This window comes from Cryptomeria japonica, chromosome 4 (assembly GCF_030272615.1).
Source record: "Cryptomeria japonica chromosome 4, Sugi_1.0, whole genome shotgun sequence".
Lineage (NCBI taxonomy): Eukaryota > Viridiplantae > Streptophyta > Pinopsida > Cupressales > Cupressaceae > Cryptomeria > Cryptomeria japonica.
In genome coordinates this window covers 285971858-286043946 of record NC_081408.1, presented here as the reverse complement: position 1 = coordinate 286043946, position 72089 = coordinate 285971858, and the positions used below count along the sequence as shown (strand labels likewise).

Sequence of the window (72089 nt, the reverse complement as noted above, 5' to 3'; positions counted from 1 at the left end):
TTCCATTGCTTTCATCCAATTCTCATCTTTAAATTCTTCAATAAATGATTCTAGTTCAATTTGATAAATTAAACATACCTCTTCAGTATCTAACCTTCTTCTTGTCATCACACCTTTCCTCGTATCTCCAATGATCTGATCTTTAGAATGATTCAACTTAACATACCTTGGAGTCCTTGGATAATCTTGACTTTCTAATTCTTTGTGACCTTCAACAGTCACTGTGGAATTTTCTGATGTTACCAGAGCAACTAGATCAATGCTTTGAACTGATTCCTTCACAATCGATTCTGATATGATAATTTCATCATCCGGTCCATACTCATATGATTTGACCTGATTATTTCTTTGTTCATCCACTTTGACATTTATGCTTTCCATTATCCTCTGTAATCTTTTGTTATAACATCTATATACTTTTGTCTTACTAGAATAACCCAAAAATATTCCTTCATCACACCTAGGACCAAATTTTATTAATGCATCATCTCTTCTAATATAGCATTTACTTCTAAAATTTTTGAAATACCTAATAGTAGGAGTATGACCAAACTGGCTTGAGGAGTCTTACCGGTATCACCTTTTATGTGTACTTTACTGAAAGTGTATACCACAATATTGACAGCTTCTCTCAGATAAATATCAGGCAATTTAACTTCCACCATCATTATCCTTGCAACATCTAAGATAGTTATGTTCTTCCTTTCCACTATTCCATTTTTCTGTGGAGTTCTAGGTGCAGACAATTGCCTTCGGATTCCACGCTTTTCACAAAAGTTGTTAAATTCACCAGATGTAAATTCACCACCTTGATCTGATCTTAAGCATTTTATCTTCAATCATGTTTTTATCTCAACCATAGCTTTGAAAATTTTGAATTTCTCAAGAGCTTCTGATTTTTCTCTCAAAAATGCAACCCACATCATTCTCAAGTAGTCATCAATAAGCAACATAAAGTATCTATCACCTTGAAAAATTTTAGTCCTTGTCAATACACATAGATTAGTATGAATAAGATCAAGAATTCCATAAGATATGTCATGTATTCTTCTGAAAGAACTTCTAACTTGCTTACCCATTTGACATTCTCTACATGCCGAACTACGAGGGTTGATGATCTTGGGAAAATCTTTGAAAACCTAGGTTGAACTGATCTTCACTATGCAATTAAAATTGATGTGACACATCCTCATTCCAAATCCAACATTCATCAATCAGATAAATCAAGAAAGCCTTCTCACCAAAGTTCAAATGAAAAATATTTCCTTTGGTCTGAGTACTGGATGCAATTTCCAATCCATATCTATTGATAATCTTGCATTTTCTATCTTTGAATTGCAAATAAAATCCTCTATCCACCATCTGACCTACACTGAAAATATTATGCTTCAAACCTTCAACATAATAAATATTGTTAGTATTAGTCTTACCATCCAAGGATATTGTTCCTCTTCCTTTGATCTTGCATGCCTTGTTGTCTCCAAATCTAACTAGTCCACTATCAAATTCTTGCATAGTTAGAAATTTACTCTTATCACTGGTCATGTGATGTGAGCAAGCACAGTCTATAACCCATTCATTTTTCTCTTCATTTTTAGCAACTAGAGATTTCTCCTCAGTATGAGTTGTATCATTGATAGGTTCTGGTGATTTATCCTTGATAGCATAAAGACCTAATCTTTACCTGAGATTCCATTACCAAATCCACTTACAAGTTCATCATCATCAGAATCATCAGTAATACCAAAATCATCATCACCAACATAATAACATGATTTATTTTTATTTTTTCTATATCTATGTTTGATCTGATATTTTGGATTAGGTGTATAATTCCTCATAAATCTTTCATTATTCCTAGAGGCTCTTTCAGGACATCTATAAGAACAATGATCAATATTATTACATGAAAAACATTTAAATGAAACTTTTCCTTCATACTTACTTCCAACCAATCCTTTAGGGATTCTTCTAGCAATTAGGGCTTCCAACTCTTTAAGTTTTATATCTTCTCTTTCAATGTTTTCCTACTCCTTAGCATATAACTCTTTCCAATCTATCTTCTGCTTACTAGATGTGGATGCTTTAATTGCAATCCCTATTTTTGTAGCATTGTCATCTCCAAGCTCCTCAATTTCAAAAGCAGTCAATTTCCCAAGTAATGTATATCTGGTAATAGGGGTATTTGACATAGTCTAGAGTTCTTTTTTGTAGTAGCCTTCATCTTGAAAGTTGGAGGTAGAACTCTCAAAATTTTTGACACTATCTTATGATTCCCATGACAATCTCATTCACTCTATCCATGAAAGAACTAATCTTCTCACCTTCTTCCATCTTCAAATTTTCATATCTCACCCAAAAAACTTCAAGTTTTGCAATCTTTACTGCTTGGTTGCCTTCATATAGAGTTTCAATCTTCAACCAGATCTTCTTAGCATTTTCTATCTCTATGACAATCAACAATTTCTCATCAAATAGGGAACTTAACAATGGTTCTTTATCTCTAACATCATTATCACCTCTCTTTTGTTCATCAGTAGGTGTCGAAGTTCCAAACTTAGGATTGTGAGGTGTATATCCTTTTTCTACTATCAACCAAACTTCATCTCCAAGAAATCTCATATAAATCTTCACTCTCTCCTTCTATAATTTATATTTTGTATAATCAAATCTTGGACTCTCCTTCCGCTAGGGATTAAATGAAGAACTTGATGCCATCGAATCTCCTTAAGTGGTCAAGCTTCTCTAGAGAGGACCTTGCTTCGATACCAATTGTTAGAATGAACTAGAGGAAAACTAAGAGGTGGGTTGAACCAGTTTTCCACAAGTTAAACAATTATTGGAAATTATAAACCTTCTACCAAAGCACAATGAAACCAACATAGTGAAAGATAAAGAATGAAAGTACAAAACACAGAACACTGATATTTTTGACATGGAAAACCTAGTTAAGGGCAAAACCCACGGTGGGAAACCCTACCCATAGTCAAATAATACTTCTACAATAGTATGTGAAATATTATAATGAGGATTTCACTTGCAATTAGGCCAACCACCTAGAGCGTATTGCTCAACACAAAAGGGAAGTGTCATTAACTTACATAAACATCAAACTACAATCCAGAGGAAATGAACTGTGGAAATAGCATCTCCTAATGCTTGATACAGTTCCAGTTAAGCATAGATGTCTTTCCTGCAATATGAAACTCTCCTCAAACCTTCATTGAATGATATAACCTTGTTTACATATAAATCTTTCTTTAATAATGTATATATAACCATACCATATAAATTACATGAATGTGTCACCTATATATATAGATTATCAGCCTCGATAAACAAGGTCAGCTAAACCCTAAACCCATAACCCATAATTACAAAAATCACATCACATGATACCACTGAATAAATATTATGATTTGCATTACATAACATGGACCTAATTCAAATTCCCAAATAATTATAACCATCAAAAATTCTGTGAAGACCAAATGCAACACGTTTTGCCAACCGGTAGCAACCCCTAGTGTCAATAACACAAAATAACCAACTGAATCCAAATAGGATTACTAAATCATCATGCCACCCAATGCAAAGACACCAAACATTTAGGACACAATCAAGAACACCTTCAACACATTATGAACCATTTCTAGAAGCCGAACCAAAACCACTTAGCCATTTCATCGAATATCAGTAACCGTTATCACCAATCAGTACCAAGAATATCAACTGGAAAACTAGAACATAAACGATAGGTTCTGGAGAACCAAATAATGAACCAACTGAATATGATAGGCATATAATCATCCTGAATAACCATCCAAAACTAAATCTAACAATCTAATCATATCAGATTAGAATATCTGGTAACCTCAACCAAAACCATGTCAAACCAAAATAGGTCAATAGCCAACTGGAGGACATCAGTAACCAACCCAACCAATGTTGACATCAATGACAACACATAATCAATTCCTGCATAATGCCAATAGTATCAACATGATTTAATAGATGGTGAATGTAGAAATTTATTTACTAGTATTGTGGCTTAGATGAATGACTTCAATCCATTTTGTGAAATACTATGTGGTAGTGATGATGGATTAATGATCATTGGAAGAAGGTGGATGGATTTTGTCATGCCTGCCAAAATACCCTAGAGAAACTAAACATCTAACATGCAAATAGAGATAATTTTTTTGTAATTAATATCTAATAGAAACTAATGTAACACATAGAATCTTCATCTAACTAAATTCATTAACATTTTAACCATGATGAGCATACATCATTACACATTTCATTAATTTATGCAAGCGGAATTAACATAACATTATCAAGCTATCCCTAGGGTAATTCAACATCATTACTTAATTAACTACCACAATGACATCCTACTCACATGATAAACATATTCCATCTTGATTTAATGCATTATATTCATTTCCCTAACCATGTGATATGTAACCTACTAGATTATCTATCCATCATGATATGCAAGCCATTCTATCATACTACTAGCATATTACATTCCTTCTTTAAAAATGTAAGACAACCCCATAATCCTACATTCATTTTATGCACTAAATCCAAAGGTGTTTTAACCCAACATTGCTTATCTACGTGTTCTTTTCCTTTTGATGATAGTGCAATCCTAATGCATAGATATGATCCTTCTTTACTAATCCAATTACTCATTCATGATTAATCTTAGAACAAAATTATTATTTACAATCCTTTAAATGATATGCATAACTTCCTTCTATCCATGCATCTATATGAATCATTCATCTTCTCTAGACCTAGTTAACATCTTCTAACATATTTATTCCTTATATTTTGATTAATCCTCTTCTAAGGTTCCCTTACACTCTAATTTTACATCCTAAACATTCTATAGAATAATTAAATTAAACCACAATGCCAAATCCATTTCGATTTCAATCATAATGCATTTTCATTCCAAAGGACATAAGATCACATCTTTACAATGGGACAATTACATCCCCAAAGATTCATTACAATTTATGACATAGTCCTAATTTCCAATTACAACCTTCTTACAATTACAAGTACATAAAATACATCATGAGAATAGCTCTTCCTACTACAAGATCCCAACTACTATATACAAGAGTATTACATTACATGAATTCCATGATATATATTACATAAATTTTCTACAAGGTACATCCATAGTCATCATGAAGAATAATCCACATCCACACAAGAAGAATCGAAGAGAAAATCCCAATGACTAAAAAGCACCAACCACCCAACCATGTGGAACTAAAGGAACCACCACCCATATTAGGAGATGACACAAGGTCCCAACACACACCCTAAACCTAAGTTGACACCTATAACCAAAGAGACTAACCACACAAGGACTCTCATGCTAGAACCCACACAATACTACAAGAATAAACTCTTAGAGGTGCAACTCAAAAGGAAATAAATGCATCGAATAAGGAATAATCAGAAATCATCAAGGAGGAAACATGTAGGATTGGAGTGTCCTCACATGCCATGCTGAAAACATAACAATCATAAAGCACTAGCCTGATGGACATGTGGAGCTATCTCAACCTATAAGAGATAAAGGGAGATCGACTTGCCATAGCAATGGCCTTCTCATATCCTAAAAATTACTCCCTAGGTTCAAGTCATGAGGCTCACATCATTTATTATATTTATTAATGAATCTAGCTACACAACCCATTCATTATTAGGTTATCCCTTATTTGCAAATCTTGTTAAACTCCCAATGTGCCCTAGCGGTCTAGACTTCATGCATCCTTACAAGGAACCTCATGCAAGCCTATCTCTCATGACCCCACTCATCACAAGGAATCCCACTCTCTATAACATGGATCCAAACAATAATAATCACAAGAGGCTCCAAAACCATATGCAAATCTAAAAATCATAATCAATAATATGTAGCCAATAACTTTCATGTACAAGAACATGCAATGGCTACAAGAGAACAAAACACAAAAAAACAATAAAGAGCCTTTTGGAAAACCAAATACATCAAGGGCCATCCAAAAGGGTCATCAAATATGTTTGTAAGAATAGATATAGTCACAACAAGGCCTTTCACGTGCAGCTCAAGAATCTCAATCTCTCTCTTGGCGCATCAACAAGAGAGGGGGTTTAAATAACTCAATTGGAATAGAACGAATATAAAACCCACAATTAGTTCATATGAAGACATCACCAAACATAAATCAACATTAGAAAAAATCATAAATACCCTCAAAAAGCCTTTGGTATGGCCCCAAATCTAATTGGCCTCAAAAATACCTCCAACTCAGCAAAACCCTAAAAAAATAGACAGTTTGTTGCATATGTTTACTGTTTTAGTGCATTTGTTTAGTTTTGTAGCACATTTGTCAGATCCTGTAGTGCATTTGCATAGTTTTGTAGTGCATTTACATAGATTTGTAGCACATTTGCAACAGTTTATACTTTTTAACAGAAAATGCAGAAAAAATGGGATCAAATTTGCACAAGACATGATGGGCTTAATATGATGCATATATACTTGTTGGAATCAGCACAAAATTAACTTTAAGAAGGTATAACCATTGTAAAATAATAAAATTAACCTAACAAACTCCAATTGAAAGCATAATGCAGACTTTGGAGGAAGAACATCTCCAGAACAAAGAAAACTAAGACAATACTGAACAACCTTGAATCTAAAACATAGAAAGGATAATTTATGAATTGAATATATTTAATAATAAATTCCACATATAAAATAACATCCATACACAAGAGTATGAGTGAAAATGATAAGGGGAAATTTCTGTGAGTCTCCCCTATGACAGAGCCAGACTAGGACCTCACCAAGACTATCATCCTTCCCAGATTCCAATTCTCCATAAGAACTCATCTGCAAGGATAAAATCTACTTAATAAATAATAGAAATATATTGCATACAAGACATATATGAAATTTGCAAGACATTCCTCATGTCGTACATTCACGACAACACATAGGAAGCATTATTTCGAAAACTATAAACCAGGCAAAAGAAATTAGAATCCCATGGCTTCCCATTCCATATCTAACAAGACTAAAGAGAAGGCATAAACCAAATCCTTTTTCCCCAAACAAATGAAACACATAGCAAACAAGTTTCAAAATTTTGAAAGAAAAACAAGAAACCAATGGAGAGGCCTTCAACCTGTAACCTGTGTGATGGTTTGTAGTTGAAGGAGAGCCCAAAGGCTTCGACAATCCCACTCTAAGCCAAATCCCCTCCAAATCCAATCCTAGAAGAATTCAAACCAAAAGAATGGAACTCATGAACAGTTATAGGCATTCCATTAAAACATGAAAAGCTCTAGAAACCCTAATCCTCCAACCAATAGGATTTTCCTTTATGGAATATTTTTCTCCTACCCAATAGTTTTCAAAATCATTTGCGCAATCAAAATCCACCAATGGGAGAATAGGGTAGGTGAGGAAAATAAAAATTTAATATAAGGTATAAATGGGATTAATTTATTTTATATCCCAAGTATATTATTATTCCACTATATAAATATTAATGTACAAACTATAGTCTACTTAGGAAATAATATTTTATCCACCATAGGCTATAATTAATTTAATTAAATAATCACAAGGGAAGGATATAATTAAATATACCAGACACTAAATAGTTAAATACTCAAACCAATAAAATATTAAACAATAATTAAATAATCCTTACAAAATTTTTAATTATATAGTTCCTATAATTCTAAAAATCATAAATCAAATAATCAAACAATCAAATGCTCAAATAGCTAAAATCAAATAATTAAAATAAATATTACTAACTATTAAATCACACATCAAATAATCAAATAGTCAACCACAACATAAATAACCACATAGCCAAATAGATCAACCATACTCACAAACTGAAAGAGCCAAGTTTACAAATGACATGAAAAAATTGGGCCTAGTGACAATTTTAGACCTAGAGTATGTGAAGGGAACTCATGTCATCTCCGAACCACATAAGCCATTGGAATTAAAGACATTCTCTGACTTATGAAGTGATGTGGAGTTAATGTCTTGTACCTACAAGATTTTGCAACCACAAAACAATGATACAACATATGCATATATCTCATAACAAACAAGTGATAGGGAGTCGCAATGGCACATCCCACTCGCAATGAGTGATGTGACATCATCCCTCTCTAGAAGATAGCCATACAATAATCAAACACATCTCATAAACATCTCATCATATGTAACCATGAAATAGGGTTAGCGTAATCATAATCAACATCAAATCCGTGATCAACATTATCTGTCAATGAACTACCACATTGTAAGCATATGAAAATCATCACATACATATATGAATCAAATCTAATGATAAATAATGATAGTATCAATCATTTATATAGATCATCAAAATAGCATATGTCCAATAGTGTCTATCATCAATAGTAGGTAACTAAAACACATGAGTAATCATCATCCAAATAATCAAATATAGTCTAGATAAGTCTATCAAGCATGAAATAAAAGTCAACTCTCATCGAAATAAGTCAAGTCAAGGGTGAACACTACATCCTCCCCCTCTTTGCCTAGGCTTAGTCTTGGAAGCCTGAGAAAAAATAGCGGTATAGCTCTCTCATTTTCATTGCATCTTCCCATGTAGTTGAAGAATCATCAATTGGAGCACACTTGACCCTTATTTTCTCTATGCTCCGAACTCTACAGGAAATCTCTCTGCACTAAAGAATACGCATGAGCTCCATAGAAAGTTTCCCATCCTCTACCTGTAAGGCATTACAATCCAAAACATGTGAAATATTATAATGATATAACCTCAAAACTAAAACATGAAAGACATCATTGATGCAGGACAACCTAGGTGGTAAGGCAAGGTGATAAGCTACAAGACCAATCTGCTCTAAAATCTTGAAAGGTCCAACAAACTGAGGTGCCATCTTAGAGCCTTTTTCGTAGCGGATCGGACTCTTTCATGGGTGAACTCTCAAAAACACCCTATCGCCAACTCAAAACTACCTGTCCATTCAATGTGCATCTGCATACTTCTTTTATCTATCTTGTGCGGCCAACAAATGCTCTCTAATGTGAGCCATCTACTCCTCCATATCCTGCAACAACTCTAATCCAATATGCACTCTATCCTCCAAACCATCCCAAATTAGGGGTGTACAACATGGTCTACCATATAATGCTCGAGAAGGAGACATACCGATAGAGATATGGTAACGATTATTGTACGCAAACTTAACCAAATAGAGGTAATCCTCCCAATGATATTTTTGATCCATCACATACATCCTCAACATGTTCTCCAAAACTTGGTTCAGCCTCTCTGTCTGTCCATCTGTCGTAGGGTGATAAGTTGAATTAAACTTCAACTGCATGCCCAAATCATGCTGAAGAGTTGTCCAAAATGCTGATGTGAACACTAGATCATGATAAGATATGATCCACCAAGGAATACCATGAAATCTAACAACTCCCTCCAGGAAAAAATGAGCTACTGTCACTACAGTATATGATGATATGATCAAATAAAAATGCACTACTTTGGTCAATCTATCTATGGTGACCATAATAGCATCATGACGATGTGAAGACATGGGAAAACCAACTATAAAATCCATGGATATAATATGCCATTTCCATCTTGGAACCAAATGTGACTATAATAATCATGTGGGATGTTCATGCTCTACCTTCACTCGTTGACACTCTAGGCAACATGACACAAAATATGCAATGTCTCTCCTCATACTAGATAAATGATATATCTGTCTCAAGTTTGTGTGCATCTTCTTGATACTTGGATGTGTCGATTAAGGTACATGGTGTGCCTTTGACAAGATCAAATATTGAAGGTTGTCTCATGGCGGAACATAAATACATCAAAAATGCCTAAGAAGTCCATCTGACTCAACTGAATAACCTGCATATCTGACCTCAAGACCTCTACCTACGACAACCTATGTAACAATCTCTTGGTACCAGATGTTTGAAGGAAGAGCACTAAGAATATGGCTCCTCAAATCCACTTTAATAGACATAGCCGAAATCTCATGCCTCCTATGGCTTAATGCATCTACTACCATGTGTTAGGATAACCGGTGAATAACTCAGAGGGGGGGGGGGGTGAATCAGTTGTTAACAGATTATAACATTTAATCCAATCAATAACCTTTAACCAAATTAAATACTGGTAAAGTAGAAACAGATACTGGTAAACACTACAACTTAACAAATAAACAAATAATCAATGCAAAGAAACCATATCACATAACACCATGATTTGTACATGGAAAACCTAGAAAGGGAAAAACCACGATGGGAATCTTACCCACAGTTAGATGATACTTCTACAGAAATTATGTGTTATAATGAGGGGCCTGCACATGTAGGAAGGTACACTTCCTAGAGCATACTGCTCATTAAAAAAAGAGTCTCACTAACTACAGAGAGGCTACAACCTTCTCAAGATAAATGGACAACAATCCAATAGAGTGAACTACCAGAAATAACATCTATCATGCCTGATTACAGTCCTAGTTAAGCTCAATACTGGAGGACTAAATCCTCTTCCTTAATCCCAATTCGATCACCAATGATCGACCATATCCTCTACTTGAATGATATTACAATATTCGTATATTGCAATCCTTGACCATGACCTTTCCAATAACCATGATACTTTACAAAGAGTTTCTACCTCTTATTTATACAAACCCTAAGGCCTAAACCAATTAGGTTGGCCACATAAAAAATATTACAATAAGATCAATACATAAATCCATTTACAATGATATTCCATGTCAGCTCTATTGGTGCCCAAAACCATAGATTAGAAAACCCAAAGACTTTCCAAATCCTCAAGAAGTCCAATCAGCCTTAGCCAATGAACAGGGATAGTCAAAGACTAAATCCCTTTGGACTTTAGGCTCCACTAAACCTAGGCGGGTGTACCTCACACTCTCAAGCACAAAAAAGATTATTTAAAGTGGATTTAAGCCTTTTAGCAAATTACAAATTGGCAAATTGTTGTCTGCAATTATGTTTTATTATGTACTTTAAATAAATGCCCTCTGAAAGAAATGATTGTGAATGTATATTGAAAATGAGATTGCTTTCATCACCTAAAATACATATGCATAGATCAGTTCATATAGGATTTGGGAAGAATGTTTTTCTATCAAGGACCTTGAATACATACAGATCAAAACCTTGAAAAATCAATAACAGACTTGTGCCTCTATCTAGGGATATATATGACACTTTGTGGAAAGAATATCTTATCAACTCAAGAGACGATTTTTCATCAACTATGAAGGTTCAGTATTTGTTACACAAACAATAAGAACTCAATCTTTCACTTAATGCAACAACATGTGATTCACATCATAGCAAATCTATACATAGATTTATCAAGAGGACAAAGATAATCATCAACACAAAAGTATGCACAATGTTTGGAAAAGAAACAACGAACCTTGTATATTAACCTTCAAGAACTAATTTGAATACATAAGCTACACTTGTAGATACTCCATTACAAATTGCTTTCACAAAATGGTACTTCTTCTTCCTACAGACTTATCTAATACATATATCTTATAGCCCTTACAGGTAGTGATAGATTGTACCCTTTACAGACAAAAAAAGACTCCATATAAATATGTGAGCCAATAGACATGAATGAAAGGACACACCCTTTCATTTACAAAAGGAAGCTACATAGAGTTGTTTTCCAAAGGACACACCCTTTGGTTTACAAATATAATTTAATAGGAAAACCCTAAAACACCATACTAAATAATGCTTTAATAATATTTCTTGGCAAATATTCATCATCTCCTCAAAATCTCCTGCACAATAAGGTGAACCAATCAAATACCTTTGATTTGACCATTAACTATATCTTACCTTTGATTAGGTAATATTTCTTTATGTAAAATACTTGTTTTAGGATAATTCACTTAAATCAAAATGTTTTACACTTGTAAATATTAAAAATAATTTTCCCTAATAATAGTTCTCATTAAATAACATAGGGTAAAAGATTTTATATAGAAAATAAAAGCATATACTTCCCTGTGTAAAAATGATATTCATGGAAAAACTTCTATACCTTCTCACCTCTTAGGGCAATCTAAAATAGGTTGGAAATATTTTATCATATGGACATACCCTTGCAAATACAAATCAAACCATTAAGTACATGATATGAATAATATACCCTAATAAAAATATTCAATTTATACACATAAAGAAAAAATATGCATATGAAAGGATTGCATTATAACATTAGTCTTCATCTTTAATAAATGCAATTTCATCACTTTGTTTGTGGTAAAACTACATTTTCTCAAAATAAGAATAACTACACTTTGATCCTTAAAAGCATTATAATTATTTACCCTAATACAAATAGTGTTCAATTCAATAATTAGGGTAAACATATTTATAAAAGAAAAAAACATTTATTCGAGAATCAACTATAATTCATTACTTTTACTATATGTCAAAAGGCATCTGTAAATAGAATATTCTTCTTTAAAAATAATTCAATGTGGAAAATATATAATCTTTAAAATAATAATTTTCCCTTTTCAATAGTATTTACATGAGCGGTAAAAAAAATCGTTAAGACAATAAAATACTATATTGAATTCTTTAGGTAAGAAAATACTTCCTGTGCATGCAAACTTAAGAAATATTATTTGTTGTCACACTATCCTGCACAGAAATGATAAAATTAGTTTATTTTACAAGTCAGGATATTTACATTAGGAACATATTAAAAAATAAAATCTTTAAAATTAAATTCCCTAAGGCAAATATTCATTAAAGGAATTTCTCTGAGATATATCTTCATTAAAACATTAAGGCAAAAATCTTTTAATAATTTTTAAAAGAAGAAATCTAATTAAAAAAATAAAAATAATCATTATGATAAAAAATTTCAAAATAAGAATGTCACTTTAATAATATTTTGAAAATATTTCATCTTTATTTTTAAACTCATAATGGTTTACCATTGGCTAATATCAGAATGCAAAATATTAAATTGAAATACTTACTAAATGGCAACATAAAACAATATTACCTTATTGATCTTCATCGGCATAGTTTTGCACTCCTCATTGGCTCATCAAGATAGCAATTTTACTTCTATACTGATGCCAAATCAGTTATTATTTCTTTTTCCTAGCTCCATCAACCATCGGTGTATGTACTTTTGAGGCTTGCCAATCTCCCGATGACGTAAAAGAAAAATAATCTTACCAACGTCTTCCATCGGCACAACAATGCACTATCGGGGTAACATTATTTCTATTATGTTGATTTGCGATAGCTTTAGGGTTAGCACGGTTTGGAGAATTTTATAACAACACACATCCTTCCTCTGAAACAAATCACCTCCAAACATGTAATATGTAACAAGACAAGAGTACAAAGAGGTTCATAGCCTCTGCAACACTGATTGTAGCTAGCAAGGTGACCCGACTATTATGATCATTAGCGAATGCTTCATTTATCTGCCTTATCAGCGTTGTTGTGATTGATGTTATAACTAATTAGACCTACACACTTCATGAAATTTGAAAGCCAACAATTGAGCAGTCCAGAAGAAATTTCTTCTTCCATCTCTATTGACATTCTGGTCGAGCCCAAAGAAAAATGTGCATAGATTGAGGTGAAGGCAAATGTCAAAATCGTTTTCTAACCATTACTGTCTCTAGCCAAAAGATCTTATAAATCTTGCAGAGCATGTGTAGGGATTTCACTTTAATTTGTATGTCTTTTCCATGATTTGCAACGCTCGCATTGTCGCCTATTGCCTTTCTCATACTGATAGCGGTAAGCTTCTGACATAGTTTCAGATCCATTTCTCTTGCAACCATTTTATGGAGAATAATCAACATATACTTATATTGATATAGAGGCACTAAGAAAGCATAGCTTAAACTGGCATTTGCTAATTGCAATCACTTTAAATTTTCCGTAGCCTTTTCAATAAATGCATTTTGTGTGTATCTATTTTCTTTTTTAGCTGAAATGTCTGAGGCCGTCACTTTCAAATATGGGCCGTTTTTGAGCTTGCCGACACTCCAAAAACATCAAAAACCTTGTAAAAATGACCTCCAAGGTAAGATGAATGGTTTGGGCTTCCGTTGAGAGACATAAATAACCATTTAAAACTTATATTCAGCCCCCAAAAAACACTCAAATAGTAAAAACGTGAATGAAACTTTCTACTGATTTTTGTCTTTGTTTATTTCTATTCTTTCAAATTCAGACTAAAATTTTCGTTGCTATATGAAAAATCAATGTTTGATTTATCAATCATAGGTAGCATTCCACATAGACTATTTTTCAACTTCCATTTTGAGAAGAACCTCTTTGCATCTCCAAGATACACAGGAAGATCAAGTGCACGTCCAACTGCCATACGTTCACTTCATACATCTAATACCACAAATGCAAACTCTCTACTTGGTACCAAAAGAAGACCCACTCGAATAGTAACAATAATTTATATAACAATAACTCTTCATTGGGGGATCGGGGAAGCTTGAGACACCATCTCATAATATTTATGCATCTTTATTTATAAAGTTTTCTAAAATCATTTATTAAAATGATTTACATTTTGGAAAAACTTTTAATTATTTTGGCAATATATCAAATCTTTTATTTAAAAGATTTACAAAATATGCTCTCCATAAAACTCGTTATATATTTTGTAAAAATTGAAATCCAAGCATTCATATTTTGCCCTTTTAAATAAATCCTTTTATTTTCTCTTGTAATATTTTATTCAAAAGATTAAATATATGCTTCACCAGATGCTTTTATGATGCATATTTTTAAATCAATGATTCAAAATATATTCTTCCCATCTAATATTTGTACTTATTTCTTTTGGAACTTAATATTTTAAATATTTTATTTAAAAGATTTAGACATATGTTTGCATAAAATGCCCTTTGCAAAATCATGTATGAAAAAATATATATAGGAACTAACTCCGTCCAATTCCTGCAGATAACATATAAGTTGCAATTTGTGTTAGTTTATTTTTAAGAAAAAATAAACTTTTGCAAACTCTAACAAATATTTAGGTAATACAAATAATGTCATCATGCCTAGAATTTTAGACATTAATATTTCATCTCTAGAATAAAATTTAAATAAATGGCTATCATAAAAATATGAAAAGAAAACATATAGTCCAAAATATTAATGCTTCATAGGCATGATTTGTTCAACGTGATTAGCCTACCATAATCATTTTGATAAAACTTTTGAATTTCATATTGTAAATTTGACAAAATTGCATTTAGATTAGCCTTAGAAAACGTATCAAACGATATCATATAATTCTGAAATTTGAAACGTAGGTCCTTAGATATTCATAAAATACAGAGGAATAATTAATTTGACATAATAGTATTCAGATGGAAAGAAAATATAATTCAAAAAGGCATATCTGGGATAGTTCCACATCTGCAACCACATACATACCTGAAAATCGACCTCTTGACATATGCACCAAACCTGTTTTTCGAGAGCTAGAAATGGACGAACCTGCTTCATTGTAGGTGTTGTACATGATTGAACACAAAAATCCACTTTTGTGTATAGAATTTGGAATTCTAAAATTTGAAAAATTTAGGGTTCCAAGAGGCTCAAGACCAAAACAATAATAACCAATCCATAAAACATCATGTTAATGTGTAGAGAACAAGTTATCATGATACCGGTCCATAACCTAGATAGGTTCTAGACCTATTCTGGGTCCACCACACCAAAGCAATGTCTTCAATCAGTTGAAGCATGATCAAATAACTTCTTCAACATCCTGAAATCCATCTAGAAGCTACACCAATACCACTTATGCATCGTATCAAGATTCCTCAGTGAAATCTCTATTGGTAGAGCCATGAATTAGTGTCGGTAGGGGTTTACCAAAGTGTATGATAGCATCTGATTACCAAGTCCATACCAATTGACCAAGACATGTTCTAGGAGAACGTACCACATGAGATCAAACATATCCCATAAATCCAAAGATACTGGAAGTGTCCAACAGATAGTCTCTTCTGCCAGTAACACTAGATCTTCTCCCGATAGCCAAAACCTGTCTGTTGGTGCTGGTAACCAACTATATCAGCTAGTGTTGACATCAATGACAAAACATCATTGAAGCACATAATCAATTCATCTATAATCCCAACAATCTCCCCCTTTGGCATTGATGACAACACTAGATGTGAAAAACATCTAAGTACCAGGAAATGCCAAACAAGTCCCCCCTGTGGAAGACAACCACCAATCTTCTGAATAACTCTCCCCCAGTGAATGATATCTCTACTAGGTTCTGAATACATCTCTCCCAATCATTATCTCTCCCAAATTTTTCTATTTTTTTTTCACATCACAATCTCTCCCCCTTTGACATCAATGCTACAAATCTGACAAAAATATCAAAGCAAGAATATAAACCTTTATATCTCAAAGCTGACTACTTCCCCAGAGTAGTAGCACCACTCATCAGTACCAGAATGGATAATGTCGCTTATAATACATATCGGACTGATGACACACTGCATCAATCAAGTCTCTTCTGGAGGGGCAAAAATCCCTAACCTATCTCTTAAATACTCAAATGATTCCTTAGATAGAGGTTTAGTGAATATGTCTGCAATGTGTTCTTTAGTGTTCACATAAACCAATTTTACTTCCTTTGCTTCTACCTTGTCCTTTAAAAAGTTATACTTTATTGATATATGCTTAGTCTTAGAGTGAAATACTGGATTTCTAGACATGTCAATAGCTACAGAGTTATCATAGTAGATAACTACTTGTTCACTACAATTTACCCTAATATCCTTCAACATTTGCTTCATCCACAAGACCTGAGTGCAATTTGTTGCTGCTGCAACATACTCAACTTTTGCAGTAGACAAGGAAATGCATGACTGTTTTTTGTTGATGCATGAAATCAGTTTCTTTCCAAGAAAGAAAGCTCCACTAGAAGTGCTCTTCCTATAATCAATATCTCCTGCCCCTGAATTAGTATATGCACATAAAGTGAAATCATCATTTTTAGAATACCATAAACCATACTATGTTGTTCCTTGTAAATGCCGAAATATTCTCTCTACTACACATTCATGATTTTATTTAGGATTACTTTGATATCTTGGAACAATACTTACTGCATTCATAATATCCGGTCTAATCTGTGGCAAATATAATAGACCACCAATCATAGATTTATACCTTGCCAGATTTATCGGTGTAGAATTATCCTTCATAGATAATTTCTCACTTGTCACCATAGGAGTACTTAAGTTTGGAATTATCCATACCAAACTTCTTCAACAATTCCTTCAGGTACTTAGTTTGATAGATAAAAATGCCTTTATCAGTTTGAGTAATTTGCAAACCTAAGAAAAATCTCATCTCACCAATCATGGATATTTTAAATTCATTCTTCATATTGTTAGCAAATTTCATGCACAATTTATCTTCTCATCCAAAAATGATATCATCAAAAAATACTTCAATAATCAGAATATCATTATCAATGATCTTATAATATAAATTACTATCAGCATTTCCTTTAGTAAAACCGAGCTTCAAAAGATATTTATCCAACCTTGCATACCAAGCTCTAGGAGCCTGTTTCAAGCCATATAAAGCTTTCTTCAATCTAAAAACCATATCTTTATCATATGTCAGTGAAAAACCATCAGGTTCCTCAATGCATACTTCTTCTTCAAGTTCACCATTCAAAAATGCATAGTTAACATCTATTTGATAAACCTTATAGTTCTTTTAAGCTGCATAAGAAAGAACTAGTCTAACAACTTCAATTCTAGCTATAGGTGCAAATGTTTCACTATAACCAATTCCTTCCATTTGAGAGTATCCTTTACAAACCAATCTAGCCTTGTTTCTTACAACTTGACCATCCTCATTCAGTTTATTCCTAAAAACCCATTTAGTTCTAATAACATTCTTATTTTTAGGTCGGGGAACTAAAGTCCAAGTTCCACTCTTTTCTATCTGATCTAATTCATCTTCCATAGCCTTTAACTAATGTTTATCCTTACAAGCTTCAATAACAGTTGTTAGTTCAACTTGAGAAATAAGACATACCTCATCATTTTCAAGTCTTCTTCTTGTCATAACTTGCTTGTTCCCATCTCCGATAATTTGATCTTCAAAATGATTTAATCTTACATACCTTGGTGTCTTCTGAATTTCAGATTCACTACTCAGATCATTAGTCATTGTTGAATTTTCTAATAGTACCGGTGTAACTATCTCAGATTCTTGTACCTGTTGAGGCATTGCCAGTTATGTTATGATCATTTCCACTACCAGTTCCCTGTCATATGATATAGATTTATTTCTGTACTACTCATCCACTTTCACATTACTACTTTCCATAATTTTTTGCAATATTTTGTTATAACATCTATATGCCTTGCTTAGAACTGAATAACCAAGAAATATTCCTTCATCGCATCTAGGATCAAACTTTCCAATAGAATCATCTCTTTTGATATAGCATTTACTTCCAAAAATTTTGAAATATTTGATAGTAGTTGTATTTCCAAACTATAATTCATAAGGGGTCTTACCGGTTTCACCATTGATGCGAACTCTATTAAATGTGTAGACTATTGTACTTATTGCTTCCCTCTAGTAGATATGAGGTAATTTAGCTTCCATCATCATAGATCTTGCTGCATCAAAAATAATTATGTTCTTTCTTTCAACTAGTCTATTCTGTTGAGGAGTTTTAGGTGCAGATAACTGTCTCCTTGTGCCATTTGTCTCAAAAAAATATTACTCATGAGAAGTGAACTCACTGCCATGATCTGATCTTAGAAATTTGATTTTCAATCCAGTTTCTATTTCAACCTTTTCTTTAAAGATCTTGAATTTCTCAAAGGCTTTAGACTTCTCCCTAAGAAAAGCCACCCACATCATTCTAGAATAGTCATCAATAATCAACATGAAATACCTATCACCTTGAAAGCTTCTAGTCCTTGCTGGACCACATAAGTAAGTGTGAATCAAATCAAGTACATCACTAGATTTATCATATATACTCTTAAAAGAACTTAACTTTTTTTCCAAATTGACATTCCTTATATACCAGACTATGAGGCTTCACAATCCAAGGTATATCTCTAACTGCCTTAGTTGAACTAATCTTAACAATATAATCAAAATTAACATGACACAACCTTTTATGCCATAACCAACTCTCATCAATATAAGAAATCAAACATGTCTTATTACCACTATTCAAGTGAAAGTTATTACCTTCAGTCTGAATACCGGTTGCAATCTCCAAACCATTCCTATTAACGATTTTGCATTTTCTATCTTTAAACTGAAGTTGAAAACCCTTATCAACCAATTGACCAACACTCAAAAGATGATCAACACTCAAAAGATTATGCTTTAAACCTTCTACATAATAGACATTATTAGTGTTATTCTTTCCATCCAAAGAAATAATACCTCTACCTTTGATCATGCACGCTTTGTCATCTCCAAATCTAACTTGACCACCATTGTATTCTTGTAGTGACCAAATTTATCTTTTATATCCAGTCATATGGTGTGAACATCTACTATCAATTACCCATTCATCCTTATCTTCAACTTTTGATTCCAGGGCCTTTTCTTCATTTTTGATAGCCAGTACTAGTTCATTTTCCTTTAAAGCATAGAACACCCATTCCTTTCCATTGTCAGATGCACTAGCAGAGTCTTCTACCGGTTAATCTATAGAGTCATCACTTACTCCTTCCTCATCCACTATGTAGTATTGTTTATATTTCTTGAATGTATATTTGTTCTAGTTAGGCTTAAATGATTTCTTAACTCTTTCCTCAAATCTTGCATTCCTTTGAGGACATCTAGAAGAAAAATGACCAATCTTATTACATGCAAAACATTTAAAAGGTGCTTTTCCTTCATATTTACTTCTTGTCAGACCTTTAGTTACTCTTCTACCAAATACGGCTTCAAGTTGCTCAAATTCTTCATCTTCTTTCCTCATGTCTTCTAGTTTTTTGCATATAGGACTTTCCAATCACTTTTATCGGTTGATGATGATGATGATGCATAAAAAGCAGGTTCAGACTTTATAGCTCCAGAAGATCCAAATTTTTCAAGCTCAAAAGAAGATAATTTCCCAATTAGAATGTCTCTATTAACTGAAGAGTTTGCCATTGTTCTCAACTCATTAATTGCAGTTGCCTTCATCTTGTAAGGCAGTGGAAGGGCTCTCAAGACTTTGGAAACTATTTCATCTTCACTCAAGGATCCTCAACAACATTGAATTCCCATAATAATGTCACTTACTCTTTCCATAAACATAGCAATTCTTTCATTATCCTCCATCTTCAAGTTTTCATATCTTACCCGGTAACAATCAAGTTTAGCAATTTTCATAGTAGGGTCACCTTCATTTAGAGTTTTCCATTTGTCCCACATAACCTTTTCCAACGATTTGTCAGTTAGTCCCATTATCTACTGATTAGTAAGTGCACACAAGAGGGCTTCTCTAACTTTGCAAACATTTTCAATATTCTTATCCAAGTCTATAGGAGTAGGATTACTAGATGCCAGACCATAACATGTATATCCTTTCTTAGTGATCTCCCAAATATCCTTGCCAAGACATCTAAGATGAGTCTCCATCCTAATCTTCCATATTCCGTAATTTGTTCCATCAAGCTTAGGGATTTCTCTTCTGAAAATAGTTGTCAGTGGATTAGAAGTGTTACCAGCAATAGGATCTACCTCAAGCGGTTAAGCTTTTGCAAAAGAGGACCAAATCTTTGACACCAATTGTTAGGATAACAAGTGAATAACTAAGAGGGGAGGGGGGGGGGGGGGGGGGTGAATCGATTGTTAACAGATTATAACATTTAATCCACTCAATAACCTTTAACCAAATTAAGTACCTGTAAAGCAGAAATAGATACTGGTAAACATTGCGACTTAACAAATAAACAAATAATCAATAAAAAGAAACCATACCACATAGCACCATGATTTGTATGTGGAAAACCCAAAAAGGGAAAAACCATGGTGGGAAGCCTACCCACAGTCAGAGGATACTTCTGCAGAAAGTATGTGTTACAATGAGGGGCCTGGACATGCAGGATGGCACACTACCTAGAGCATACTGCTCATTACAAAAAAAGTCTCATTGATGATAGAGAGGCTAGAAACTTTTCAAGATAAATGGACAATGATCCAATAGAGCGAACTACCAGAAATGGCATATATCATGCCTGATTACAGTCCCAGTTAAGCTAGATACCAGAGGACTAAATCCTCTTCCTTAATCCCAATTTGATCACCAATGATTGACCAAATCCTCTTCCTAAAAAATATTACAATATTCACACATTTCAACCCTTTACCATGACCTTTCCAATAACCATGATACTTTACAAAGAGTTTCTGCCTCTTATTTATACAAACCCTAAGGCCTAAACCAACTAGGTCGGCCACCTAAAATATATTACAATAAGGTCAATATATAAATCCATTTAAAATGATATACCATGTCAGCTCAAGACCAAAACAATAATAACCAATACATAAAAAAACTCGGTAATGTGTAGAGAACACGTTATCATGATACTGGTCCATAACCTAGATAAGTATCGGACTAGTTTTGGGTCTACCATGGCAAAGCAATGTATTCAAGAAGTTGAAGCATGATCAAAAACATTCTTTAGCATCCTGAAATCTGTCTAGAAGTTGCACCAACATGACTTATGCATCCTGTCAAGATTCTTCAATGAAAGTTTTGTTGGTAGAGCGATAAACCAATGTCGATAAGGGTTTACTAGATTGTATGAGAGCATCTAATTACCAAGTCCATACCAACTGACAAAGACATGCTCTAGGAGAACGTACCACTTGAAATCAAACATATCCCATAGATACAAACATATCAAAAATGTCCAACAGATAGTCTCTCCTCTCTGTAACACTAGATCTTCTGCCGATAGCCAAAACCTGTCTGTCAGTGTCAGTAACCAACCATATCAGCTAGTGTTGACATGAATGACAAAAAATCAATGCAACACATAATCAATTCATCCATAATTCAAACACCACGTTCTCCTTACCTTGGATGTATCTCACCTCAAATTCATACTCACACAAAAACTCCATCCAACACCTCTGTCTAGCATTCAAATGCAGTTGTGTGAAGATATATTGTAGACTACAGTGATCACTATGAAACTCGAATCTATGTCCAATGAGAAAATGCCTCCATCTAACCAAAGCATGAACCACTGCTGCTAACTCTAGATCATGGGTGGGATAATTCAACTCATGATCTTTAATTTTCTGCAACTCATATGCAATCACACAACCATCTTGCATCAACACTACTCCTAAACCATCCAAAGAAGCATTTGTACACAACACAAAATTCCCCAAAGGGTCTGGCACTACTAGAGTAGGTGCACTAGTCAAATGCTTCTTAAGGATCCGAAATGTTGTCCCACACTAATCTGTCCAAACAAGCTTCATCCCTTTCCTTTGAAGACAAGTGATAGGATGGGCTATCCTAAAAAAATCTTGAATGCATCTGTGATAGTAACCCGTGAAACCCATGAAACTATGCACTTCTCACACATTAGTCAGTGTTGGACAACCAATAATCACCTGAACCTTCAAGGGATCAACTGCAATACCCTCTCCCGAAATCACATGACCAACATATCACACCTTTGTTTGGAAGAACTCACACTTTGCCAAATTGGTGTATAGGTGATTCTCACTAAGACATTGCAAAACCTACTTGACATGATCCGCATGCTCCTCAACTGATCTTGAATAAATTAAAATATCATACAAAAATACCAATACAAACATGTCAAGATACAACCTGAATACACCATTCATCAAGATAAAGAAAAATGATGGTGCATTTGTGAGACCAAAAGGTACCACTGTGAACTTATAGTGACCATATCTAGTGCAGAAGGATGTGCAATGGATGTCTGCCTAACAAATCATCAACTGATGATACCCAAACTTGAGGTCAATCTTGGAGAAGACCTTTGCATCCTTAATCTGATCAAACAAGTCATCTATCTTAGGCAAAGGATATCAGTTCTTCACCGTCACCTTATTAAGCTTCCTGTAATCAACACATAATCGAAGAGATTTGTCCTTCTTCTTCACAAATAACACAGGTGCACCCCAAGGGGACACACTAGGATGAATACATCCATTTTCCAACAACTCCTCTAAGTGAACCCTCAACTCACTCAAATCCTACATGGTCATCTAATAGGGAGCCTTAGAGACAGGCTCAGCTCCTGGCACCAAATCAATCTTGAAGTCAATATCTCATCGAGGGGGCATACCTGGAATCTCACTAGGAAAAACATCTACAAACTCCTGAAGAATGGGATGCTGCTACAATAAATCCTTTGAACTAATTCCCTCGTCCACATCCTTTAATCTAACTGCAAACAATTGGCAACCCTTATGCGCACATCTCTTCATCTGCATAGCGAAAATCATGCGAAGAGAGATAGGTCTTCAAATACCTACAATCTCCACACTCTTCCCACTATCATCTACACACTACACTCTCTTACCTGTACAATCTATCTACGCTTGGTGATATCCAAGCCAATCCATACCAAGTACCACATCATAAGATCCCGAACACATAATGCAAACATCCACAGAAGTATGACAATCTCCCAAGACTAAAGGACAACTGAGCACATGGGAATCCACTACCACTTTGGACCCCATAGTTAACTCTACCTACCACCTATTGTTCTACTTTGTCATAGCAAGTCTGCATCTCTCTACTAGAAAAGGAGAAATAAAATAATCTAATGCACCTGAATCAAATAACATTGAACAAAAGATACCACCTATCACACCCAATGCTCAGCCTGGCGGTTATCAACCACTACAAATAACCGATGAGACTTGCCTGCATTTCCAACTGTAGGCTCAGAAGTAGCTGGATTTTGCTGCCTTGACATCTGAGAAGTATGTTTTGGACAATGGATGACAATGTATCTTGGTTGTCCACATGCAAAACAATATTTCCTACCAAACACTCAACTACTAGGTGTTGTACTCGACTACTGAACACTTCCTCTACTAGAAGCTGGTCAAGAACTTTGTGATGGCTAAGAAGGAGTAGGTCTCCTATCACACTGATGACTACGACTCATGTCAAACTGAAATTTAGAACCTCATGCAAAGTTCTACCCCTAAGAATGCTTCTTTTTAAACAGCTAACCACTGCAAAAAGAACAAGGATGGCTCCTAGCAAAACCTAAAGACTATTGCTAAGAACCTCTCACAACAGATCTTGTAATGGGTGCACTAACTGTCTACCCAAGTTTCACACCTCTTGATGCTAAGACAAAATTCTCCTATGCTATCCTTACCTTCTCAATAGCTTCCTCCAAGGTCATAGGTTTGTGCATCTGAACCTCTCCACTAATAGGATCACTAAGACCTCTCACAAAGTATTGAATCAGCATCAGCTCATCATTCGCAATCCCAACATACTATCTAAGATCAAAGAACCTACGCTCATACTGCTCCATAGTCATCCTCTATTATTTCAAATCATGAAATTCATTAGCCTTCATCTGCCTCCAATGCTCTGAAAGAAATATAGCACAAAACTGCTCCACAAACAACTCCCAAGATATTGTCACTATATCCAAATGCAATTTCTATTCCTCCATGTGCCCCCATGTTGTTGCAAAATCACGAAGGTGCATGATCATGCATCTTGCCTTGGGGTTACTCCTACACAAGTGCATATCAAAACACCTACCTAAGTTGAATAACCATGTCTCTTCCTCCATGCCACTACCTAGGCCATCAAACGTAGGAGGATGAGTCCTCATCAAATCTCTCATGTGATTGGTTGCAAGTGCCTCCCTATCCACCTCAAATCTCTTCCTAGGAGATCACAAATGATCTCTCTCTTGATGCTCCAAATGATGAGATCCCTCCTACTAGTTCTCCTCTTTCTTCTGTCCTAAACAACCAAAAATCTCCTAAAGCATGTTCATGAACTGTGGAAACACATCATCTCTAGGTTGATCCTATTGTTTCTCCTCATGGTGTGATTCCTCGCAAACCTCAAGATGAGGTTTCCTATGAGTACCCATGTGACCAGCATGATGATGATCTCTACCCATTACAGTTGTCTTGTCTAAGCAAGATGGAAAAGAAAAATATGAGCTAATCATCTAGGACAACTAAAACAAGAAAATCAATAGCAATGATAAACCACTAAGCTACCCCATGCCAAATTCTAACATGCTCAATGGGGTAAAATGAAACTAGAGTACCTAGTGTTTGATCATGGGCTCTAATACCAAATTTCTTACTTGCCAAAATACCCTAGAGAAACTAAACATCTAACATGCTGGTGGAGATAAAAAAAAATTAATTATCTAATAAAAACTAATGTAGCACATAGCATCTCCATCTAACTACATTCATTAACCTTTTAGCCATTATGACCATATATCATTACACATTTCATTAATTCATGCAAACAAAATTAACATAATATCATCATCCTTTCCTTAGGGCACTTCAACGTCATTACTTAATTAAATATCACATTGACATCCTACTCACATGATAAACATATTCCATCTTAATTTAATATATTATATTCAATTCCCTAACCATGAGATATGAAACCTAGTAGATTATCTATCCATCATGATATGCATGCCATTCTATCATTCTACTAGCATATTACATTCCTCATTTAAAAATGCAAGACAACTCCATAATCCTACATTCATTTTATGCACCGAATCCAAAAGTATTTTAACCCAACATTTCCTAGTTGCACACTCTTTTCCTTATCATGATAATGTAATCTTAATGCATAGATATAATCTATCGTTACTAATCCAATTACTCATTCTTCAAATTCATCTAATACTAACTGTTGGCATAACTGATGAAGATTGTCATGTACTAGCAAAGAATGATGTTATTAAGATTCTTGGTGATGATATAATTATGATCTATGATCAGTTATTTGCATTGTCATTGATAGAAACCATGTTTGTCCATGTTTTTTTATGTTTGACATGTCATCGAATTCTACTCATATAGCCTAACCGGTGATAGATTCAATGGATTGAGTTTGAAAGCTAAAACGCTAAGTTGATAATGAACTGGTAAGATGGAACAAAGAAGGAGATGGTTGCGGTTGTGATCTTTGTTGAGATATGTGTTGCAATTTGGAATATGTGATTATGACATCACAATTAGTCTATGACATGAACCGCATCATGATTGGAGAACTGGAAGTCAAGTTTCATTGATTGTTGTATTTTCAGTGTAGGGTTTAAGAACCGATAACAAGATACCTTTGACCAATGATTCTTTATGGTTTGGTGGTGATTCTTTTTATATTCATAAGTTGGTGATTATGTGGAAGAATCTGTATGAAGAGATAAGATACTATTTTGGCACGTAGATGTGGTAAATTTCTTGGAAAGTAGCGAAGTGCTTAGTAGAATGAGCTAAGGGTTTGGAAGCATATCAGATCAAGTTGCGGTGATGTTTTATGATCATTCAATGACTGTAATTGTGTTTAAAATTGTTTTAATGATCTATAATATGTTTTGGTAGATTATTTTCCCACTCTTGATGTAATTTCAAATTTGCTAGGGTTATTTAACCGACCTAATTGTAAAGGTTATTTAGGTCATGTTTTTGAAAGTTTAGTGTGTCGGTGATCAGAAAGAAGTGTATGTGCCAAACCAGAATGAGATGTCAGCATAAGAGTAGCAGATTGGAGCTGATAAGGATCCGAACAAGCAAGCAAAGAAGTTCTAAGACCAAATCATTTACCTGTTGTTTTCTAATAGTTGCAGCAACATTAAAATCCATTAACCGGGTAGGTTCTAATAGGCCTGGAATTGTAAATCCCTTCACTAGGTGGCTCATTAACTTGAGTTTAAATCCTTTTGCAAGGTTACTCCTAACAGGATATAGCTCATAAAAAAGTCGGGGTTGAAATCCCTTAACCGAGTGACTCTTAACAAGGTTTTCTCCTAACTGGGCATTGTTGTAAAGCTCCTAACCAGGATAGACTCCTAACAGGGTACATTACGAAAGAGTGCAAATCTTGTGGGTACTAATTCCAACTATGGTTTTTCCCATTTGGGTTTCCACATGAAAAATCCTTGTGTTCATGTTGTGGATTGAATTTTGAGTTGTTCATTTGATATCTTTACTATACCTAATGCTACTGATAATGTTTTGATAAATTTGATTTGGTGATTGTTTAATTAGCTACCAGAAGATTTCAGTTTACTATTATTACTGATTCACTCCCCCTCTCAGTAATAATTGAATCCTCACTATAACAATTGGTATCACAACATTACATCCTTTTTGTGTAGAAGCTTAGCCACTTGAGGAAAAGATCTGAGAAAGATGCTGAAGAAGGAGGGTCCCAATTTTTTTAAGGAAAACTACAAAATATGGAAAGATATAATGAAGATTTATATCAAAGGTATGGGTGCTCATTTTTGGCAGCATGTTATTACTAAATATGTTCCTCCTACTGGTCCTCTTACTCCAAATTAGCTTACGGAGCAACACAAAAAAAATCAAGCACTGGAAGCCATTGTAAGTGCACTTTCTGATACTAAATATATTGATGTCCATGGCTTAGAGACTTCTTTTCAAGTTTGGGAGAATTTTATTAGGAACTGAGAAGAACAAATTAGGGGGGAGTGAATCATTTGTCAACTAGTTTTCAATAAATTGTAATCCAAATGTAAATTATTCCAACTTAAACGTAATGTCGATAAACCAAACTTAAGTGTTGGTAAAATAGATTAACAGTTATAGTAGTATCAGTTTAACTTAATGCATAAAACAAAATGAGAAACAACATCCAAAATACATGTCACAAAGATTTTGAGGTGGAAACCTGGTAAGGAAAAAACCTCGATGGGAAACCTTACCCACAATCAGATGATACTACTACAGATACTAAGTGTATACAAATGGGGTATGCACATGTAGAAAGGCCAACTTCCTAGAGCTCATTGCTCAATCACAAAATAGGAGTCACACTGACTACACAATTGGATGGTTATATGTAATGATAATGTACTGCTCAAAATAGAATCTGCAATGCTAGATTCAGTATTGGTTTAAGCTCTGAACATGAGTGTTAAACACCTTCATAACCTTCCTTCAACCCTCAAATAATGTCTACGTCATTCGCACAAGGATCTACTTATTTTTTCTCTTCAATATTCGAACACACTCATACCATGGTCCTATATCCTGATCTTCAATAAGATCTTACAATCATATATACAAAACCTAAAACCAAATGTATAGGTCGGCTCACTAAAGATATTACAATTGAAATCAATTAAAAATAAGCATTGATGCGACACAACATGTCAACTCAATACATTTACCATATTATCCAATCAATAAACAATCTCCATAACGTGTCATGTTGATTTGGAATATATAACATGTACCAGTCCATAACCTAGACCTATTTGTCAATAAAGGCAAATTTTTCAACCTGATTAGACCAATAAGAAAAACACCAAATCCAAACTTCCAATCCATGTCTTCGACATAACCAAATGATCTTCAGATGATAACAAGTCATCATCAATGTCGATGAACAACATAACTTGCTGGTGAACACATACCGGTGACTGTGCATAAGCCATTAACCATAATATGTTGGTTCATCAATAAACCAATATAACCATAGTGCCAAATCAACAATGTAGACCTCCAAGAAGACAAGTGTTGTCATCAATGATAAAACCAATGCAACACATGGTGAAGTCATCCATAATACCAAAAATCTCCCCCTTTCGCATTGATGGCAACACTAGATGGAAAAACATTTAAGTGCCAAAAACAGAATGCCAAAAACAAATAGACCAATAATCTCCCAAGGGTAGATAAATACAAAGTTCTATAACAGAAATAGAAACCAAAACCAAAAATACATATATCCAAAGATTATATCTCTCCCTCAAGGTATAATGGTTTTCCATAGGTATCTCTCCCCCTTTGACATTAAATACCAAAGAAGTTAAGTTTCCAAAAAGATAGCATTTAGCCAACTACTCCCCATAAGAAGTAGCTCTCCTCCATCAAAGCCGGAAAAAGATTTTTTTGTTAGTCCCTATTGGTTTGATACCAATCTTCATCATTCAAGTCTCTACCAATGGGAGAATTACCCAACCTACTCTCTGAGATATTCAAATGTTTCCTTAGGCAAAGGCTTTGTAAAGATATCTGCAATTTGCTCTTTAGTATTCACATAAACCAATTTCACTTCATTTTCTTCAACATTCTGTTTCAAAAAATTATACTTAATGGAAACATGCTTTGTCTTAGAGTGAAATACCGGATTCTTTGATATATCAATTGCTGCTGAATTATCACAATAGATAATTATTGGTTCTTTGCATTTTACCTTTAAATCCTTCAATGTTTGCTTGATCCATAATACCTAAGTACAATTAGTTGCTACTACAACATATTCTAATTTTGTTGTAGATAATGATGTACAAGTTTTCTTATTTCTTATCCATGAAATCAATCTTCTACCAAGAAATAATACACCGCCAGTGGTACTCTTTCTATCATCTACATCTCCTGCCCAATTTGCATCAGTGTATGAACATAAATTAAAATTTCCATCCTTAGGATACCATAAACCAAGATTTGTTGTGCCTTGTACGTACCAAAAAATCCTTTTAACTGTTGATTCATGATTTTATTTAGGATTGCTTTGAAATCTAGATACAATACATACTGCATTCATTATATCAAGTCTAGTTTGTGTTAAATATAGTAATCCTCCAATCATAGATTTGTACCTTGTCGGATTAATAGGAGCTAAATCATCCTTGAATGTCAATTTATCAGTTGTAGTCATAGGAGTGCTTACCAGTTTGGACTTTTCCATACCAAATTTCTTCAAAAGTTCCTTCAAGTACTTTGTTTGACATATGAATATACCTTTATCTGTTTGTGAAATATAGAAGCCCAGAAATTTTTTAATCTCTCCAATCATAGACATTTCAAATTCTTCCTACATCTTGTTAGTAAAGTCCTTACATAATCCATCTTCACCTCCAAAAATGATATCATCCACAAATACTTCAATAACCAAAATATCATCATTGGTAACTTTGTAATGCAAAATGATGTCAGCATTACCTTTTGTGTAACCAAGCTTCAAAAGATAGTTATCCAATCTATCATACCAAGCTCTCGGAGCTTGCCTCAAACCATATAAAGCTTTCCTTAACCTACAAACCATATCCTTATTATCTATCAAATAAAATCCATCAGGTTGTTCAATGTAAACTTCCTCCTTGATCTGATCTCAAACATTTGATTTTCTTGTCAGTTTCATTCTCTACCATTGTCTTGTATATCTTGAATCTTTCAAAAGATTTTGATTTCTCCCTGAGAAAAGTAACCCAACACATTCGAGAATAATCATCAATTATTAGAATGATGGAAGGAGAAAATATTGCTCAGTATGGATAGAGGATTAAAGAATTTGTAGGTGGAATGAAGAGTGTTGGTGGTGCTATAGAACAAGACACTGTTGTGAGTAAGATGCTTAGAACTCTATTGCCTTCCTATGCAATTAGAGTGTCTTCTATTTAAGAATTGAGGTCTATTAGTAATGATAAGGAAACTATTGATTCTTTGATTGGTAAACTCACTACTTTTGAGTCAAATAATTTTGATAATAGTGTACTTACGACAAAATCTTCTTTTAAACCAAATGTATCTAGTATACCTGTGAAAAAAGGGAAATATGTTTGTCATAGTCATGAATGCAGGTGAAGTCATCTTTGTGGTAGAAAATCTGATATGTATGATGAAGGTAATTTGATGAAATTTGAAGCATTGTTATCTAAAAGACTTCCTAGAGGCACTAGCAAGTACAAAGGTAAGTTTCCTCTAAATTTTTTTTCTTGTAACGAGATTGGACACATAGCTGCAAATTGCCCTAATAATGATAAAAAATAAATGTTTAGAAAATAAAAGGGAAAAGGAAACTAAGAGTGCTATGTTGTAGTTGATGAAGGAGTCACTGATGAAGAATCTCAGGATGATGACAATGAGGAGATTGTCTTTGTTGTTTTTAAGGAAGATCTGACTAGTGAGAAGGCTTTAGTCTCTCACATTGACTGCAGTGATAAGTGGATTATTGATAGTGGTTTTTCACACCACATGACCAGTGATAAGAACAAGTTTCTTTCCCTTGAAGAATTTGATGGTGGTGTGGTAAGATTTGGAAATAATTCACCTTGTATGGTAAAAGGTAAAGGATCTATCTATTTGAATGGTAAAAGAAATGTTCATAATGTTTATTAGGTTGAAGGTCTAAAATATAATTTGTTGAGGGTTGATCAATTGAATGGCAAAGGATATCATCTTGAGTTTAAGAGTGGAGTGTGTAGGATCTTAGGATGCAAAAGAGAATTAATTGCTACTAGAAAACAATTAATTGCTATTTGAATGGTAAAAGAAATGTTCATAATGTTTATTAGGTTGAAGGTCTAAAATATAATTTGTTGAGGGTTGATCAATTGAATGGCAAAGGATATCATCTTGAGTTTAAGAGTGGAGTGTGTAGGATCTTAGGATGCAAAAGAGAATTAATTGCTACTCTTTTCATCTGAATGCTAATGTAAAGAGTTGTTTGGTTTATAAAGTTGAAGATAGTTGGTTGTGGCATAGAAGGTTTTTTCATGTGAACTTTGACAACGTGATTAAAGTCAAAAAATCTAGTATGGTGAGGTATGACACATCTTATTAAACTAGACAATGTGTTGAGTAAGGAATGTCAGATGGGTAAGATGACTACATCTACTTTTAAGAGTAAATATTTTTCTTCTAAGCATATTCTTGATTTGGTGTACACGAACTTATGTGTTCCTATGAGGACTAGAAGTTTTTATGGTAATAAGTATTTCATGTTGTTTACTAATTATTTTTCAAGGATGATGTGGGTTACTTTTCTAAAGGAAAAGTCAGAAGCTTTCAGCAAATTCAAGGCATTCAAATCCTTCGTGGAAAAGGAAACTAGCAAGAATCTTAAGTACTTGAGAGCTGATTGGGGTGTAGATTCTACATCAGATGAGCTTGTAAGATATTGTGATGAAAATGGTATAAAGAGGCAAATGTCTACACCTAGAACTCCTCAACATAATGGAATTATAGAGAGAAGAAACAAAATAATTTTTTAAGAAGCCAGGACTATGTTGCGGCAGGGCGATGTACCTAAGATGTTTTGGAGAGAAGAACTTAGCACTGTTGTTTACACATTGAACTGAGTACCGATGAAGAAAGGTAATTATAAAAAATTTTATGTGCTATGGTATGGTAAAACCCCTAATGTTAGTTACTTCAACATTTTTGGTAGCAGATGTTTTATAAAAAAAAGATGATTATATTGGTAAATTTGATGCTAAGAGTGATGAGCGAATATTTCTTGGCTACTCCACTAGAAGGAAAACTTTCAAGTGTTGCAATGAGAAAAAGAAGATTGTGGAGAGTGTGAATGTGAATATTGATGAGTACTCGAATGAAACTAATGATACCAATAGATCTGATGAGGCAGATGATGATAAGAAACTTGTGATTATTATACTGACAGTACAGAAAAATGTTGAGCAGAATACTGTAGATGATTATGCTCAACTGATGGATGAAGAACCAACAAATGAAAAAGATAGAGAACAAGAAGAGATTTCTAGACTAGAATCGGTTGTACCTAGGTATGTTAGGTTGAATCATTTAGAAGACTAGATTAATAGGTGACAATAATGCTAGTGTGTAGACCAAAAGAAAAATCAGAGAAAGTTCTTGTTTGATTTCTATAGTAGAACCAAAGATAGTTAGAGAAGCTCTTAAAGATGATGACTGGTTAAAATAAATGAACGAAAAGCTTGATCAGATTGAGAAAAACAACACATGGTAACTTGTTCCTAGACCAGATGATAAAAAATTTATTGGTACAAAAATGGGTATTTAGAAACAAGTTGAATGAAGAAGGAGAATTTGTCATAAATAAGGTAACACTTGTATGCAAAGGGTATGCACAAGAGGAAGGTGAAGATTATGGAGAGACCTTTTCTTTGGTTACTAGGATTGATGGTGTGAGAATGCTACTTGCATTTGTAGCCTTTAAAGGGTTTAAATTTTATCAGATGGATGTTAAGTCAACATTTCTGAATGGTATTCTTGAAGAATAGGTGTATATTGAACAACCAGATGGGTTTACAGTCTTAGAAAATAAGGATATTGTATGAAAACTACATAAAGCATGATATGCATTGAAGAAAGCACTTGGGGAAAGGTTTGAAATACTTCATGCACATCTGATTAAGATAGGATTCCAAAGAACCAATGAGGATAGAAATATCTACTTAAAGACTAAAGGAGACAAGATGTTGATTATAGAAGTATTTGTTGATGATAATATTTGGAGGAGATGATGATATGTGTATGTATTTTATAGATGAGATGAAGGAAGAGTTTGAGATGTCTCTGATCGGAGAGATATAATTCTTCATTGAATTGTAGATCCAACTGCTAAAGTGGGTACTTTTATTTGTCAGTCTAAATATGTTAAAGAAGTGTTAAAGACCTTTGAAATTGAAGACTGCAAACTAGTTGGTACTCCTATGGTTATCAGTTGTAGATTTCCAAAAGAAGATGATTCACCATCAGTGGATGAGAAGGATTATAGGTCCATGATTGAGAAGATGCATTATGTTGTTCACAGTAGACCGGATATAGCCCATGTAGTTAACTTAGTTGCAAGATTTCAAAACAGCCGTAAGGAGACACACATGACAATGGTAAAAATAATTCTCGGATATCTCTAAGGGACAATTGATTATGGATTGTAGTATCCATATAGAGGCAATTTTTCTTTGCAGGTTTTCATAGATACAGATTGGGAAGGAAATGTTGATGACTGGAAAAGTAGAACCAGTGGAGCATTATTTTTAGGTGGTAGATCGATAGCTTGGACTAGCAAGAAGCAGAACATGTAGCCACATCCATGAATTGTACACAATCTATTTGGATGAGACATGTCTTGAAAGGTTTCAAGGAAGATATGATAGAAGTAGTGACTATATATTGTGATAGCACTAGTACTATAAATATTTCTAAGAATTCGATGTTGCATGATAGGAATAAACACATTGAATTAAAGTATCACTTTCTTAGAGAAAGATTACTTGAAAGAAAGTGATATTGAATCATGTATCAACTAAGGAGCACTTGGAAGATATGTTCACTAAACCTTTGCCTAAGTCATCCTTTAAATATCGTTGAGGCAAGCTAGGAGTTATACCCCTACCTAAGATCAACTAAGATGCTGGTGATGCATCAATCTAGTGGATTCCTTGAATATCTTTCACTATGGATCAATGAAAAGTGGGATATGCCTCAAGGGGAAAAACTATGATGTGACATTTAGATATGATAGAGATGTAGCAGCAAAATTAAAGACAAAAGATGCCTTTGCAGCTTTGAAGTTGCTATCAAAGGGGGAGAATAATTGTAACAGTCATATGGGGAAGGTAAATAAACAAAGGAGGAGAAGATCAAATGAAGAACTGATGACTAGATAGTGATGTTGCAGACTTAATAGGTATCATGTTGAACTTTTGGTATTGTAGTTTTTGGTGTTGCCACTAATGCCAAAGGGGGGTATTATTGGAATAACTAGTGAAGATGGTGGTTTATCAGTAAAAGATGATGTTGTTAGGACTGTTGGTGATGATATAATTATGATATGATTAGTTATTTGTGTTGTCATTTATGGAAACCATGTTTTTACATGTTTTCTTATGTTTGATATGTCATATAAGTCTACTAGTATAGCCTAACCAATAATAGATTGCATGGAGTGAGTTGGAAATCTAAAATTCTAAGTTGATAGTGAACCGGTAAGTGGGAATAGAAATGGAGATGGTTGTGGTTGTCATCTTTGTTGAGTTATATGTTTCTCTTTAGAATGTGTAATTACGGCATCATAATTAGTCTATGACATGAATCACATCATGATTGGAGAACCAGAAATCAAGTTTCATTTATTGTTGTATTTTCAGTGTAGGGTTTAAGAACTGGTAACAAGATCTCTTTGACTGGTGATGCTTTATGGTTTGGTGATGATTCTTTTCATGTTCATAAATTCATGATTATGTGTTATAATCCATGTGAAGAGATAGGATATTGTTTTGGTGCATACATGTGGCAAATTTCTTCGAAAGCTGGGAAGTGCTAAGTAGAATGAGCTAAGGGTTTGGAAGCATATTAGATCAAGTTGTGGTGATGTGTTGTGATCATTCAATGACTGTAATTGTCTTGTAAATTGTTTTAATGATTTGTAATATGTTTTGGCAAATTATTTTCCCACACTTGAAGTAATTTTAAATTTGCTAGGGTTATGTAACTGACGTAATTGTAAAGGTTATTTAGGTCATATATTTGAAAGTTTAGTGTGTTGATGATAAAAAAGAAGTGTGTGTGTTGAACTAGATTGAGATGTCTACATGAGAGTAGCAGATTGGAGGTGATAAGGATGTGAACAAGGAAGCAAAGAAGTGCTAAGACCAGATCATTTACCTGTTATTTCCTAACAGTTCCAACAACATTAAAATCCCTTAACTAGGTAGGTCCTAATAGGTCTGACATTGTAAATCCCTTCACTGAGTATCTCATTAACTTGAGTTTAAATAATTTTGAAAGGTTATTCCTAATAGGGTATATCTCCTAATAGAGTTGAGGTTGAAATTCCTTAACCGAGTGACTCCTAACAGGGTCTTCTCCTAACAAGGCATTGTTCTAAATCTCTAAACTGAGCTAGGGTCCTAACAAGGTGCATTCCAAAAGAGTGCAAATCTTGTGGGTACTAATTGCCACCATGGTTTTTCCCATTTCGGTTTCCACATGAAAAATCCTTTTGTTCATGTTGATGAATTTTTAAGTTGTTCATTTGATATATTTACTATACTTGATGCTACCGATAATGTTTTGATAAATCTTATTTGGTGATTATTTGATTAGCTACCGATACTGGTAATAAATTATTTATGATTAGTATTGATCATTTTGGTTGAAGATTTCAGTTTACTGTTATTACTGATTCACCCCCCACTCTCTATAATAACCAAATCCTCACTATAACAATAGCATGATCATCCTCTTTATCATTAATTTTAAATGCATAATACAAGAATCTTAAGAAAACTTCTTATTTACAATCCTTTAAATGATATGCATAACTTCCTTCTATCCATTCATCTATATGAATCATTCATCTTCTCTAGACCTAGTTAACATATTCTAACATATTCATTCCTTATATTTTGAGTAGTCCTCTTCTAAGGTTCCCTTACACTCTAATTTTGCATCGTAAACATTCTATAGAATAATGCAATTAAACCACAATGGCAAATCCATTTCTATTTCAATCATAATCCACTTTAATTCCAAAGCACATAAGATCACATCTTTACAATAGTACAATTACATCCCTAAGGTTTCATTACAATTTATTGCATAGTCCTAATTTCCAATTACAACCTTTTTACAATTACAAGTACATAAATTACAACATGAGCATAGCTCTTCCTACTACAAGATCCTAACTACTATATACAAGAGTATTACATTACGTGAATTCCATCATATACATTACATAAATTTTCTACAAGCTACATACATAGTCATCATGAAGAAGAATACACATCAACACAATAAAATCAAAGAGAACATCCCAATGGCTAAAAAGAACCAACCACTTGACCATCTGGAACTAAATGAACCACCCCCCATGCTAGTAGTTGACACAAGGTCCTAACACACACCCTAAACCTAGGGTGGCACCTATAACCAAAGAGACTAACCACATAAGGACTCTCATGAAAGAACCCGCACAATACTACAAGAATAAACTCCCAAAGGCATACAACTCAACAAGACATAAATGTATCCATTAAGGAATAATCTTAAATCATAAAGGGGGATACATGTAGGAGTGGAGTGTCATCACATGCCATTCTCAAAACATAACAATCATAAGCCAATAGCCTAATGGACATGTGGAGCTATCTCAACCTATCAGAGTTCAAGGGAGATTGACCTACCATAGCAATGGACTTCTCATGCTTATCCTAAAACTTCCTCCCTAGGATAAATTCATGAGGCTCACATCAAGTATTATCTTTATTAATGAATCTAGCTACCCAATCCATTCATTATTAGGTTATAACTTATTTTCAAATCATGGTAAACTCCCAATGTACCCTAGCCGTATAGACTTCATGCACCCTTACAAGTAACCTCATGCAAGCCTATCTCTCATGACCCTAGTCATTACAAGGAAGCCCACTGCCCCTAACACAGACTTAAACAATAATAATCACACAAGAGGCTCCAAAACCATATGCAAACATGAAAACCCTAATCAATAATATGCAACCAATAACTTTCATATACAAGAACATGCAATCGCTATAGGAGAATGAAACCCAAAAGGATAATCTATGACTCGAATAAATTTAAGACATTCACATATCAAATAACATCCATACACAAGACGATGAGTGAAATTGAGAGGTGGAAAAGTCTCGTGAGTCTCCCCTATGGTAGAGCTAGATTGGGAGCTCACCAAGACTCTCCTCTCTCTCAGATTCACAATCTCCATAAGAACTCATCTACAAGGATAAAATATCCTTAATAAACAATAGAAATATAATGTATAGAAGACATATACAAAATTATCAAGACATTTGACATGTCGTACATCCACGACAATGCACAAGAAGCATTATTTCCAAAACTATAAACCAAGCAAAATAATCTAGAATCCTATGGCTTCCCATTCCAAATCTAAGAAGACTAAATAGTTTGCATAAACCAAATACTTTTTCCCCAAAAAAATCAAACACGTAGACAACAAGTTTTGAAACTTTGAAAGCAAAACAAGAAACCAATGGATAGGCCTCCAACCTGTAGCCTATGTGATGGTTTGTAGTTGAAGGAGAGCCCATAGGCTTCTATAATCCCACTCTAAGCCAAATACCCTCCAAATACAAGCCCAAATAAGCCTCCAAGAATTCAATCCAAAAGAATGGAACTCGTGAATAGTCACATGCATTCCATTAAAACATGAAAAGCTCTAGAAACCCTAATCCTCCAAGCAATAGGATTATTCTTTTTTGTAATATTTTTCCCCTACCCTATATCTTTCAAAATCATTTGCCCATTTGAAATCCACCAATGGGAGAATGGGGTAGGTGAGGAAAAAAAATATTTAATATAAGATATAAGTGGGATTAATTTATGTTATATTCCAAGTATATTATTATTCCACTATATATATATTAATGCACAAACTATAGTCTACTTAGGAATAATATTTAATCCACCATAGGCTATAATTAATTTAATCAAATAATCACAAGGGAAGAACATTATTAAATAAATCAGGCACTAAATAGTTAAATACTCAAACCAATACAATATTAAACATTAGTTAAATAATCCTTACAAAATTATTATCTAAAGAGATCCTGTAATTCTAAAAATCATAAACCAAATAATCAAATCCTCAAATAGCTAAAATCAAATAATTAAAATAAATATTACTAACTATTAAATCATGTATCAAATAATCAAATAATCAAATAGTCAACCACAACATAAATAACCACATAGCCAAATAGATCAACCATACTCACAAACTAAGAGAGCCAAGATGACAACTGTCATGACAAATTGCCCCTAGTGACAATCTTAGACCTAGAGTATGTGAAGGGAGCTCATGTCATCTCTGAACTACATAAGCCATTGGAATTAAAGACACACTTAGACCTATGAAGCTAGGTGGACTCTATGTCTGGTACCTACAAGATCCTTCAACCACAAAATAATGATACAACATATGCATATATCGCATAACACACAAGTAATAGGGAATCGTGATGACACATCCTACTTGTAATGAGTGATGTGACATCATCCCTCTCACAAAGACAATCATACAATAATCAAAAACATCTCATAAACATCTCAACATATTTAACCATGAAATAGGGTTAGCATAATCATAATCAACATCTATCAATGATCCATCACATAGTAAGCATATGAAAATCATCATATACATATATTCATCAAATCTCATGATAAATAATGATAGTATCAATCATCCATAGAGATCATCAAAATAGCATATGTCCAATATTGTCTATCATCAATAGTAGGTAACTGAAACACACAAGTAATTATCATAAAAATCATCAAATATAGTCTAGATAGGTCTATCAAGCATGAAATAAAAGTTAACTCTCATCAAAATTGGTCAAATCAAGGGTGGACGCTACATATTTTATCCACAAGGTCGAGTCCCCACCAATAGAAGGGATAGGAAGTAACAATGGATTGTAATACCTATTCTAGTGCATGTATCAACCATTGATGTATCTGGAAGTTGACATTTCTTGACAAATTAATAGACATATTTTTCCATAGAAGGACAATAGTAACTAGTGAAAAAAAATTTCTTTCCTAGGGTAATGCCACTAGAATGTGCCCCACATATAGTTGTGTGCACTTCTCATAAGGTAGTGTTGTCCTCATCTTTCTCAAGACATATAGGTAAGGTACCATCAAGGTCTCGACAATATAATATCAACTAAATTGACATAGTGGGAAGCTTGGTGTATAAAGGTTTTATATAATTTATTGGATAAGTCAAATGATATAGTATTGTCATGTAAATAGGCATAGATGTCTATATACCACTAGGAATCAAGACCAACTCTAAGAAATATCATCCCAAATGAATGTACATTATAGTTAGGTTCTAAGAGAAGTTCCACCAAGAAATCATAATATATGGTATTACTTATCATTTATACAAGCGACGCTATTGTAGCCATTGCATTAGCTACTCTATTATTATCCCTATAATTTTTTTCTAAAGTAATTGATGTGAAATATTCTTTAAAGTCATTTACCATTTTTTATATGGAATTATATTTTCATCCTTTATTTTGTAGCCATTATTAACCTATCTGATCACTGGTTGAAAGTCTCCAAGAATGCGTAACTCTAATATTTTTGGTGATACATAGTCATACAGAGTCCATTAATCAATGCTCTATATTCAAATATGTTTTTGGTATATGGAAATTTATCTTATTATATTTTGGTATACAGTCCCCTTCTGATGTGAAAAAGAGAATGCCAATGCTAGAACCACCTTGTGCGTAAAGCCATCAAATTATAAACTCTAAAGGTGTGTAGATTCCATGTTAAAGATTGATTCATCAGGTAACTCAATGATAAAAGGATGATCGTCTTCCATACGAGCATCAAAAAGTTGATCTACTATTACTTTTCTTCCCATATATTTCTTTTATTGCTATTCTTTCCACAAATTTGATGTCAAACTCACTAGGAATCATGACCCATTTAGCCATTCATCCTATAATAGCTGATTTATTTAGAATGTACTTAAGAGGGTCAATATTTTCAATGAGCTTTGTTTAATGTATAAGCATGAAATGCACAACTTCTATGAGGAAAAAACTTCGACAAGGCCCACATTCTTCTAAGAGGAGTGTAGTTGATGTCATATCCTACTAGAGGATGACTACTATAATAAATGACACATTTATTTCCTTTAGAATCATGTTATGCAAAAAGTGCCCCCAATGCTATGGTAAATATTGATATATAAAGGAGTAAAGGCTTATCATTTAAAGGAGGTACTTACACTAGTGGTGACATCAAATACTCTTTGATCTTTTAAAAATCTTCCTCATACATTTTAGGTATTAGGTGAAGATGAAAGAGACAAGATATCAATCACCATGATGTACATGGCTATGAGAATTTGAAATCCAAAACTAAACTTGGAGTTGAATTTTGCATTAGAGCTTGAGAGAATGATTAAAATACAATTTATTGCTTTAAAGGAAAGGAAATGATCTTGCGACTTTCACCATTATTCATTACTATGTTATGTGATGTTATGTCAAAATAGACAGGTATTAGAAAATAGACTAAAGTTGGTCATTATTGATAACAAAGGGAACAAGATTCTATTGCAACTATGTGCCACATATGGGATAAGAAGTGTGCCAAAAGTGATTACATAAATTTTCATGATGTTTATGTTGTGTCAATTATGCACTCTTTTAATCACCAACTTGATAGATTCTCACCACAAGATAATAGAAATGATAAGACCCTTAGCTAAGAATCTTAAAGCAGGAGACACCCATAACTTTGGTGACTAGTTTTACATGCTTTGTAATACTTTGATAAGAGTATATGGATGTCCACAGGCCCCCCATCAACTACCAATGTTTTTATCCAACATGATTTCTTTCTTGGAGTTTATGTGGCTAATGCTATGGATAGAAAAGTAGATCATGGAGAGGAAAAAGAAGGGGAGATTTTTATCCCATGTTGCTAGATGTGCAGGACACTCCATAGGGTCTAATATTCTGGAAGAGTTGCAGGGTTACATAAAAACAAATTATTCTTTTAAACTAGACAAGGAGAGGTTGTGTGTTACTGAGGGCCATATCAATCATGTCAAGTCAAAAGTGCTTACCAGCCTAGGTGTCACCCATGAGGTGTTATTGGATGAGGATGTTATTAGAGAAACTATGATACTTTTGATGAATTTTTTTAAAGGAAGGAATAGAATATTTTCATGGATTTGGAAAAGGAGGAAAGAAGGAAGGATTGAAACTTCCCTAGCTTTTACCCCAAGGAATCAAATATTCTTAAAAGGATTAACTTGTACATAAATAATTTTGAATAATTATATGGAAAATTAGTACATGATGATCCCTTACCAAAGAAGGAAAAATTTTCTATGAATAAACCCAAAGGGGTGGTGATCTCTAATTATCTAGATGTTGTTTCCATTCAAGAATCCTCACCTATTCACCCTCCATCGAAGACACAAAGAAGAGATGATCACGTGCCATTACTGCGATATGATTATACTAAAGAGGTAGGAGATACTGATGAAGTTGTTAGTGCTTTGAGAGCTCTGAATGATGATGAGGGAGTGGATCAATCTCAAGGATAAACCCCTAGGAATGAAGAAGAAGCACATGGGTCTGAGGCTAGGGTTGAGGAGAATGTAGTGCCAAAAGACCAAGAAGATGAACAAGTAGTTATTTCTTTGAGGTTTATTGAAGATGATTCATTAAAACCCCTAAATTAAAATATTTATGGATAAATATGAAAATGGAGTTTGAAGAAAAGAAATGAATGAATATGATGGGTGCTGATGAATCTTAGCAACATGAGATTGCAATGACGACTTTCAAAAAATTAAAATTTGATGAAATAGATGTCACCCCAGAAGAAGCTAGAGAAATGGTGCTAAGAAGAAATATGTGAATTATTAAATGGATGACTGTGAACCAGATGTTTCTTTTAGATCAGGTCAAGCATCAGGAAGACACAATGCTAGTAATAGAGTTTGACTCAAACCAGGAAGTGGAATGGGGTATAACCCAAAAATAGAAACTCTAGCAACATGAGTAAGATTTAAGAGTATAGATAAACAAAAGTTAGTTGAGATGATCGAAAATACCAAAGGAGCTACTATATTGAAAACAATCAAAGATACCTCCCCTTTGAAGTTGGTAAATGCCATGATTATGAATTATGCAATGTTCATAAGAGATATTATAAAGGGTATGCAACAAAAGTTGGTAGAGCATGAAAAATTCAAATTGAGATGAATGAGGAGATAACCAAATTTTACATTGAAAATGTTAGGCTAAAAGACCAGTTGCAAGGTGTAGAGGGAAGTGAAAGCAAGGAAATTTCTCTTCATAAGCATGCACCAACAAAGCCAACTGATAAAAGTAAGGGTACTAAAAAATGGGTTGAAGAAAAACAAATGTATGAAAAGGAAATTGGAAAACTAATGAAACTAAATGAGGAGAGAAAATAAATAATCTTACAAAAAACTATATATATGTTTGAAAAGATATTGACACATAGGGTAAAAATTTATCATTGATAAGATAGAGGATGTATAAAAAGGGCATGAATCACTATTGAGAGAATTAAAAGACTTCAAAGAATATAAGCCTATATTGGAGATATTGTCCAAGAGATGGAAACCAATGCACCACACTCTGATTACCCTATGTAAAGTATTGCAAAGAGAACCAATTGCACCCCCTTCCATCAAAGCCACTAAAAAAATGGTGAAAATTGTAATGGAAGAACTTAAATATGTTTCTATGGAATAACCTATTGTAAATGCGAGGATTGATTCTTTCCACACATTCAAACATTGGAAAATACCTTCAATTGTGGATAAGGGTAAAAATATAGGAGATTTTAGTGATTGGAAAAGTGAATTTAGTTAGATGGTGTAGAGGATTCTTTGCCACATGAAAGAAGAAAAAGAGATTATTGTTCAAAGCCTTAATCTCTTTCTAGATAAGATAGTCACACTAGATAGTGGATACGCAAGGTTCATTTTTGAAGTGTGTTCTATTACAGATAAGAGGTGGAGAGATCACTTGGTCAAGGTTCCTAAAATACAAAGTTATAAGTGGCCCAACAACAATTTTGTGTATCAATGGGAAAGACAGTACTTGAAGCATTTAGAATAGTGATGTACTGTGGTGTTAGCCGATGGAAATGAATTCCACTCCAACTAAAAATTGAACCTTGCTAGGCCCATTAGTCATGGGTTGCTATTCAAACTATTAATATAAGGAGTTGCACTTATGTTCACCAACTTTTCTCATATTTTATTTGTCTCTTTTTCTCCAAAAACTTTTTTTAAAATTACAAATATTTTAAAAATACTTTAATTATGCTTTGTTATCACAAATAAAAAAGCATGTCCTTTCATTCTTGTATGGGGAAACTGAATAGTCAATTTTTAAAGTTGTGAAGCTTCCCGCTTCTCCCATTTTGTATATAAGGGAGGAACTAAGACCAAAAAAAGGGTTCGAGAGAATTCATAAGCAAGAACACATTCATAATTTTTTTTTGCCTTTTCCACAATGGTGATGATATTAATATAAGGATATTGTTCTTCTCTGAATTGTTTCTATGGTCGCATTTGATATATGTTATGTGGTTGCCTCCATTTTGATTTCTTTTTTCTTATTTAAATCAATATATCAAGGGTATTTCTGATTTGTCAAAGTAGTTTTATTTCTCTATGTGATTTATTCAATTGGTTTCTACAAACTAGAATTAAAATTGATGTAATAAGTCAGAGTAATTTGAGAGAATCACTTGGATTAAAAATAACCTAATAACATTAAATTTATGCACATTTATGGAACCCATGAAAAATTAAGGTGCCAAATAACTTGAGTTATGGTTAGAATACATATGCATACAGTTTAAACTCTGTTGCTCTGTAGGAAAGACACCAGTCTTAAATGTTCCCAAAATTTCTTTCAACTGAATTTTGAATTGTGTTCTTTTGATTTCAATATTAGGAGTGGAGGAGATTCTCTTTTTTTAGTTACGCATTTCAATATCCTAATGCCAAAATGAAATATCTAAATGAGGTAATTGAATGATTAAAGATATTCACTCCCATAAATTGTGTAAGGATTTTAATTTTCTTTCTTATTATTCAAAGAAGTGAAGGATTTCTGTTAATAAATGTATACCTGTCAAGGCATAGTAGAGCCTAAAGAGTAGAAGACATCAAATTTAAGCCTGATTGTTGTTCGTTGGCTAAATCACTTGTGAATCTTGATAATAGAACTTAGCATACTCTTAGAGTTATACAATCTATTGATTTGGGAGCCAATAAGAGTTAATTTGATAATGTCCTTAGCTTCATTTCATTCAATTGTCACATGTTCTTGGATTCCATAATAATGGTTTCAAGTTTGATGGTGTTTACTCTAGGTTTGGCTGACCTCAAGTGTTACACTTCATATTGTTGTTTTGATGATGGATTGTTGTATAAGGTGTTTGATGATTATTTTAGTCCTAGTTAAGATGTGTTGTGGTCCACTTTACATTCTTTTCGACCAAAATAATGTTTAGTGTTGGCCTAATTTGAATTATGTTATGTTAAGTTGCTTAGGCAACCTTGGGAGAATTTTCATATGTGAGGATGATATATATAGATGTATGTGAATGTAGACTATGTGGTGTATGGGTGTTATGTGTGATGTATGTGAAATAAATTTAAATGTAATGAAGGAGTATGAAAGAGGATCTATCTTCCTAATTGTTTGATGTCTATTGTTGACTTGGTAAAAAGTGTTGAGCAGTGTGAGATTTCATGTGCTAGCAACTAGAAGTAGTGAGCCAGAGGAATCTATAGATCTTAAAGTTGTAGAAGTGCATCGGTGGTGGATTATTTCTCTTTTATTCTTTTTCATTTTGATAGTGAGCCTTTGTTTCTTTTTATCGAGTAGTGAGCCCTCTGATAGAGAGCCTCATTTCTTTCTCTTGGGTAGTGAGCTTTTCTTTGTTAAATCCACCTTAGCTGGTATCAACCTAATAGGTGTTCATATATTAAGAATAGCTTCTTTATGGTTTTCCCCTAATATGGTTTTCCATATAAAATATGGTGTCTGATAGTGTATTGTATGCTCTTGTTTTTCATACTCATATCTTTATGTGGATTATGTGTTAAAGTTAAGTTGTGGTAGATTTGGTTCAAGAGATGGATTTAAGATTTTGTACAACCGATTCACTCCCCCCTCTAATTTACTTTGTGTGTTAGGATATTCAACAATTTGTATTAGAGCTTTGGTTCCTTGGAGAAGATCTTAATCTCTTGGGGAGATCCTAATATTGCACAAATTAAAAATCCCTATGTTTGATGGATCTAACCATTCTTTTTGGAAAGTGAAAATGCAAGGTTACCTAATTTCTCTTGGCTACAAAGTAAGGAAGTCTGATACAAATAAGCACACTAAATTGTAGACTGGAGTGAACACTCCAAATGACATCAAGGATTTTGAAGACAATGAAAAGGCAAGGTTTTCTATCTTTAGCTTTCTTTCTAAGATTGAATAAACAAAGGTTGTATCTTTCAAATCTGCATATGAAGTTTGGGATAAATTAGAAAAAAATTGTGAAGGAGATGTTATTGTTAAAGAGGATAAGTTGCAGAATGCTAAAACTAAATATGAATGCATTCAAATGGATGAATAAGATAATATAACTAGCTACTTATAGAAGATAGATGATGCTGTAAATGAGATCAGAGGTCTTGGAGGTAACTTACTAGAAGATGAAGTTGTGAGAAAGGTATTCAAAAATCTTACTAAACCCTATAGCTCTAAAGTTTCAGCAATATAAGAATCATAGAATTAGAATAAGTACATTATAAAATACTTGAATGGCTCTTTACTTTCTTTTCACATGAGAGAATTTGGTACTACTAGTGCAAGGATAGAGAAAGAATTTAAGACTACTAAATCAGTGAAAGATGAGGAATTTGATGAAGAAAATTTTCATGAGAGTGAGGAGAACTTTGTGAGAAGGAATAAGAAGGGAGGCTAAAAGTACAAATATAAGTTGCCCTTTAAATATTTCAATTGTGGAAAGATAGGTTCCTATGTTTCTAGGTGTCTTCACATAATTGCCAATCAAAAGAATAAGGAATTCAAAGGAAAATTCAATAAGAAGGATTATTATGTTAAAGAAGATGTAAATATTTCTTATGATAAATTTTAATATGAAGAAGTGTAGCATCCTAAAATTGTGACACTTGCAATTTCGACTGCATTTCGGTCTTCACGATGGCGACGCAACACGCAACATGAATGGAGACCCCGAAACTTGCTCACGACACTGAAAACTGCATTTTTCAAGCACCCTGGCCTGAACCTCCTTGCACCCTGTTGTCCCGGGAGGTGGGACCAGAGCACCCAGTGCCCTGGTCCTTCAGGACCAGGGCGCCCAGCGCCCTGGTCCCCAGGACTAGGGCGCCCAGTGCCCTGGTCCCCAGGACCATGGCGCCCAACGCCCTGGTCCCTGGGTCCTATTTTGGGCCCGGTCTCCTAAGGGGTCTCGGGTCTTTTTGTTTGCAATTTGGAAATTAACTTTCTTGGTCGGCCTAAGGTCGGGAAAATCAGTCTATCAGCCCTAAATGACAAGTATATAAACTACATTTTTCTCTCTCATTTGGCATGAAGAGGATATATGTATGCAAGCGTGGAAACTATACTTAAGCATTCAAGCATTCAAGCATTCCTTCAAGCAATTGATCATTTCAAGTCTCCATTCAAGGCTAAGTGTTGCATTCAAGTCAAGGATTCAACCATTGAAGAGGAGATCACATACATGCTACAACAACATACAACATCTAAACCTTCGCACATAAGGATACAAACATCCTTAGAACAAGGTATTAGTACTTGTTTTACAGTCATTTACATTTACAGCTCTTGCTCATTTCTTGGTTAATTCCAAAACCGGGGTTTGACCTAAAGGCAAACCCCTAATCCCTAACCCCCCAATCGTCTTTGCTTTTCTGTGTGTAGGTTGCAGGTACGCGGCTGAAATTGAAGATCTGGAATCCTTGTGCAGAGACGAACAGATCCCCCTTCGTTTCACGGATTTTTCGGAGGACCGTGGCGCCGGGCGCCATCATCCCAACAACTTTTGCTCAAATTTGCAGGACAGCGCCGTATCGACATTTTACTGCTAATTCCAGGTCCACAGCTTCATACTGTATTCCTATCTCAGTTTATAAGCGAATCTTTATCACTTTCTATGCATGCTTAGCTTAATTCTTCTATCAACATTCTTTACAAAAGAGGGTAGCCTTGCTGTCTTAACCCTTAAAACACATTTAGCATCCAATCTTGTATTGCGTGGGATTGGATCTTGTGGGTTTCAACCCCTCTTTTGAATGTAAAGTCTCTCCCCTAAGTGAAAACCATCGAATCCTAGCGAACCTCCCTTCTCTCTCCTCGGAGTTGGAAGAGGGGAGAACAACTAGGGTTTGATCGTGATTTTCCGCTTTACATTTTGGTGAACCCGACGTGAACATCCTTTCTGATTTTTCATGCTTAGATCTGAAAAAATTGATTACATTTCCATGTTTGATCTTTTGCAAAATTTTAGAGGTGATTGCATAAAAACCCTAAATTTTCTTTTTAGTAATTGAACTTGCGAAATGTCTAAATGTTAATGCCTGTTTCAGATCTGCCCTTCTATTACAAATTTTCAATTCATATTTATGCTTTAATTCTAAAAATTAAGTGGTTAAGTGTCAAAACCCTAATTTTTGAAACCCTTTTGATTCAACCTTTGTCTGACAATTTCACTGATCAAAACATCTCCAAATCAGCTGTAACTTTGGATTCCACAATAAAATCACAATATCTCTCATCCTTGAAAATTTGGAAAAAAGTTGCGAGGACCGTGGCGCCGAGCGCCATCGTCCCCGACATTTTTTCCGAAATTTCGGGAGCGAGATCTTATTGTGTTTTTCTGCTAAAATTCAGAATTTTGGCTGATTTTATCAATTATAACACCTTCAAAATTACAGTCAAAGTTGGTCTTGCGATTGCTTGGATTAAGGCTTCTAAACATTTAAAAATCATTGAAATTGAAATTTTGTGTCAAATTTGTGTTCTTACTGTCCTAGATCTGAAAAGTGTGTTATCATTCATTAAAAATTTCAGTGCTTTATTCAAATTCTTGCAATTTGTGACTTTTGAAATTAAGTGCTTAATTACAACAACTTTGATTTCCGCTTTCAAAATTGAATTTTGCGTGAAATTGAGTCAATTTTCAAATTTCAAAATTTGCATTGCTCTTGACATTCCCTCTAAAATCATAAAATTCAAAATTTCAGTTTCCCTCTCTTTTTCAAAATTCAAATTTTGCATTTTTCGACAATCTTGGTAGGGTTCAATTTCGAGATTGCAACTTTAATTTGGCCTATCTACAGATCGTAAAATCACTCAATTTTTTCAGATTAGCTCTAAAATCATCATACCTTTCATCCCTGCAAATTTCGAAAAAAGTTGCAAGGACCGTGTTGCACTCCGGGCGCCACGGTCCCAGACATTTTTTTCGAAATTTCGGGAGACTGTTGTGATTACATTTAATAGCGTAAATCCAGAAGATTGGCTGATTTTACTGAAAATTGCTACCTCTAAATTCAAAATCTTCTCTCTCTTTCTAGTGCATGAGTTTTACAACAATAAGCCCTACTTACACTATTCCCGTTAGACGAAGCCTTAGAATTAAGTCCTTCCAAGGTTTAATTACTGAGGAGATGGAACCTAATTTGAATAGCCTTTTTAACGAGGACATGGGTAATTCCTCTAATCCTCCTAATGATGAAGAAGCTCTCCATGAGGTTTCTGTAGAACAACTTTCGAAATTGGATAACCAATTTGACGATTTTCGACAATGGATGTCTCAAGAATACCCTGATAGTCAAGCTCTTCCTTTAATTGAGGGTCTAAAACATATGCTTCAAAGTGATAAGAATGGAATTGATATTTTGCGTGGTATTGCACACATTGTGGATTCGAATGTGATGCCTATGAAGAGTTGTGCTGAAAATTTGGGTTATACACAACCTCTTACTCAAGTCAATCATTCTATTCCTTTGACAACTTCTATTGCTAGCATACCTACCTTTACATCAAACATAATGGCTACTTCTACACAAGACATTCCTCCTGTGATCACCAGTCATGGGGGCAACCCTTCTTCTTCAATTAACCCTCTTCCTTCATTCAATCTGACTTCTTCATTCATTCCTTCGATGAGTGTGCCTATTATATCACCACAAATGAACATGACACAACGGGGCAATTCATTCAACCATTCCATCCCTCCTTGTAGTGTTCCTCTTGTCCAATCATCTCCTATGACTGACTATCATAGGGTCCCACCACCTTACTCTTTACCTTCTTTCAATAACATAACACCTCCATCTCAATCTAACACATCTAATATGAATTCTTCGACTGAAGCGACCATTAACAATCTTGCACAAACTATCTCTTCTTTACAGCAACAAATTGCCTCTATGAATCAATCTAAGTTTAGTGTGCCCACATTTGACATTGCGAGCCCACTTTCTCTTGACATTGTTCGAGCTATCCCTCCTAAACATGTTGAAATCCTGCATTTGGAACTTTATAATGGTAAAGGAGATCCTCTAACACATGTTAAGACTTTTCAAACAATATGTATTGATTTTGCTTATGACCAAAGGTTGCTTGCAAAACTGTTCACTAGAACATTAAGAGACAAAGCCCTACAATGGTATTGCTCATTGCCTTCTTATTCTATTACTTCTTTCGAACAACTTGCAAATGCTTTCATTCAACAATTTCAAAACAATATAAGTCCTAAAGTTACTTTGATTGATTTAATGCATTGTAAACAAGGTGTTAAAGAAAAAGTGACTGATTTCATTGGTAGATATAAGCATTTGTATGCTCAAATTTCTTTTCCAGTGCCTGACAATGATATTCAAAGAATCTTTATTTCTAATTTACAAAAAGATATTCGAGACAAACTTTTGCTTTCTGAGTTTACTTCTTTCCAACAGTTATGTGCAACTCTTCACAATTATCAACTGACTGTGAGTCAAATGGAACAATCACATCCTATGGCTCCGAGTGATAAGGGTGATAGCAGTCAACAACCATTTGGGAAGTTTAAACCGAACAGAGATTCCATCAAATTCAATGAAAACATCATCAACAACAATGTGAATGCAGCATCAGGTGTGCCTCCTATTTCTAAATTTTTCAAGAAAGAAAGAAAGTATACTCCTTTGAATGAATCATTGCATAGTATTATGAATAAGTTATTGGAACAAAATGTGCTTACTCTTCCTCCTATAAGACAAATTGATCCTGCAAAGATTACTTCACCTTATTTTGATAACAAATCTTTTTGTCAATTTCACCGTCAACCTGGGCATGATACTGAAAAATGTTTTTCTTTAAAGGGTAAAATTCAAGATTTGATTGATAATAACACTATTTCTGTTTCTGGAGTGAATGATAAAGGCAACACATCTGTAGCTCCTCCTAACCAAAATCTTCAGATTTTCACTGATCCATTGCCTTCTCATACCTCTAATGCAATTGAGGCTAATGATTCCTCTCTCTCATCTGATGGTCTTGTGTCTATGACTCCGAATGTGATTAACTTTGTAGAGCAGCAAGAAATCCCTAAAGAACCTTCCATCACATTTGATTCCAGTGAAACCATTAGGGCACCTGATGGTCCTTTATACATAGTTGCAAAAGTTAAGAATACACCTTGCCGTGGAGTGCTTATTGATCCTTCGTGCATGATTAATGTTATTACTGAAGAATTCCTTTTTACTTTGCAATTGAATCAAGTGATATATGACAAAACAGATGTGATTGTGAAATTATTTGATGCATTTTCTTCTCCTGCAATTGGTTCTATTACATTGCCTATTGAGGTCTATAACAAATCTCTTGACGTGAACTTTGCTATTATTCCATCTTCCGAACAATTTCGTGTGAAGCTTGGCTATCCTTGGCTGTCTTCCATGAAAGCTATTGCTTCTCCTATTCATAAGTGTTTGAAATTTCCCCATAATGGTGAAGTTGTTACTGTCAATCATAGTCTCTTTAAACCAGCTGAAAGAACTTCTAGCGTTCCTATTGATTACTTTTGGCCTAAACAATTCCAATCTCTTCCTCCGCGAAGTGATCATCTTTTCAAATCTTATCAAAAGTGGAAAACAGATATGATCCTATCTCTAAGTGAACCTAGAACACCTAAACTTGATATTCCTATCATTCTTGAGAAGGAAGTTCTTCCTTTGAAAGATAAAACTAATGTCTTTCCTCAAGAAGATTCCCAACCCATCCCTATGGATGTGACTATGTCTATGCCTAATAAACTTCCTAAGAGTAGACCTATACCTCCTCGTCATGATGGACTTGGTCTTCTCCCTAAACCAAAAATTCCTCCTTTATATGGAGCAGTTCCTCCTCCTTCTTTTTATAGAGAGAAGAGACCTTCTTCTTCTCCTATTATCCAGCCTAAGAGACCAAAACCTAAACACCCAAGTGCTAAGGATGAGAACATTCCTCCTCCTCAATCTTCTCCACTTCCTACTAAGACTAGATGAAATCGTTCTGCACATGAACGCCGGCGAAAGCATCGTCTTAGAGCTCAAACTTTGCAATCTCCAAAAACACCTTCAACAAGCATTATTCCGTTTTCTCCTCAGCCGGACATTGAGCCTAAATCTCCTAAACATAAGATGCATGATGGTCTTGATCCTGTGCGAGTTAAAGATCCTATTTTTATAAATCTTGATGATGATATGGATGAAAATGTTATTCATGATGAAAATGTTACTCCTCTTGCTTCTGATAGTGAATATGAACTTGTTGATGTTGATAACCATTTATCTAATGAATTTTCTAAAGCACTTATCCTAGCTCCTAGACAAGAATGATGTGGCTCGGAACATGAACATAGCCCGTGTTTGGATCTTGTGATAGCTCCATCTGTTTTGTTGGATGTTCCTCCTCTAGCGTGTTCCCTGCCTTCCCGAAACATTGATCAGCAAGATCGGGGGGTAGATGACGTGCTAGACTAGTTTCATTAGCATAGCAGATTCTCTCCCCCTCTCTTTTGTTACTTCTTCTATATGTTATTCTCATTCTTCTATTTGTTGTCCTTAGTGTTGTTTACTTGAGGACGATGCAAAGTATTGAGATCTCTCGATCTCTCTCATGTTGACTCAAAAGACACATGTGTTCCCTTCTTCTAGGTGACCTTCCTTGATTGGGGAATGAAGAACAATTATGCATACATACATATGATATATATACATGAATTATCATATAGCATACTGACCCCGAGGAAAGCGAAGTCACCTCGTGCTTTGTGTTTTGTGTCTATTATCCTTGGGTTTATCTCACATTGGGGGGCTAAATCCTTGCGATAACGTGCTCCTTTCCTTTCTCATTTCTTATGTTTATCACTACATTAAAACAATCACCCCCGGTGAGGCATGTGCGATCGCTTTAACGTAGGGGGGCATACATCCCGATCATATCTTTTCAAGATACTTGAAAATTTCTTGGTAAATTTAGCCTTGCCTTGAAAATTTTTTATATCTTTCTTGCATGACTCATAGTGAGGGAACCTTACTACTGACAGTCATGGTTCTCCCTCGTGATCTTCCCTTTTACTTTGTCAATCGAAGTCGTAAGATCCTTAGTCCACTGGGGGCTTGGTGTATCTTGCCTCCTTGACGTGGTGAAAGTCTTTCAATGTTGTTTCCTTGTACTTTACCAGAAGTATGAGCTTACATACTCCCACTAAAGTGGGGGCTAAATGTAGCGTCCTAAAATTGCGACACTTGCAATTTCGACTGCATTTCGGTCTTCACGATGGCGACGCAACACGCAACCTGAATGGAGACCCCGAAACTTGCTCACGACACTGAAAACTGCATTTTTCAAGCAACCTGGCCTGAACCTCCTTGCACCCTGCTGTCCCGGGAGGTGGGACCAGAGCGCCCAGCGCCCTGGTCCTTCAAGACCAGGGCGCCCAGCGCCCTGGTCCCCAGGACCATGGCGCCCAGTGCCCTGGTCCCTGGGTCCTATTTTGGGCCCGGTCTCCTAAGGGGTCTCGGGTCTTTTTGTTTGCAATTTGGAAATTAACTTTCCTGGTCGGCCTAAGGTCGAGAAAATCAGTCTATCAGCCCTAAATGACAAGTATATAAACTACATTTTTCTCTCTCATTTGGCATGAAGAGGATATATGTATGCAAGCGTGGAAACTATACTTAAGCATTCAAGCATTCAAGCATTCCTTCAAGCAATTGATCATTTCAAGTCTCCATTCAAGGCTAAGTGTTGCATTCAAGTCAAGGATTCAACCATTGAAGAGGAGATCACATACATGCTACAACAACATACAACATCTAAACCTTCGCAGATAAGGATACAAACATCCTTAGAACAAGGTATTAGTACTTGTTTTACAGTCATTTACATTTACAGCTCTTGCTCATTTCTTGGTTAATTCCAAAACCAGGGTTTGACCTAAAGGCAAACCCCTAATCCCTAACCCCCCAATTGTCTTTGCTTTTCTGTGTGTAGGTTGCAGGTACGCGGCTGAAATTGAAGATCTGGAATCCTTGTGCAGAGACGAACAGATCCCCCTTCGTTTCAAGGATTTTTCGGAGGACCGTGGCGCCGGGCGCCATCATCCTGACAACTTTTGCTCAAATTTGTAGGACAGCGCCGTATCGACATTTTACTACTAATTCCAGGTCCGCAGCTTCATACTATATTCCTATCTCAGTTTATAAGTGAATCTTTATCACTTTCTATGCATGCTTAGCTGAATTCTTCTATCAACATTCTTTACAAAAGAGGGTAGCCTTGCTGTCTTAACCCTTGAAACACATTTAGCATCCAATCTTGTATTGCGTGGGATTGGATCTTGTGGGTTTCAACCCCTCTTTTGAATGTAAAGTCTCTCCCCTAAGTGAAAACCATCGAATCCTAGCGAACCTCCCTTCTCTCTCCTCGGAGTTGGAAGAGGGGAGAACAACTAGGGTTCGATCGCGATTTTCCGCTTTACAAGAAGAAAATGAATGTTTCTTTTTGGTTGTAAAGCAAGAGTCTTTCTTTTCTAACCTTAATAAAATTGTGAAGGAAAAAGCTCTAGAAGATGTTGCTAAAATAGAAGGTATTGTTGTTTCTACCTTTCATGCTAGAAGATATAAATATGAATGTATTCTTTATAGTGGATGTTAAAACCATATGACTGGTGACAAAAATAAGTTTGTAAAGCTTGAAAATTTTGATGGATGATTTGTTAGATTTAGGGATGATCAAACAACTAGGATAGTTTGAATTGGTTTTGTCAATTGTGATGTTATACATAATACACATAGTGTTTTCTATGTTAAATTATTGAATCATAAACTTTTTGAGTGTTTGTGAAATGCATGGAAATGGATATAGTCTTGTTTTTTAGGATGATCAATGTCAAATAAGAAAAAAGTCCAAAACTATGATTACAATAGAAAATAGGATAGATGTAAATGTATATCAATTGAGGATTGTTAGCAGATATTACCCGATGCCATAGATTATTGAGATTTGGCTATGGTATCAAATGATGTTTAATATTAATTTTGATAATTTGGAGAGGATTAGTTAAATTCAATCTATGAGAAATTTACTAAAGATCACAAAACCTACTAATGCTATTTGCAAAGAATGTCAAGTTAGGAAGCAAACGAGGACAACTTTCAAAGTTAATGAACAATCTTTAACTAGATTGTTTGAGTTAGTGCACACTAATCTTTGTGCTCCAACTAGAAGTAGAAGTAAAAAAGGTGACAAGTATTCCATGCTCTTAATTGATGATTACTCTAGAATGACTTGGGTTACTTTCTTAAGAGAAAAGTCTAAAGCTCTAGAAAAGCTTGAGAAATTCAAGGTCATGGATGAAAATGAGACAAATAGAAGAATTAAATTCTTGCGGTCTGACAGAGGTGGAGAGTTTACCTCTGATTAATCCAATAACTTTTGTCAGAATCATGGGATAAGATGACACATGTCTGCTCCTAGGATGCCACAGAAAAATGATGTAGTTGAAAGGATGAATAGAAAAATTCAAGAAGCCACTAGAAAAATGATGAATGAATCAACTTTATTAGAAATCTGCTAAAAGGACGCAATACACACTGTAGTTACACTCTTAATTGAGTACAAACTAGAAGGAATCATGTGAAGACATCTTATGAACTTTTGTATGGAAGGACTATGTCTATATATTTTAGAGAATTTGCAAGTAAATAGTATATTAGGAGAGTTGAATAAAATTTGGAAAATTTTGATTGGTGATGCAAATTTAGATTTCAAGCTTTCAATATCTTCTCCATTAGCTATGGATTAATGTACTTTTCTTTTAGATTGATAGTTCCACAATCTTCTTCTATATGCCTACAAGATCGATGGCTTCACTTTACATAGCACCTTAAAAGCTTGAAAAAAAGTATGATCCATTGTAAGAATATTATTTACCTTTTTATTCTCTACAACCAACATATCTTATACCTTAACATGCTTGGTGCCTTCCTCAAACAACAACTTACCTAGTTTTTTATCACTTCCAGAAATTACCTTCAACGACCTTTGATAATATTTTTATTCATTTTTAGTTCTGCAATCTTCATTCTTACAACTCTTTATATAACTGTTAGAGTTATGTTGTATTAGCTAATAATTATTTATTTAATTATTAGTCTATTAAACTCTACGCTTAAGATAAACTTAGGCATTTAATAAATATTGTAGGTATTTAATAGTTATTCTAACTATTAAATACACATTATCCCTTTAGGGTTTCTTTAGGGTTGCATATATTTAGGGTTTCTATTATCCTTTTATAAGGATTGTATTGTACTTGTTCATGAAATTGATTCCCTTTCTGAATGATAATCTTCTTCTTCAGAGCATTTATGCTTTTTTGCTTTATGTGCCTCCATTCTTCTCTTGTGATAGGTATTTGCATGTAGGTGTTCTTGGAATCTCTGAAGTTTTATTTCCTCAACTTCTTCATGGTATCAGAGCCTACATCTGCTGCTGCTCGTTCCTGATTTTTCAGAAGATTTTTTGGAAGAGGGTTTCAAGTTTTTTCAAAAAATTTTATTGGATCTGGGGTAGTTGTTTTTCTTTTGATCATTTTGGGCTCAAACAGACCTCACTGTTGAACTCAGAACGCCTTAAAACCCCCCATTTTCATATAAAATTTGTCCAATTTTGACAAATTTGGGTTTTGAAATTTTTCTTTGGTTTTGCTTTTTTTTGGCATGAATTTTGAGAAATTCGTCAAAAAATAAAAATCATTAAAAAAAAAATTTAGAGTAGTTTGGGCCAAAAAAGACCTCACTGCTGGCTTCCGAAGGGCATTTCCAATCATTTTGATATATAATTCGACCCATTTTGGTGACAAGTGCATCTAGACCATGATTTTTACATTGGCACACTTTATGAGGCACAAAAATCCATATGGTTGTACCTGCAAATGTATCAAAAAAATTTCATCAAAAAAAAAAATAATTTTTTTTTTACCCTTTTTATGCCCTAAAAGAGGGGTTTTTTCTTTTGGTCATACAGAGGTGCTTTTTTGAAAACCTTATATCGTCGGAAAGCTCTTTCCGAGCTCTCTCTAGATCTGGAGGTTTGATCTTCTGATTTTTATTTTTTGATAGTGTATTTTTCTGTCAAAGCCAAAAGTTCCTTTTTGCACTCTAGGAGACATAGAATGAGCATTCGAACTCCATTTTTCAAAAAAATTATATTTTTGAAAAGCATGTGCTGTGTAATTTCTAGCCATATGAGTTTTATTTCCAGATTCTACTCCATGCATATTTTATTCAATTTTTTTCTTTTTAGCACTCTAGTGGATATCTTGGTTTTTTCAGGTCGTGGGATCTCTTCTCTGGGTAGGATGTCTCTATTTTGGTTCTTGTTTCTATTTCCAGTCTTCTTATCATTTTTCTCCAATACCACTTTATTGGGGTGGATGGATAAACAATAAATAATTAAACATAGTAATATGGTGTGTTGCCACACAAAAAAGAAAATTTTATTGACTTCAATGAAATAGTTGCATGTTTCTCCTTTAGTAGAGGTATTTAGAGGAATGGAGTTATTTCCAAAATGATCTTTCAGTGACTTGACATTTTCTAGACTAATCTACTTTCACAAATATTTTTAGATCATACATTCAATGTTGGTTGCTAGGAGAAACATCTAGATGGTCAATGGAAATTTTCTCAATTTGACTAAGTGGGAGAAATTAATGATTGTCAATATTATGTCTAGTGGAAAAAATTCACACTCGATGACAATACAATTGAGATTTGGCTTCATGGTGAAATTGCAGGACAACAATGCCTCTAAAATTATTCTTGTGGTTGAGATGAGGGACATATGAAATTCTTATCTTCTTTATCATGTTTACAACAATGTAAAAGAAAGGTATGCTAAATCCATATGGATTTTAGTTTCTCAATCTTATTCTATTCCACATTGCAAGTGACATAACTTTGCATTTAGGTTAGCACACCAAAATAGGAGAGTGGAAATATCTCAAGAGTGAAATAAAAAGTTCATTCATAAAAATATGAAAAGGAAAGAGATATCTTGTGGTGTTAGATGATGTTTGGGAAGTAAGGGAAGTCTTATTATCTAAGCTTATCCTCTTAACTAGAGATGGTAGGCATTGTAAAATTTTAGTTAGCACAAGAAATATAGAGGTTTGTACAATTCAAAATTCTCATATTTATAAGATGCAATATTTTTCAAAAAAATATAGCTGGATTCTATTTTTTTTATATGCATTTGAGGTAAATAAACACCACATTATAAGGAAGAACTAGAAGTGGATCATCACATTTTAAATGGTAAATTTGAAGAGTCTTATTCTTGCATCAACTTTTTATTTTCACTTTGAGATCTAATTCATATGTATTTAATTGGCTCATATTTGTAATAATTTTTTTAAAATTTATCATTTATGTACTTACATTAAATGTATTTGGAGGTCTATTTCACGAAACCTAACATTTTTTGTGAAGTTTTTGCTTCTTAAATTTTGCATATTTCTGATTGGAGACTTTCAAATCTAATTTTTCCTTATTTAATTTACAAAATTTGATTGGTTTTGAACATTTACATATAATTACATTGTTTAATAGCTATATTTATCAACATCATATGTTGAATGGTGGATTCATTCATTTAATGTTGCTTGCATTTATTAATTATACTCTAATGTATTTCATAATAAGGGTTTCAAATATGTTTCCTACATTCACTTCATTTCTCAAATATTTTACACATATTTCATGTTGAGATATATGATAACAATTTTAAATATCTTTAGATTCCATTAAAAAATTAATGGATGTTTCAATTGTTAGCTTTGATAATCCTCTTCGATATGATGAGAATAATCATACTTCTATTTCTTCTTGAGTATCTCTAATTCATAAAGAAATAGCTAATACAATGATCTCTCTAATGGAGATGTGTCATTGAAGAGTAACGATGGATCCTCTTCCCACAAGGATACTTTTGTGCAATTGGGAAAAGAAAAACATATTGAAAATAAAATCTTCATACCTCGATCAAAAAATAATTTTTACAATCATCCAATTGAACAGGTTAATGCTTCCTACATCTCTTAGTTTTAATCCTCTCCAAACTCCTTAGACCTCTAAAAAAAGGGTAACTTCTCAAGCTCCATAACTAAAGAATTCTTAAGCCTACAAGTCTTTCACAACACAATTCTATTATTTTCAAAATTGATTAGAGTCTAACTCAAAAAATTTCCCCTTCATTTATACCAAATTTCATCCCCCCTACATAATTTACACCCATGACATAAATATTTAAAATCAAGGTCTAGACATTGACTAATATATATGAAGACAAGATTAGATTTTCTTGCATATCTTTAAACTTTTTTGACAATTTGTAATAGAAAAAATGTGTTTAACCCAATTAAATTTTCTTAAACAAATGTAAATTGTAAGTTTAAAACATATTTAAGACCAATAGTACCAAATAATAATCTTACATTATTTGAGATGATTAACCATTTATCAAAATATAGATACTACAAGGCCATTATTAAACATAGGTCTTCAAACAATGTCATAACTAGAATGACAAAATAATAATATTTTTATTGCTAGCATCAGTCAACTTTACTAGAGTGACTTTATTACAAAATGCAAAAATAAAAAAACTTAAGATGAATAGTACAAAAAGTGAAATTTGAAAAGTAAAAATAATCAGACTGATTGTAACCTCATATTCTTGAAAATCTTCTTTTGTAATATAGAATTTAGAACAAGTAGAATTGTGTATAGGGTTATCATGTATCTATAATAAATATATAGCTTTTGAGTCAACTTCTTGAGTTCTTGGGTCCCACCTCACAAAAATCCCAACTAATATATCTCCATAATTGCTAGACAATCATCCATGTTGAGTTGTATCCACTATTCTCCATCAAGTTATGTCATGAACTATAACACCCCACTTGGAATATAACCAATAAAACCTCAAATTGTTATATTTTTTTTCTCCAATAGATGATTAAATAGATCAAGGGATTATAAAAGAGATGACTATATGGCAATATTGTCGGTACTCCTTAGTAAACATGATGAAAATTGATAGAAAGTAATATGAATAATTATTGTAGTCTAACTATGCTTGTGAATGTGTTTCCTATGTGTAGGAAAGTAACATGGGCCATGGGAAAAACACTTGTTTAAAATTAATTTCATCAATGAGAAGTCATAATTTAAACTATTGTTGACTTAGTAGGAAACAAGGTTTTATTGTTAGATATAGATGTGTTTATGAGTTTTATTACTGTGGTTCCCTAATGAGTATTTTTTAGTCAATTACCATGTTTTAATTACAAAAATAGACCCTAGGGTCTAGACCCTTGAGGTGGGGGCCTATTGAACATGTAATAAAGGCCCTAGGACTTGATTTAGCTCTCCAAAATTCCTCATTAAGATGAGTGACAAATTTGACAGATAGATGAGTTGAGTGTATCCATCCCACCCTGTCATACTCCATTTATGAGAGAAGACTTGGGGAATGTGATTTTCTAATTGTTATCCCCTATTAAATGAGGAAATGACAATATAGATGAGAGGATGGAAAGGTGACAAGTGTCACCTCTCCATCTAATTATTCTAATTTAATCTTCCTAATATTGGGTTTGTGAAGGAAGAGTAGTGTGTTACCCACTTCTCTATTTTTGAGGAACACTTGTAGGAATTTTAGAAATTAAGATAGATTTGAAAGATTGAAGGAGCCATTGCATGTAGAGATGAAGTTAAATGATGCATGGGATGAAAATGTAACATAGGATGTTAAGTGGTATATTTAGATTTAAGTGGATCTGGTGGAGTTCATGTGAAAACTTGAGTATAATGTTATCATTGGTCATATTTTCTAGTTATATGAGAAGACTCTATGATTTTTGCATGGGTCTATAATAGTATTATTTCTTGGTGGTATGAATAGAATCCACAAGTATCCATGACAACATTACAGTAGGGTGGAGAGAAACATTCATTTGTGTGCTTTTCCCATTGGATTACCTCTAATGAAGATAATACAATCATATTGAAATAGAATCTAGAGAGAAATTTCACTATGTTTTAGGATAAAATATTTCATTCTATAATAAAACAAAATTTATTTCCATTGGCATGTCAAGGTTTCCTTATCTTAAGTATTATGGCTAAAGAAAGTAGGGCACATAAAGACTTTTATTTTCATTATTTGTTAGCAATATTATAAGAGTAGATACTTTTAAATTATATCCTTGCATAAATAAGAACTTTGTAATTCTCTTACAATTTTACGTTTATGTGCATCTTATATATAATTGTACTACATGTAGGGAACTAAGTCACATAACATTCCTCTATTTATTCCTTGTTTTATTTATTTTTCCTACAAACGAAGAATAAAACAGATGCGGGTTTGAAGATGAATTTCTATTCATAAAATATCTCAATTCTATTTTTAGTTTCCTTTCCTCTAATTTTTCCTTCCCAACTATAAAATAACATAAGACGTAACTAAATGATTATTCTAGTACCTACATTTATTTAAATTCTTTATCATTTTTCAAAGGAATAAAATATAAATTTAGGATATACGAACACGTAAGTATATACACACTATCCTAAATTTAGATTAAAATCCATAAAGAGTCAGACAACTCCATTGTTGATTTATTTGTCATTAGTAGAAATGTTAAATAAGCCTAAACATAAATATATAGAACCAGACCCATACATATGAGCATTTGATATTTACCAATATGAGCTTGGGGATATAGAAAATGAATATTCTTATTAGGTAATAGAATAATTTGAATTTAAAACTTGTAGCTTTACACATATACTAAGATGGTCTATATGTACAAGTTGATACTATGACTAATCTTTTATATGTCTAGAAAATATGAACTTACTTCATCTAGCTAGTATGTTTCTATGAGCTATGTATCATCTCCAGACTTGATTGTTTTGATTACACCTAAATCATAATTGATAACAAGATTTGAAGATCTTAATTGCATGTTCAAGTTTTTGATTACGGAACAAACAGGTTTTCAAGGGACCTCAAACTCTTTAACAAAGAAATACATCAAAAAGCTGCATTAAGATATGCCATTTCCACCATAGCCCAAAGATAGTAAAAAGACAACACAAATCCAAAAACAAGGAAAGAGACAACAAAAAGGAAGAAACTAGTGAATGCTTTTGAAGGGCCTCAGTAGCCGTAGTTTCTAGCTGAGTCATATTTATGCAATATTCTTTAGCTCTTGAATATTTTGATTAGCAATTATCTTCTTCATATTAGCTCTAGTTCTCTTGCAAGGTTCCACTATTTCCTCGATATTTTATCTAGTGTTTCCACATCCATTGTAGATGCTTCTTGATGGATGGCTTCAAACTTTCCAATCATGGTCTTTAAACTCTTTGTCGAGCTCTTAAACACTGTATGATTGAAGGTATCCAAAGATAGAAAATTCTCATTAATTTTCTGGTATTTATTCTCCATCCTACTCAATCTACCTTCAAAGTCTTTCTTGAGTTTTTTCTCCAACTGAGAAATCTTTTAGTCATAGTATTTCTTCATATCACTAACCATTTCCACAATCTTCTAAATAGAATCCACAATTGACTTTCTCTAATCAATTGTCCACTACCTTGTAGCTTGATAATCTTGTTTACTGCTAATTGCGTGAATTTCACATTGATATATTTAATCTCATGGAAAGCCTATTTAAACATCTTGAAGTTGTCAATAGTATCATTAGGGGATAAGGAAAAAACATCACCAACATTTTCCCTTTCTATATAGAGATAAGGTGAGTTGACACTAAGCTCCTTCAGGAAGGGGGGTCTATGACTCTGGTTTGGGGCCTGGACAGATTTATCAAGAAGTGATTGGTAGGAAGATTGAGAATTATAATTTGAAGTAGAAATAGGTGAGGATGTGTTGCATTTACCTTGGTGGCCAATCTTCAAAGAGGACTCAATCCCGGATTCAAATTCTTCCATATAAGTGTTCGAATCTTCTTTATCCAAGGAAAGATGAACATGGTCCCCTTCCTTAAAATTGCTAGAAACATCACGAACCCGAGTTGAAGGAGAGGGCACATACTAGCATAGGGGATCTGTTTTTTTGTGGTCCTTAATACTAGCATTAATGGACATCATCAAGAAGAAGGGGAAAGAGATTTCCTTTCCATGCCTAAAATGATTGAGAAAAAAAAAATGATTCTCATAGGCACTAGTAAATCTACCATCAAGGGTAACATATTTCATCAAAACCATAATAATAGATTGTTACATAGATTTGATATTACCCATGTCATAGTTTCTTTTGTTGTTTTTTGCAAGCATTTCCCTCTCCTTCTCATTTTTGGGGAATTTATTAACTACAACATCTACCATTTTCTTGTCCCTATATAACTTCACTACTTCCATTGATCAGCCCATGAGATTAGCAATGAGTTTCTAATCAACATCCACCTTTCTACCCACAATTTGAATCTTTCCATCCTTCAAACCCTTGACAAATTTCTTTGTGACATTTGCATGGGTGCCATGCAATATTTCGATGAAGGGAGTGGGCCCTCCACGATCCAAGATATGCCAAATTGTTTTATTCTTCTTGAGCTCTTCAAAGTTCAAGGACTCCACCCTTTTCCTCTCTTCTCCCATAGAATCAAACTTTGTGGTGATGAGTAGGGTAATGTAATTCTAGAGCAGGCCATAAAATACCTAGAAAGCATGTGAACCAACCAAAAGTAACACAAGGATGACACATTTAATTATTGAAATGCGAGCCATCAAAATAAGGCATAATTTGCTCATTTAACAATTCTCCCCTAAACCAAATCAGAAAAAATTAAGGCCTTTATTTTGACCAATATATTATCTTGCAACCCCCATCATTTTTCATCATTGCTACTAACTCCAAGGTTAGCAAAGTGGTTAGTCAAACCATTGGTTACTCGATAGGCACGAGAAATGTAATGTTTTTGGAATGGTTTTAATAAATCCCTATATTTCTTAATCCAACATTTTATATTCCATGAGCATTTATGAATACCCAATTTTCATTGGATAATTCTATTAGAGTGCACTTCCAACCATATTGACTTATCATTAAGTTTTTTGGCGAACAATAACCCATGGTAGAAGGCTACAACCTCAGAAAAATGGTTACCACCACTACTAACAACCTACCATTTTCATCCCTAATCACTCCCCCACACCCAACCAACCCTGGATTTCCTTTGCTCGCCCCATCAAAATTTACTTTGACCCATCAAGGCTACGAGATTGCTATTGAGGCTGATGCACATTCGGTTTAGACCTAGGGAACTTGCCCTACACATGACCATACTCATGACATAGGTGACACCGAAATGGTAAATTCTCATAATCCAGCTGTTGGAACCAAGAATAAGAGCTCGCACACATATCTATAGCATTTGCAAAAGGCTTACTAAGATCAATTTCAACATAGATATGAGTGAAAGACATTACCTTTCTTCCCAAGGTTTGCGATGAAGATCTAATAGGCTTTCCAAGCAATGAAGTGATCATTTGCAACACATTCTCTTGAGAGAATTCCACCGGACAACGAGGTAATCGAACCATACTGGGACTCGATTCGGGAGTTCCTCTGAGGGGTTAAATCTCATATGCCAAGGTTTGATGAACAACCCCACCTAGTTATAAAAATACAAGCCTCCTTCAAAGACCCTATTGCGATCCTAAATGCAATTAAATGTAACCATGAATTAATTGTTTGCAAGCAACATAATATCCATTTCCCCTTCTAGCGCCCAAGTCCTCTGAGCCCAAGTTTCCAGAAAATGCAAAGAAACCCTCATCCCCAAAAATTTGCAGCATAGAAAATGCTTTAAAAAATATTCAACATCCTCGACAATCATCTAAGGAGGAATTACTAATTTTAGCCTCTCTTTGCATCTCTCTAGACAATTGTTAAACTTTGAAATCTGGGATCCATTGGATACACCAGTGCCAGCAACCCCCGAGTCGGGAGAAAATAGATTATTATCAAAAGTCTTAACGCCATGATTAAGGGAATTTGAACCCAAAGTTGCAAGAAAATATAAGCTAGGAGAATCCTCTGAAGCCACTTCTCACAAAATAGCCATCATGCACGACAGAAAAACCCCCATCCCACACAGAAATGTGAAAATAAAAACCTCCCCCTGAAAACACCCTCCCCTCTCACCTCCTAATCTCCACAAAAGAAGGCTCCCTAACACGAGCCCTCCTAATCTAGGGACATAACACCCCCAACACCCCCAAGCAACCACTTGCAGCAAATAGAAAATGATTGTCACACCCCTCCCCACAACGCCACTCAGAACCCCCTACATGAAAGTGAGCACAAGATAGGGCATAGATGACCCAGCTCAGCCTCTGCACTCGTCGCCCTCACACGCCATCCATATCATCCTATAGTTCTAATTTAAGTTATCCAAACTTTATGGTTTGAACCAAGGATGTAAGCACTACAAGCAAGAAGCCCCACTATTTGTCCAAGGTTTTCCCCAAGGTAAAGCATGCTCCATTGTTAACACAGTAGAGACAAACCCATGGGGTTTGAACCTAGGTTTAAGGTACTACAGGCAAGAAGCCCCACCATTTCACCAAAGGGTCATCCTCCATATTTTTTGTTGAATTTATTAACCACAACATCTACCATTTTATTGTCCCTGTATAACTTCGCTCCCTCCATTGATCATCCCATGACCTTAGCAATGAGTTTCTCATCAACATGCACCTTTCTGCCCACAATTTGAATGTTTTCATCCTTCAAACCCTTGACAAATTTCTTTGTGACATTTGCATGGGTGTCATGCAATCTTTCAATGAAGGCATTGGGCCCTCCGCAATCCAAGATATGCCAAATTGTGTTATTCTTCTTGAACTCTTCAAAGTTCAAGGGCTCCACCCTTTTCCTTTCTTCTCCCATGGAATCAAAAATGGTGGTAATGAGTAGGGTCAGGTAATTCAACACTAGGCCACAAAATACCGAGAAAGCATGTGAACCAACAAAAAGTAACACAAGGATGACACATTTAATGATTGAAATGTGAGCCATCAAAATAAAGCATTATGTGATCATTTAACAATTTATCCCTAAACCAAATCATAGAACATTAAGGCCTTTATTTTGACCAATAGATTATCTTCCAGCCCCCATTGTTTTTCATCATTGCTACTAACTCCAAGGTTAGCAAAGTGGTCAGTCAAACCATTGGTTACTCGATAGGCATGAGAAATGTAATGTTTTTGGAATGGTTTTAATAAACATTTATATTTCTTAATCCAACATTTTATATTCCATGAGGGTTTATGATTACCCAATTTTCATTGGATAATTCTATTATAGTCCACTTCCAACCATACTGACCTAGCATTAAGTTTTTTGGCCAACAATAACCCATGGTAGAAGGCTACAACGTCAAAAAAGTGGTTAGTCTAATATCCCAAGGGGAGTGCCACCACTGCTAACAACCTACCATTTTCATCCCTAATCACTCCCCCACACCCAACCAACCCTGGATTTCCTTTGCTCGCCCCATCAAAATTTACTTTGACCCATCTAGATGAAGGAAGTGTTTGATGGACATAATCTCTAGGCAATTTAGCCATTCTAGGATCCTTAGGATAATCTAACTTAATTTTCCATCTAAAGGCAATAGTTGAATCAAAAGGTGAAATAAAATTTAATATCTCTCTCTAATTTTTATTTTATGACTACATCCCAATCTCTACTGTAGCTACTACCTATTTTGATGCAAATTTTTGGATAACAAATGGTAAGAAAAAAATGAAGACTTGTAGAGGTAGGGAAAAACATGCATGTAGCCTCCTATTGGATTGGTGTGGCATTTGAAAGAGACTCCATTATGCATAAAATAAAATATTATATATTTTGTGTTCACTTTCTTCTTTGCCACATGTATCTCAGCTTTATCCAACACCTTTCCCCACGTCATAATTGCTGTGTTGTACTTTTGTCTGTAAACTAATTGATGAAAAAAATATTTGGAGAAAATAAAAAATTAATAAATGCCTATCTTATAGAGAAGAATCATGATGGGGAGTGGCATCTATAACTAGTTGCAACTATAGCTTTCTTAACTAGTATAAAATAAAAATAACTATAATAGTAAAATAAATATAAACTAGGTAGTTATCTATATACCTTTGATTTAAGTAATCATGGCAAAAAAACCTTCAAAGGAAACACATAAATCTACAATTTTAAGTATGAAATTATTACAATTTGTAGGGTAAGTAAATTTACAATTTTATTTGAGCATCCTAATAACTAGTAAGTAGATTAGTGTCTTATTGCTAACCTAGCAGATTATTGTTGTAGGAGAGACTCCTCTATGCACCTAGAGAAAGATGTGACTTTTTGTCAGGCTTTATTTTCTTGCAAGGTGAGTGAGGAAACTGAAATGTTTAGCTCAATGGTAAAGCATCCCTTTCTATTTCCTATTACGGGTGAATCATATGTTAATCCCTTTGAATTTAATAATATATAATACTAGTTTATACACAAAGGTATGTGATAATAATAATAATAAAAAACCAAGAACTTTAATATTAAGGAAAGGTAACCAAATGTTAGTAGGAGCACTAGAGAAGATTAGAGCCCATCTCCCACAACTTTATGATTCAACTTTACTATTTATGAAATCAAATTGAATTGGGCTTCAACTATCAAATTGCTATTTGTAGCTAGAAAAGAAATATGTTGAATACAAAATTTCAATCTATAGTCTCCATTAAATTTTCTTATTGCAAGTAAAATTGTATGATTGCATTATTGTCGTGTCCTCACTCTACAACATTTAATGTGTTTGAAGAGATTGGTGAAGTAGATAGCTGGTATTATCCCCACGCATAAATCCCATTTTACTCTATCATTGTCAAGGATAAAATTTCTAAAGATAATCTAATCTTTCAATACTAAATTCTAGATCACATTTCCATACTTTGCACTTATTTTTGTGTCATAATAATAGAATGAAAAAATTATTTTATTTTATTTTAATTTCTAAAATAATTAAAAGTGATATTAGAAACATTTCTATTTTATCTTATGATTTTGCTTCATTAAAATAGATTAAAGATTTCATTTTTTTTTATCTAATAATATAATAAAGTTAAGAAATGAAAATATAATTATTTTTATTCTATAATGTTCTCTTGATTTTATTTTTTCTTACAAATTAGTTAAAAAATGATAATAGAAAATTTTTATTGTATAATGAGATTTGGTGATCTATTTTATCCTATAAATTAGTTATAAAGTGATAATAAAAAATTTCATCTTATAATATTTGTATTATTAAAAATAGGATGAAGATTTATTTTATTAAACAGTTAAGAAATGATAATAAAATAATTCTCATTCTATTATTTGATTTGTTCTTTCTATTTATTACACCTAAATCTATCAAATGTAATGATTTTGAATGTCACTACTAGAATAATATTGTGATCTAATATTTATGTTACTTCTAGAAAAAAACTAAAAATAAAAATAGAATAAAATAAATAAATAAATAGAGAGATTTAATGGAGAAACATTAAGATATCTAACAAATAAAATAGAAAATAGATACTATGACATTGACTTCATTAGAAATTTCACAATCCTCAGTATTGAACTATTTAATAATGAACTAAAAAAATTCTCAAATTCAAAGTCATCTTATTTTATTTAAAGATGGAAATTATGAAATGCTATTATTATTTACATTATAAAATCTATTTCAACTCTTAAAATAATTTTTTTTAATTACCAAGTAAAATTGTTCTCTAGAGTTGATAAATATAAAAATAAGTAATAATTATTAAACCATGAAGTGAGATGTTTAAAGAGCTGGTGATTTGTTAGTCAAAATTTCAGTTTCAATCTACTACTCTCGTCCACTTGGAATAATTAGAGAGATTGAGTTGTTCACATATGAAATTTCAAGGTCAAGGGGTATTTTAAATTATTACATATAATTGACTTTGAATAGTATGCCAATATTTTTTAATTTGACCAACGTGTTTTCTATTATTACTTCTCCCCCATTCACTAGGGTTGATAATGATATTACCCATGTAATATCTTTAAGAGTGCTATTCTTTTACTATGTTAAGCATGATAGTTGTTGTATAGTATTTATACAAAAAAAATGTTAGTTGCAATTTTATCTATGTCAAAATTTATGGGCATGACATGAATCTTGTAAGAATATAATTGCCAATATCTCTAACCTGCCGAACAATTCGGACAATCATCCATGTTGATCTTAATCTAGACTAGATCCCTTCTTATCTTCAGGATGAGGAATTCAATACCAAACTATCTATAATTACAATATTTCCAAGTCAAATCTATCTTTCAAAAGAGACACAAATTTTAGCTCCTGAAAATCATTTATCGAGATCTTAACACAACTAAATATTCCCCATTATTTAAATAAACTTTTCCATTGTTTTTGAAATTCATAATGGACAAATATCTAAAATGGAGTCATCTCTCCTATTTTAGAAATGTGTTCCCTCTTTACAAAATTTAGATTGACAATCCTCAAATAGCTAAAAATGCATTCTATATTATAGGGTGTTCATTATAAATCTGGATTCTCTTTCAAACAAGTTAAAAAAATCAATAGCTCTTTCATGTCGGAGGGTGCATGAAGTTCAAGATAAATTTATGTAAAGCTTTTGATGATAAATAATAATCACGAGACAACCAGAATAGAATCTATTCCACCATATAGACTTAATCGAGATTTACATTATCACTGAGATAACCAAAATAGCTGTAACTGATTCTCCCATTATTCAAATTGCATACTACGAACAACGAAAATTTTGAAGAGGAACCTATGAAATAACGTCGATGTGATGGCCTTAAAAGCAATGTAATATATTCTAGCTCTGAGATGATGGAGAAGATGCCCTTGGTTCAGTCCTTTCCTTGGTGGAGAAGATGCCCTTGGTGGAGAAAGGAAGGAAAATGCTTCAAAATTAGCTGTACTCCTTTCATCAAAATATTCAATGTAGAGATTGGATTCGATTTACTTTAGAAACCCGTATTCTGTCGGTCAACAAGGGAAATGTGTGATTGAAAAACTTTAGTGGAGTAAGAAAAATAAACAAAGATGCTTCTCCTTCTTCCGTTAGGCTGATATTATAGCCCCTAATTCTAATTATAGCTGGTATTGAGAAAGACAATTATTGCAATTTTAGATTTATATCTCATTTGAAAAGGGCACTATGGTAACTCTTATCCATTTCGAACTAACTCTTTAGCATTCCATTTTCCATCCCTGTGCAATTGTCTTATTCGTTTCTCAAGAAAAGTAAAGGAATGTAAATCCGTATACGTAGGTATCAAGAAAAGCATTGCAAGTATAGAGTAGAAGTTGGTTGCTATAAATTGCTAGTTTGTAAATGACCATTCTCACATCGAATCCAGCCTTATCAAGTCTGCGTCATTTTTCGTGTGCCCATCAACTCTATTTTCTGTCTTTGGGTCACTTTATTTTGTCTGCATAGAAAGTTGAGAGAGGAATTTTTGGTTCAGTCTCATTTTTCTAACATGGCATTTCTTGGAGAAGCTGTTGTAGGAAAAATTTGTGAGATGGCCGTGGAGATTGTAAAAACAGTCCCAGAAAATAAAAACATAACAGCAATCATAAACAGATAAAAAACAGGGCAAAACAGGGTTAGAAAAGATATATATATTCAATTCAAAAAACTCTGTACAGTAGCTGTCCTCAATCACACATATATATAGCTATTACATCTTTGAAGCCTAGAATCTTCTTGCTTTCTAGAAAACTCTAAACTCTGGAAACTTCTTTTTACAACAGCTCTGTTTTTTTAAAACAGCTCCTGGAAGACTCTAGAAATATTCTATTATTTTCTAGACAATCTTAATTATTCCTAACAGAGATGGCCGTCCAAAAATTAACTGATGAGGCAAAGGTACTACCGGATTTCAGCAATGATTTCTCGTGGTTAAAAGATAATCTCACAACTGTAAGGGGTTTTCTGCAAGATGCTGATCAACAGTCTCCAAATAATGAGGGTGTAAAGCAATGGCTGGAGAAGGTTCGCGTTATTTCCTTGCTTGCAGAAGACATCTGTGAGGAATGCGCTATAGAATCTATGTATGGAAATGATACTCATGCTTGTAGTCCGAGTTATAATCAATGGATTTTTCGCTGTAGGATAGGGCGGAACATCAAAGGACATCAAGGAGCGCATGAGATATATTATCGAAGATGTCAACAAGCTGAAGCTATTGCGTGAAGTTTTTCCTGCAAGTGATGTATCGCCCAGTACATCTCATAGTGTAGAGCGCAAGAAATCTTATCTTCTGCCGAGTGTACACTCAGTGGGAATAGAGTCCAAAGTTGATGACATGCTCAGATTGCTGGACAACAATGCCTCTCCAATTATTGCGGTGGTTGGGATGGGGGGTATAGGCAATTCCTATCTTCTTCAGCATGTTTACCACAACGTAAAAGAAAGGTATGATAAATCCATATGGCTTTCATTTTCTCTGTCTTATTCTATTTCCACATTGCAATGCGACATAGCTTCCCACTTAGGTTTAGGACAGCAAAATAAGAGCGAGGGAATATCTCATGAGAGAGCAGCAGAGTTGATTCATGAAAATCTCAAAGGAAAGAGATATCTTGTGGTGTTAGATGACCTGTGGGAGGCAAGGGAAGA

At 34.0% G+C, this 72089-nt stretch overlaps 1 protein-coding gene across 1 annotated transcript in view; it reads left to right on the top strand.

Annotated features, from left to right (window-relative positions):
- The first annotated feature begins 71303 nt into the window (after positions 1 to 71303).
- Positions 71304 to 72089, top strand: part of LOC131875093 (putative disease resistance protein RGA3) — a 2380-nt gene continuing 1594 nt past the window's right edge. Inside the window, exons 1-2 of the mRNA XM_059219109.1 lie at positions 71304 to 71462; positions 71587 to 72089. The exon at positions 71587 to 72089 is cut by the window's right edge and continues 1594 nt beyond it. Of these exons, the coding sequence (XP_059075092.1) occupies positions 71304 to 71462; positions 71587 to 72089 (662 nt within the window). The remainder of the gene's footprint in view (positions 71463 to 71586) is intronic.